At 43.8% G+C, this 72,089-nt stretch overlaps 1 long non-coding RNA gene across 1 annotated transcript; it reads right to left on the bottom strand.

Annotated features, from left to right (window-relative positions):
• Window positions 1–24,159: 24,159 nt before the first annotated feature.
• LOC125427536 lies at window positions 24,160–68,607 on the bottom strand. The gene is made up of 3 exons (XR_007243705.1): window positions 68,346–68,607; window positions 26,196–26,255; window positions 24,160–25,494 (listed from the first exon to the last, which is right to left on the bottom strand). It is a non-coding gene; the product is annotated as an uncharacterized LOC125427536 (long non-coding RNA).
• Window positions 68,608–72,089: the final 3,482 nt, after the last annotated feature.

The following is a 72,089-nucleotide window of genomic DNA, read 5'->3' as shown; positions in this document are numbered from 1 at the left end:
ACAGCACAAGTGGCTTCACAACTTCTGCTTGGCAGTCAGTCTTCAAAAACAAAACAAAACATCAATCAATCATAAATAAATGTTTTAAGAAACATCCTACCGTTCAGTGTTTCCTGAACAGACCTTAGCAACAGCAGGGGCTGCCAATCTGCTTGGATCAGCCCCATTTTGCACAAGCATAATTTTGCAAAAACCCAACACAAACCTATTTTGCAAGCATCGGAATCATTTGGTGCCAAACCAAACAGTCGACTGCTGAACAAGTTCACCACAAAATCCACAGCATTCCTAGCGAAAGAAGGTATCCTCATCAACATCTTTCATTACAACTATCTAACAGGAGTGTTGGATACTTGGGTTGCAGAGTTCAGTCTACATTGCAGCCTGTAGGAATGCCACCTCTCTAGGTGAGGCCTAAAGATCTGATGGAATTAACAACTTCTGTCCAGGCTACGGAGGTCAGTTAGTTACTCGGGAGAAAATGGCTGCTTTGGAGGTAGACTCTATGGTGTTATACTCTGCTACACCTTCCAAATCTCCAGGATATCCCGCAATCTGGAGTTGCAACCTTACAGCCATAGCCTCTTGCTTGGGAACTCTTCTTCTAGTGAAGGACTGTTGGCTGTGATGGCTCTGTTATATGGGTAACTGTCCCCCTATGGCCCCCCGCGGTGCTCCAGCCCCTGTGGTGCCCTCCTTCCCCCCTTCTCACACTTACCTTAGTTCCTTTCCTTTTCCTAGAACTTTTTCATGCTGAAAAAAAGGCCTATTTACAGTTCAGGCTTAAAAACAGCCTGATGGGAACTATACTTCCCAGGAGACCTTGTGAAGCGGGGAAGGGGGGAATTTTGCGCCCCACACGTGACCCAAAACCATACGCCTAATGCGTGGCTCACCCCCCCCCCCCGCCTCTGGTTACAATCCACTGATATTAACCACTACACCATATTGGTTCTCTCTGCATTTTTATTACTCATTCATATGTTCTGCTTTTTGACCCTGCATTAACGGCAAGAAGAGAAAGGAACTCTCTGGACTGGCATTGCTGCCCGCTGCACTAATTCCAACAACGGTGTGACATTTTGCCATCATTGTGTGTTGCTTGTTGGAAATGATCCAGTTTTGAAACCGTAAGTTCGCAATGCGTTTTGCAATCTGTAGTTCAACAGTTCATCCCAAGCCACTCCTCTTTTGCAAGGTTTATTTACATTCAAAACATCATGGTGCTGTCAGAGAGGATCCTCCAGGCAAATAAATGATGGCATGCTGGAGAACTTTTAAAAAAAAAATCGCCTTTTTCTGTTCCTTTCTTTTCCTCCGATACTCTAATGCAATAAAGCTAATAATAAAAGGCTATGTTGTAAGCCCAAAAAGCCTTGTGACAGATAAAATAGAAATGTTGGAAACAGATGAAGCTTTTGCACAATTAGATTTTTGGAGGCTGTGCTGCAAGGATTTTCCAGATCCCGTTCAGGTCTGATTGATGGTAAAATCATAACTATATCATATTAGCCTCAGAGTTCACTGACAGGTTACTGTAGATTAATATTGCTACTGCTGTTCACTTACCATCAAAGCCGGGGAAATATGAATTGAGCTGCTCCCGTAACAAACCTTGCATATTAAAAGGTATGGCATTAGACTGAACAAGATTTCGACTCTTTGCCTGGGAGACACAAACAGCTTTTGTTTGGGTTGGAATAGCAGGAGCCTAGCTGTAATTTTGCTGTTTTTTTCCCTTTGTAGTGAAAATCTTGGTAATACTGCTGAACCTCTACAGACTCTGCAGACCTAACCTTAGAAACAGGAGTGGAAAATATTTGATGAGTGTGTGTGTGTGGTTTCTTTTTTACTCCAAAACTGGGATGTATCTAACAAACACATACCTTCTTGGAAGGTGTAATGCAAAGCATTTTTAGAATTGTGTGTTGTGCATGTCAGGGAACGTTGGAAAAAAGACCCTCCAAATTTTATTTCCACAAAATAGTTTAACCCATTTGTTTGGACAAATGGGTGGACATTAGTAGATTTTTTTAAAATGACCCCTTGCGTATTTAAAATTATATTTGAAAGTACTGAATGCAGCAAGATTTTCTTCATACATAACACAGAAGACCAGCACAACCTTGAAGACTAACATAAACTTTTGGGAGTCAGAGCTTCCTCAAATGCAATGGATAGAAAACCATACATACATGCCAACATGGCATATTACCAGAGGTGGAATCCAGCAGGTTCTCACCAGTTCCCGAGAGTGGGTTACTAATTATTTGTGTGTGCTGAGAGGGGGTTACTAATTGGGTCCACTTTTCCATCTCTACACCCTCGCCTCCCCGAGAGGCATACTGTCTTTGAAGGTTCCATATAGCAATTGTGACTAATAATATAACTCCCTGAACTGGGTTAATCCATTTCAGGTTCTGCAATTCATGGATTCTCAGCCTTTCGTACATTTTATCTCACCAGTCTCTATCAAAGAACCTGTGTGTTTCACCCTTGCTGTGTTCAGATTTGTGTTGGGGCATTTTCTATAATGTGATGATGATTTTGAAATGACCTGGTGCAAAAAAAATTAGGGGGGGTCATGGTGGGGTGGCTGCCCATGGGGGGCATCCAACTCAGGGCTCAGGTTTGCCTAGGTCTGCCCCCTTTGCTGAGGGGAGGCTGGCGAGGGAACCTGTTACTAAAATTTTTGGATCCCACCACTGCATATTACCATACGAAAGTGTCTTATACTGAATCAGACCATTGGCCCATGTAGTTCAGTACCGTCTATTCTAATTGGTAGTGGCCTTCTGACAGGGAAAGGTGTTCCCACCACCAGGGGGTGGGCATCAGCATACAGTCTGGTGGGACACTTACCACGGCCCAGCGCTTCTGGCAGGGTCTGCTGTGGTTGACCTCCACAATATGTATCCATATTCTTATTATTTAAGGCAAGTTTTAACAGAGGTTTATTTAAAAAAATCAATCAAATCAGCTGTCGATTATTCCACCCCAGCCAGCGGGGTTAAACACTCTCCAGTTCTTCATTTTGGTTGCAGTGGGCATTACATGCCTCTTGGTTTTTAGTAGGTAGAGAGGATTGGCAGCTGCTTCCTGGAAAAAATGGCCTTGTGCCTGCCTTGCTATTTTCCACAACTTGCCATTTCTCTGACTGTTCACTTGTGAGCGATTCACCATTATGCATCCAACTGTGCACACTGCCCAGAGTCATTAGGGAAAGTGCAGGTAGCTGTGAGGATGGACAGCAGGGAAGGTTTGTGGGAAAGGTGCTCAGAAGAAGAGAAGAAGAGTTTGGATTTATACCCCCACTTTCTCTCCTGGAGGAGACTCAAAGGGGCTTACAATCTCCTTGCCCTTCCCCCCTCACAACAAACACCCTGTGAGGTGGGTGGGGCTGAGAGAGCTCCAAAAAGCTGTGACTAGCCCAAGGTCACCCAGCTGGCATGTGTGGGAGTGCACAGGCTAATCTGAATTCCCCAGATAAGCCTCCACAGCTCAGACGGCAGAGCTGGGAATCAAACCCGGTTCCTCCAGATTAGAATGCACCTTCTCTTAACCACTGCGCCACTGCTGCACAAGCAGGTAGAGGAAACTCACTGTCTAGCCCCTGCCCCCAATCAGGAAGAGGTCCTGCCACCACCCATTACTGGAGATATTTCAGCTGGAAGTGCAAAGGGAGAATTTTTGCATGCAAATATTCATTTTCCCCCTTCAGGCATTATGAAGCACATAGGTCATTTGTGTTGGAAGTGAGAGGAAAGTCAGGGGTACAAAAATAATAATCAGGTAACACAATCTGGTTTCCAATGCTTCCGGAATCTATTCCCCTGTTCCATACACAGCTGGGAGATGCATGAAGTGCTGGAGAAGAATATTCATTTAGTCAAATGCTGATTATTCATTGGTGCTCTGCCCTGCAGCGAGGGCAGGTTTCCTCTGGGGCAGAGATTTCTGTACTGACACAATTCCACTTGTGGCACCAAAGATCCTGGAAGCCGTGTAGCTAACGAAATTGGGGAAACAGTCCCCCCGCGCCCCCCCCGGCACACACACACACACACACACACACACACACACACACACACACACACACACACACACACACACACACACCTCTCTCTCAGGGATCGACAGCTGGCATTTCCCGAGAAAAACAAAAACATTGATAGCAGCCTGAACAATGTCAATGTAAGGAATATTGCTACTCCTCGCATGTAAACAAGGAAACGTAAGGAGACTGCACTGTAAAGGCACTGCAGGATGAGGAACGTTGCAGGAAGCGCTCCAAGGTTAGTAATAAAGATGCATTTCATCTTGTTTAAACCTTTATATCACATTTATGTTTTACACTGTGGAGTTTGCACATAACAACACTCTGGTGTGTTATTGTCACTTTATTTCATGTTACTGGGCCAAGGATTAAGCAAACAGTGCCACCACTGATTTTATTAATCTTAAACCCTGAATTGGATGGTGACTTATTTCTTTGAGTAGGAGCAAATTTTGCACAGCAGTTATTCCGGATCTCTCGTGGAAACCTTCGATGTTACTGCACCTCAAGGGGAAAATGAAAAGGATACTTCTCTTTTGGACCCGTATCTTTTTTTTTTATGAGACACACAGAGAAAAAAAGTTAATTGCCGTTACTCAGTGGAATGGTGATTATAGGGATAGGATTCATCCCAGTGTCTTGCCCCTTAAATTGAGGCTTAAGTTATAGAAATGGTCAATTTAAGTTTTTCTTGGCACAGAGAAAAGTACCATGTGTGGTAAACATGCCAGGAAGAAACCTCTGTTATCATTGAGGCTGCCACCTTGGAGATTTTGGGGGTGGCACCTTGGCAGGGCAGGGTTAGGGGAGGGACCTCAGGGGAGGGGAGGGGAGGGACCTCAGCAGTGGTGGGATTCAGCAGGTTCCTAAAGTCTCTGCTAGTTCCGTTTTCTTAGGCTGACTACCTACTTTTCATCCAGGCTTTCAATAGGATGAGATTGCTTTTCATTTTTACCATAGTTGTTCTAATTTTGGGTTTTTTGTTTTGCAAGGATACACAAACACATAGACACTGCCAATTTCAGACAGAGGTAGAGATGTAAATTTAATAAATTAAAATAGCTAATGTAAGAACACAATATAGCAATAATTACACTGCAGTAAATATATACAACATTTATGTAGTGTTAAACATACATATGGATTAATGCCATCCTGGTAATTAATGCTATTCCAGAACATAACTGAGAATGTAAATATTCAATAAATGTTGTCAGAATTATTATTTATATAGTACATTACTTGGCTCATCAATGGTATGTTTCACATTCCATCCAATCACTCAAACTTTTAGGGCATTTCTATTTTTTTCCCCAGCATGCAACTATATACAATCTCATTGTCATGATCAACTTTACAATTCATTCCAAAACAACATTATTAATGAGCCTTCGCACAGGCACTGTCCCCCCCCCCCCCCGAAACAGTGTTTTCAAACCTCGCTCGGGGAGCAAGGTTTTTTGCAAATGCTGGCTTCCATTCGGTGCTAAGCGAACGGCACCGAGTGGAAGCCGATGCCCCCCCCGCCCTCTCAAACGTTGCCTACCTCCTTCACCTCCTGTCACACTGTGAATGCCAGGGGACATGCCTCCTGGCCTCCAACTCCAGCACTGTCACTCTGGCCAGGAAAGAGAAAAGGGGAAAGGGTGACAGAACAAAAGTCCGGTGAGTTCTCAGAAGTGTCTAAGTTGAGACCTTTTCTGCACACAACACTTACCCTATGCTTTAGGCATTGTCAATCCAATTGTTTTCCACCATTTTTGGCCGCATGCCTCCCATTGTTTCCTTTTTTACTTTAATCAGTTTCATCTTGTCTGCACTGGAAGGGGTGGGAGAGGCACAGCATTTGTGATGTTTGAATGATCATGCCGGACTCTCCCCAATTCAACCTATTTTTTTGTGCATGCACTTCCAGCAACGATACAATAAATTGCTAAATCGCTAATGCACTTGCGTATCCCTCGTTCAGTCCGTTGGTTGGTCACTGCGGCTGTGATTCTCTTTTGGAAAACCTGCCTCCCTTGTTTCCTGAGATTCTCTGATCTGGACTTTTTATTGCGCGTTCAAAAATCTGTGCGAAAACATTCACAAGTTGCAAACCTCTGTGTTCAAAGTTCCTTCCCTCAGAAACATGTTCAGGAAAGGAAGCTTGTCTTGCACATATGTGTCTCTTCCATCCAGACCCGTAGCCAGAATTTTTTTTTCAGAGGGGCAAATGAGTATATTGGACATCCATCACTATTTGCTATATTTATAGACTCATTTTCTACTTGAGACTCAAGGTGGATTACAAGGTATAAAGCAACGTAATCAAATAGCATGAGAGATCTCTAAAGCAATGCAAAAAGACTAGGGGTACAAAAATTGTGCAAAACAGTATCAGACATTTTGTGTCAAGCAATGCAGAAAATGGAATCACAAAAAAATGAAAACTGTATGATCATGATGGAGTAACATGTACTGTAGTCCTGTTCTCGACTAGCTTTATGAACACGTTCTCCCAAAGAACTATTTTACATAGTTTGCAGAATTAAAGAAGAGTGGGAATCTTTCTTGCAGTTATTGACTCCTGAAATTGCAAATACAAACTTCTTTTCTCCATGAATTTGCTGCCAAGGAAATAGAAAGTTCTGTCACTCAAAACAGAGTTTTCAATTCAAGAACACCTATCATACCATCTGTAGCTAACTGTCCAGCATTCTTATTTTGTTTTGGGGTAAACAAGCCGAGGTTGTGATTTTCTGTACTTACGGTAAGTCTGGAGAACAAATTAATTTAGTTTTCCAAAACTTTTGGTCTCTGTTGTAGCTCTGTGCTTGAAATTTAGGTATTGTTGGGCTATAGTTAGGAACCTGTCTCTTTTCTTACAGGATTAAACTGATGACAAATGGGACTCCCAATATTCATGTCACCGTTATACAAACTTTTAAAAATGATTTACAAATTGAACACAAAAGTAAATCATTAGCTCAAGGCATTTAATGATGCCATCCAACAAGTGCATAAGATCAACAACTGAACATAGGTATACATTTTCTGTGGAACAGCCTTTCTGAAGATGTCAGCAAAGCTCCTACACTTTTGTCATTCTGCAAACTATGTAAAGCAGAGTGGTTCAAGAGGGCATTTTTATAAAGACAATAGAGCTACATGATAATGGAGTAATTTTATTGCTTTGATTATATGTTCCTGCATTGCAGGGGGTTTGGACTTGATGGCCTTTGGGGTCTCTTCCAACTCTATGGTCCCTTCCGCACCCGCAGAATAATGCGTTTTCAATTCAGTTTCACAACGGTTTGCAAGTGGATTTTGCTACTCCGCACTGCTACAAAGCATTGAAAGTGGATTGAAAGAGCATTATTCTGCAAGTGCGCAGGGGCCTATGATTCTAATTCAGGAAGGAGCTTTGATAATAACACCAGGATTGTGGTTTACATCACTGTATGTCATGTGTTATCTGTTCGCTGTATGTATTATCCTGCTCTTACTGCATTGCTTCCTACCTTTGCAATACCATTTTCAGCATTGTTTGAGATATTATGTGTAATGATTTTTGCTTTGTTTCAAATTGCTACAATCCTAGTCTTATTTCATTGTTTATTAAATATATCATCTGATTGATTGCATTGATTTACACTGCGTAATCTTTCTTTTTTAGTCTCATTGTGTAGGATTCTTTTCTAAGTGAACATGTGTGCATGAAGCAACAGTAGCATGATTTTTGAGCTGCTATAAGTAAGGGATTCTTTCCCAGCAACTTTCCATCTTCTCAGCAAAAACCACAACCCTCCCCTGTGAATAAAATACCTGTAGAGTCACATAAATTAGCAAAAGATTTGTGCTCACTTACCTCTGGGCCTAACTCCCTTATTATTTATCTCCTATCCTGTCAAAAAGAATTTTCCCAGCAATAAGAGTTCTTCAGGACTATTGTGACACACTGTTCTGTTCTCTCTGTCTTCTTCTTTGTTTTGTTGAGTCTGGCACAACTTAATTTTTACCCCTTCATTAATTAATCTCTCTCTTTAATGCAGCATAATTTTACTTCACTGCTTGCACCTTTTAAAATCAGAGCTCTTCAGTCTTGCTAACTATTCGTTCTATTTTTGCCAATTGCATAGAAAATTCACACTTGGAAAGATTTACAACAGGATTCCCATATTTCCCCTCGATTCTTTCCTTTTCCCTTTACATAGAGAATTGACACAGCATAATATAGCCTGACAATGTGCAGTGTGTCAAAGTTTTTGTGAATTTGCAACAACTATTTGACTGGATTCCTATTCACATTCCTATCATGGGCTGTTTCTGCAAGACCACGCTTTAGGGGTGCGTCAGAGTAAACGACGCCGACGCACCCTTCCGGGACAGTTCGCACAAACAGTCCCGGTTGGGGCGGGGAAGACGGCACAGCCTGCGCGGAGGCTGCGCTGTTACCCAAATGCCTTACCGTCCCTCCGACCTTCTGGCATGTCGCCCAGGCCAGGGGACACGCCCCCCCTGCCCTGCGCAACAGCTCTGGAGTTGCAGGGCAGGGGGGGCTGTCCCCTGGCCTGAGCGACACGCTGGAAGGTCGGAGGGACGGTAAGGCATCCGGGAAAGGGGGGGAAATGGTGCCTTCCAGCTGCTGCTGTTCGCACAGCAGCAGTTGGAAGCCGCTGTTTCCGAAAAGCCTCACTCAGGGAGCGAGGTTTGGAAACAGCAGCTTTGCGCCACTCAGGAGTTGCAAGGCCTTTTAGCGTCCCTGGGACACTGTATTCCGCCCGTGCAGAAACAGCCATGGATTCAGCATTTTTCTCATGAGAGGTTAAAGTTGATCTGCAATGAAATAGATTCCAGCATCCATGGGAAAGACTAGCAGCTCTTCAGGAACCCCTAACCTTTTTCTGTGACAATGCGAAATTTGGTGTAGAACTCACTTGTTCATTTGCTAATCGTACTCCCCCCCCCCAAAAAAAGGTTTAAATGCAAGGGGGGAAATGGCTGGAGGGAGGGAATCAGGGGGGGGGGAGAATGACCAATCAATAAAAAGAGCAAATGGCTGAGGGGGAGATTCAGAAACTACATGGGAATGTAGATGGGGCTGGGTGACTGGTGGGGTGAAGAAATAAAAAACTAATCAATATGATCACACACTCAAGGAAAGCTGGCTCAGAAATGATTCAAGAACAAATCACAGTAAAAGTGTTTGTGAAAAGAACAGAGGAAAAGTAAAGTGGAAACATTTCCAAAACCAAATGAAGAGGGACACGTGTGGAATATCACCAGGATACGTGTTAAATGGCCTATGTGGAAAGGGCCAGAATACAGACTGTGGAATTTGCTTTTGCATCTAAGTCAAGGAGACCAGTTGCTTTACATCCAGGGTCTAGCCAAATCTGCAATGGATAATTCAAGTGGCATAATCACTGAGCCTTCTTTCTTTGCTTGTCATGGCATTCCAAGAAAAAACGAAGTTTGATTTTCATTTGGAAGGTGACACAAACGTTTTATTTTAAAAATTTCTTCTAGCTGGCAAAATGATTTGTTTCTGTGATGTTTGCGATGGCAATGATAGTAGCAATAAATATAATGGGGTTCACTGAAAGTTGCCATGCTTATCTTCTGTTTGGTTTGGTTATTTAAGACACAAATACCCAGCTCATCCATCTTCAAAATGGAACATTTGATGGAGTATTAAATTTGATGACTCAGTGCCAGTCTCTTTGTTTGTTAGTTTTAATATACCACATCAAAGCATTCATTAATAAAGTGTCACACAACACTGCTTTGATTAGAGCTTAAAAGGTTAATGGCTTGATATACACCCCTGTTCGTGGAAGGTAGTTCTTGACAAACTAAAAACAAACAAACATCCTCTTGGAAATTCAAACAGAAGGCCTCTGGGGTTGTCTATTTCAAGGGCCAGAAAGTGTGCCTGATGTGCTGATCCGTGCTGTCAGTGATTGGAGCCTATGGAAACAATGTAGATTGCTGTCGTGCCTTTGCACAGAGGCGCATCTTTTTTTAAATGTACCTCCCACTGATAGGCTGTTTCCGCACGGGCGGTAAACAGCGCCCCAGGGACAGCAAAAACGACAATATTTAATACTAAGTGCAACCTGAAACTCTTTAAAAACAATCAAAATGAAGCGTGAAGCATATATATATATACACACACACACCGTATATGCTCGTGTATAAGTCGACTCATGTATAAGTTGAGGCACCTAATTTTACCACCAAAAACTGGGAAAACTTATTGACTTGTGTATAAGTCTAGGGTGGTAACTCCAAAGCAGGCGGGGGCAGGGAAGAGCCGGGGCACCCGCTCCCCACCAGATCGCTCCTCCTCCTGCCTCCTGGATCCCAACAGCAGCCCCAGCCCTTGGCTGCTCTGGACTTCCCTGCTCTGGCAAGGACATGCCAGACAGAGCATTCACCTGCTTTTGGGGTTTCCTTGCTTGCAACCCTGCAACCCTTAAGCAATCTTTGGAGCATTGCCCTTTTAAGAAAATCATAGAAACACCCTACCCGAGCGGCAGCTTCCCTGAAGCCAACCCCCAGAGCCTGCGGGGAAAGGAAAAGATGAGTGAGTGAGTGAGTGAGTGAGTGAGTGAGTGAGTGAGTGAGTGAGTGAGTGAGTGAGTGAGTGAGTGAGTGAGTGAGTGAGTGAGTGAGTGAGTGAGTGAGTGAGTGAGTGAGTGAGTGAGTGAGGGGGACGACAGGTGGCGGCGGCACGGCGGCGGCAGCGGTGGGTGGCTCACATATAAATCAGGGAGGGCTTTTTCGGCACAAAATGTGCTGGAAAAGTCGACTTATACTTGAGTATATACGGTATATATATACAATATAAATGCTATGAGAATTACAAATGTACTTTCAAAGTCCTCACAGAAACACAGCATCCTGTAAGTTTTTGTGTCATCCACAGTCATATAAACATCTTACAGGACAGGTTCTCTGGTGGTCTCCTGGTTTATTTATTTATTTATTTATTTTTGGAACTTTTATACCGCCCCATCCCCGAAGGGCTCTGGGCGGTGTACAACAGGTAAAAACAATAGTATAGGTAAATAAAACATTAAAAGCAGCAACAGTTAACCACAATTATCAGAAGAGTAAAAATATAAATGGGCCCAACATCTTAATTTTAAGATTCCCTCCCCACCCCCCCACCCCCAGGGGAGGCATGGTGGTCTCGCTAGATGACAATGACCCAATTGTCCGGGTCGGGCGAGGGCCAAACAGGGAAGGGGGCACCACATCAGCGGCCAGTTCCTCCAAAGGCCCGGCGGAACAGCTCCGTCTTGCAGGCCCTGCGGAACTCGCCAAGGTCCCGCAGGGCCCGGACAGCTGGAGGGAGAGCGTTCCACCAGGCCGGGGCCAGAGCCGTAAAGGCCCTGGCCCGTGTGGAGGCCAGCCGCATCATTGAGGGGCCAGGGACCACCAATAAATTGGCCTCAGCTGACCAGAGAGGCCGTGCAGGGACGTATGGGGTGATGCGGTCTCGAAGATGTGATGGTCCCAGGCCACGTAAGGCCTTAAAGGTCAACACCAACACCTTGAAAATGATCCGGAACTCTACTGGGAGCCAGTGCAGCTGGCGCAACACCGGCTGGATGTGTTCCCAGGTGGCGCTACCCGTCAGCAGGCGCGCCGCTGCATGCTGGACCAGTTTTAATCTCCGGATCAGGCACAAGGGAAGGCCCGGGTAGAGCGAGTTACAATAGTCCAATCTGGAGGTGACCGTTGTGTGGATCACAGTGGCTAGGTCTGCTTGGGAGAGGAAAGGAGCCAGCCGCTGGGCTTGGCGAAGGTGGAAAAAAGCAGCCCGGGTTGTATGGGCCACCTGGGTCTCCATTGAGAGAGACAAATCCAGGTGGACCCCCAGGCTGCGGACGGAGGGGGTCGGCGCCAATGTGGCCCCCTCCCACACCGGCAGCTGGAAAGTCCCCCCCTCTCCCTCACGGCCAAGCCAGAGGATCTCCGTCTTCGATGGGTTCAGTTGTAACCTGCTCTGTCGCAACCAACCAGCTACCGCCTCCAAACAGTGCTGTAGAGCCGCAGGGGCGGTGGCTGCTCCCCCCTCCATCAACAGAATGAGCTGAGTGTCATCTGCATACTGATGACAAATCAGCCCAAAACTGCGCACCAGCTGAGCAAGGAGTCGCATATAGATGTTAAACAACAGCGGGGATAGTAGCGCCCCCTGGGGTACACCGCATTGAAGCGGGCACTTCCGGGAGGCCTGATCCCCGCACCTCACTTGCTGATTCCGGCCCCAGAGAAACAAGACTATCCACTGAAAGACAGGGCCCCCTACTCCGGAGACAGCCAGGCGGTGGGTCAAAAGGTCGTGGTCGACCATATCAAACGCTGCGGTAAGATCTAACAACACCAGCGGCGCCGATCCGCCTCGGTCAAGCTGGATGCGGAGCGTATCTGTGACGGCGATGAGAACAGTCTCCGTCTCATGCCCAGCACGGAAGCCGGACTGGAAGGGGTCGAAAGCCAATGCGTCATCCAGAAAACCTTGAAGCTGCTCCAACACCACTCTCTCAATTACCTTCCCCAGAAACGAAAGATTCGAGACGGGGCGGTAATTGGCCAGATCTCTCGGATCTAACGATGGTCTTTTTAAGAGTGGGTGGACCACTGCCTCCTTCAACCCATCCGGGAAGGCTCCTTGCTCGAGGGAGCCATTGATTATACTCAACAGATGGGGTCGTAGCTCCGCCTGACAAGCTTTAACAAGCCAGGACGGGCACGGATCCAGAGGACAGGTAGTAGGTCTAACAGCAGCTAAGGCACTGTCGACAGCGGCTTCAGAGAGCAGGGAGAACCGGGCCAAACAAGGGCCCGAAGACGGCAAGGGAGTCTCCAGTTCACTAATTGTAGCCAACGTGGGTGGAAGGTCATGGCGGAGCGACGCGACCTTATCCACAAAGAAGCTCATGAATGCCTCACAGCTAATATCCAATTGAGAATTTGATGAACTCCCCGACAGGGAGGTCAATGACCGAACTATACGAAACAATTGAGCTGGGCGAGAGCTAGCGGACGCGAGGGAGGAGGAGAAGAAAACCGTCTTCGCTTCCTTCGTCGCCATCTCATAGGCTTTCATAAATGTCCTATAAGATGTTCGCGCAGCTTTGTCACGAGATTTCCTCCACACTCGCTCTAGACGTCTAAGTCCCCATTTCATCTGGCGCAACTCCTCTGTGTACCATGGAGCGCGTCTGGAACGGGGACGTAGAGGACGCCGGGGGGCAACAACATCGATGGCATCGGAGAGCCGAGCATTCCAGTCCTCCACCTGCTCATCGAGTGTGCCGGTAGGGTCAGGGTCCCGAAGAGCGTTCAGGAAACCAAGTGGATCCATAAGTCTCCGCGGGCGGGCATAAATCAGCCCGTCGCCTAGACGGGGGTGTTGTGGCAAGTCCACCCGGACCTTCAAGGCATAATGGTCGGACCATGGCACTCTGTCAGTAGAGGATACGATCAAATTTATCCCCGACCCGAAGACCAAATCTAGCGTGTGCCCGGCCTCATGGGTGGGGCCAGAGTTTATTAAGGAGAGTCCTAGTGTCGCCATGGATGACACTAGATCCACGGCCGCCACACATGAGGCGGCGTCAACGTGGACGTTGAACTTCCCCAAGACAATAAGTCTGGGGAACCGCAATGCCCAGTCCGACACCACCTCCAGCAGCCGAGGCAGGCTGTCTCCCGGTGCGCTAGGCGACCGGTACACCAGGAGAACCGCCAACCTCTCCAGGGCCAACCACTCCAGGCCGACACACTCTATGCCGGTGATCTCCGGGGTGGGGACTGCCCTAAAGGGGATAGACTCACGGATGAACAATGCCACCCCACCCCCCCGGCCCTGTGTTCGTGATCGGTGGAGGCATGCGAAACCCGGGGGCGCGACTTCGCCCAAGGCGACGGTCTCACCTTTGCGCACCCAGGTTTCGGTAATGCCTGCCAGGTCCACCTGCTGAGCTCCGAGAAAATCTCGGAGTATCGCGGTCTTATTATTGATGGACCTGGCATTAATTAACACCAAAGACGAAGCAGAGTGTCCCTGATCCAGACCACCATCGTTTCTCGGGATAGGTCGGAGGTCAGAAGGCGGACGAGCATAACTATATCTCGTACATCTTCTATCATGTGGCCGCCGCCTACCACAATATCTACCCCGTCCCATCAGCACAGGGATCCCTAGCCCCAGGGTTGGTGCCCCCATGGCTTCACCAGCCTCTCTCTTATCTAACAAACCTAACTAATATCCCCACTAAACAATCCAGCTCAAGTAGCTATCTAGTCCTAACCTATCACCTTAGTCTAAACTAACTAAAATTTGATTACAATTTCTGGTGGGTTATCGACAATTCATAACAAGGTATGGCTTGTAATAGTCAAATTAAATATCTAATATACTCTAATTATAGCACCTAAATTACAGACCTCACATCAGGGGTGGGGAGGGGAGAAGTGCGGATTAAGGGGTATAAGCTGCAACAAGGGGGGAGGAAGCAACCCCTTGGGACGGTATAATTAACACCTGGGTCCCCAGTATGTCAGTGAAGGATGATGATAAAAGTTCTGCTATGATGAAATTCCTACTATATTGGCAGCTGAACCGGCAGCTGGACCGGGGCTCACACCACCCGAGCCAGCCACCCGAGCTGTGGCTACGCTGTCCACTTCGCTGAGGGCGCTCGGTTTCCTGATTTGCCACCAAAGATCGCTCCCAAAAATCGTTCCCATTGATGTTCGCCAAGCTCATAGAGGCTCTGAGCTGGGGCTGCTGTAATAGATCAATTGTCTGAGACTGTCTTTGCAAGGTGAACGATTGCATCAGCAGCACAGCTCCCGCAGTACCAGAATTGGCCACAGGGCCTGGCTCTCTGCCACCACCTGTGGCAAGACACGGCACTGCTTCTGTTGAGCCCGAAGTTGTTTGCCTTATAAGTGATATCAAATGAAGGCATTTGTGGCATTTTGGATGCCTACTTCTTCAGCAACATGGTAATGTCCTTGCCTATAGTCTACTAGGGATCACTATCTTGAACTAATGTGTAATAAATAGCTTAAAATAGTGCTATGTAATTTTACAATATTGTTACTATATATATATGTATATATATAAGCAAATAAGTTATAATAAATATATAATAATCAATTTAATCAATTTATATAATAATCCATTTAGAAATACCAGCAAGGATGTGATCTCATAGAATCTACCTTCTGAAGTTACCATTTTCTCCAGGGGAGTTGGTCTTTGTAGCCTGGAGACCATTCGTAATTCCAGGAGAACTCCAAACTCTATCTGGAAATTGACTGCCTTACTGAGGATTACATCAAACGTGAACCAGATGGCATACTAAAAACAGTGGCATATCTTCATTATGAAAACTGTCTGGACTGAAGTCAGTATTGTGTAGTGGTTAGAGTATCTGACTAGAAACTCAAATCCTCAGTCTGCCATGAAAGCTTGCTGGGTGACCTTGAGCAAGTTGCATACTCTCCGCTGACTTACCTACAGAGGCGTAGCAAGGGGAAAAAGCGCTCGATGCTATGTCCTCCGCCCCATCCTGCCCTGGAACGCCCCTGCCACGCCCCCAGAACGCCCTCGCCACACCACCAGAGAAACATGCACCCAGTGTATCATGCACCCCCTGTCCCCTTGGAGTAACACCTCTGCTTATCTAACAGAGGCTCATTCCACACATGCAGAATAATGCACTTTCAAACTGCTTTCGATGCCCTTAGAAGCTGTGCGGAATGCCAAAATCCACTTGCAAACAGTTGTGAAAGTGGTTTGAAAACGTGTTATTTTGCGTGTACAGAAGGGGCCAGAGTTGCACGGAAAAATTGGAGGAAATGAAAAGAATGTAAAACACTTGGGGGCCCCAGTTGGTAGAAAGGCAGGGTATAAATTAAGTAAACAAACAAACTGTGTCATGGGACACTGAAGGAAATTTCTCAAGACTCTGCCATCCAGTATCCAAATTAGAATAGCTGCCTTAGATATGGTTCTTCTGAAGGTAAACTTTAATTTTGGAATAATGAGGGACAGTGTCAAAATCTTCCCATAAAAAGTGTATGTCCAAAGTGAAGGAATGATAGAACACAGGCTATGTATGCTGAAAGGTTCCAAGTCTGGCACTCTGCCTCGGCAGTAAGGAGTTTAGTGGCTATATTGTCAGACAACAAAAAAATAGGAAAAGCGAGTGTAGCAGAACCAACCGCAGAAAACCAAAAAAACCCAACTACACCCAAACTACTGGCTGTAAAAACGCCAACCAATAGTACAAATTACCAAGTGCTTAATTTACTCATGACTAATATTTAACATGCAGAGTTATACAACCATATAACAGAACACAAAAAACATAAAAAGAAAGACGACAACAAACACACACAGGTGCGTGCCAGCCTGCTGGCAAGCACACTAAAAATGTTTCCCATCCTGAAGGGGTGAACACAACAAGTCTTGGTATAACAGTCTCAATGCAGGTCAAATGGAGCATTCTCACATGCAGGATCCGGATGAGTTCTGAGGTAGGTGGGATAATAGGTAGGACAGAATATTCTGGATTACCTCCATTTCGCCACAAACAGTTTCATCAGCAGAATAATGACATATCCCATAAGAGGAATATGTGAGTCAAGCCATAAGCACTATAAATATAATGTAAGCGGATGTCAAATGACTGTCTTAAAAAAAAAAATAGTACATGGAATACCAAAAATTAATTCAGGTGAGATAACAGATATAATACATAGCTATGAAAAAATGCCACAAGGCTTACAAAAATTAATAAATGCAAGTATATTATAAATATGCTCCAATATTTAAGCTGTTAAAAAAGATAATCCAGAAATTAAAAAAAAACATTTTGATAACTGTACTCACATCAAAGCACAGCATATACAGAATTCCCAATATCGACAGGGACAAGTGCCATTCTTGTAAATTATGTATCTAACAAGTACTTGTCGGCTTCCTCGCTCTCAAGAAACTCACTTGGTGATCCTGGGCCAGTCATTCTCACTCTACTTAACCTACCTTATAGGATTGTTGTGAGGACAAAATAGAGAAGTGGATAATGTTGTTGTAAACAACTTTGGGTCCCCATTGGAGAGAACAAGAGGGTATAAATACCTAAATAAATAAAATCTCAGGAAGCTGATGTTGTGAAGGGCTGGGCTTTCTGTGCCTGAAATCTCAGTGAGCCAGAAATGTTCAGCATACACAGTTTTGAGCAGGAGGGTCTGCGGGTATAAGACAGATTCACAGACTGTTATAGGACTTCTGTCACAATATTTATTTTAGCTGTGATTTGTAATCTTCTGCTCTACTTTCTTTAGTGTATTCAGGCTGAGTTCATTAGGGTAAGGCCTAGATATGCCAACCTCAGGGAGGACCTGGAATCCCCCGGAATTACAACTCATATCCAGATTACAGAGATTGAAGAAAATGGATGCTCTGAGGGTGGGCTGTATGACATTTTACATCACTCAGGTGACAGGTCCCTGTTCTCCCCAGGCTCCACCCACAAATATCCAGGAATTTTCCAGCCTGTATCTGAAATCCTACTCCCCCCCCCCGCCCCCATCTTCCAGTGAGGCCTGAATAATCTGGTATTGAAATTGGAGACTGGGTAACAGATATCTTTTGAGGGTGGGTGAGATACACCCACCCTTTCCCCTTCATTTAGATTACTGTATTTGAGCCTAGGAGCAAAATACCTCTCTCAGCAAAGTCATGGGTGAAGGTAACTAGTTTCAAAGGAGAATTACTATCCAAGCGTCTTCTTGGAGGTGTACAGGTAGTAAAATCAAAACTAAAGTTTTGAATGGGAGGTGGAGTGTTTTCATAGGGGCAACACAGGTGACCGATTGTTAACAGAACCATTTCCTGAGCGAATACAAGGTTTTCTATGGGACAGGGGACAGCTCCCATGTTAGCAGCTGTAAAGAGAGAAAGAAATGGGCTGAGAAAAGGACCCACCAAAAGTTATATGGCTGCAATAGTACCCAAACTGAAACTGCTGTCTGTCTGTTTACTATTGTCAATGTCTCGTTAAATTGCTGTGATGGAATCCGTAAAATTGGCAGTTACCAAGAGGCACACAAGAAATCCGAAGATGAGGTAAAGAGGAGTTGAAGCTTCAAAACAGTTGTTATTTGTGAAAGCCTGGTTTAAACTAGGATTTAAATATTCATGTTATTTATGGTACTCTTTACATCCCCCCCAATCTGGTGTATAATAAAAAAAAATGCTTCTTCTGCATTCATATGCATTCCTCTCATATATTTAAACATACTATCATATCCAGGGACTGAATTTAGAATGAAGAAAATCAAAAATACAAATCTCATAATTCATACCATGATTGATCCTATGCATTATAGTATATATTTTTTGCAGTTGTTTCATTATATTTACCTCACAGGAGTCAGAAAGAAGGAACAGCCAAAAATAGAAGAGCAAGGTGAGGCCTTCAACAGATTCCTCAAAAGAAGTGTATTTTAAAGGTGAAAACTGCAATGACCACTCTCTTATTCCTTTGTAAATAAAGATGATGCGGGGGGGGGGGGGGGGTAATGTGATTCCTTTCTTGCCAGGGATTCAATTCCAAACCCCTTTTTATTTCCTCCTAAAGCAGTGTGTCCGATCACTAACTTTATATATATACTAGGATTTGACTCCTTTTCTATTCTCCGAAGATTTCTATTTATTTAGCAATTCTATACTTCTCTCCCTATATCACCCCGTTAGGCCCCTCCACTCTTCAGAGGTGGAGCTGTTGGTGGTCCCCGGCCCCAAAGCGATCCGGCTGGCCTGTACAAGGACCAGGGCCTTTACAGCCCTGGCCTCTACCTGGTGGAACAGGCTCCCAGGTGAGATCAGGGCCCTGCGGGATATACAGAGTTTCCGCAGGGCTTGTAAAACGGACCTGTTCCACCAGGCATTTGGCCAGCCGGGGTAACAACTCCTTTCGCTATAAACAATTTCTGGCTCCTGTGGCCGCAAGAAAAGGGGGAGGGAAGAACTCTGACGCCATCGAAAGAAATATAGTTCTCAAATTTAGGAAGGGTGGATCATTTTAACTGTTTTAATGTATTTATAATATTGTTGTCAACCGCCCTGAGCCCCTAGGGGGAGGGCGGTATACAAATCAAATAAATAAGTAAAAATAAATATATATAACACTATAAAGCCGTTTCCGCACGGCCCTTTAATGGCGCCCTGGGGACGGGATAAACGCCATCCCCAGGGAGCCATTCGCACAGGCGGTGCTGCTGCAACGCAGCAGCGCAGACCTGACTGTGCTCCCCCTCCCCCAGGGTGGCGTCAGGCCGCCCTAAACAACAACCCTTTAAAGGGTTGTTTTTCCCCCGACAGCGTGTTCCCGGCGGCGCGGTGCGAACAGCACCGCCGGGAACACGCTGTTTCCCTTCCCCGTCCCACTCACCTTGTCCCCGTCGTCGGCCTGCTGGCCGTCGAAGCCCCGCCCACACTGTCCTCTGACCCCTGGAGGTCAGAGGGCAGCGTGGGTGGGGCTTCGACAGCCAGCAGGCCGACGACGGGGACAAGGTGAGTGGGACGGGGAAGAGGTGGGAAGAGGGAAGAGGTCCTCTCCGGAGGCCGCCCGCATGCTTGCATGCGAACGGCCTCCGCCTCCACGCCGGCAGAATTCTTGCCGGCGTGGAGGCGCCTCGACGGCCGTGCGGAAACGGCCAAAGTTAGCACAGACAGCCTCTCTCTCTCTCAGTACTGCACAGACTGACACTCTCTCCCAGCTTAAACACAGACTCTTTACAGTCACACTCCAGTGACAACCATCTACCTCACCTTTTCATCCCCCTTTCACCAACCTTCCTTCTACAACTCACCTCTCATTTTAAAGAAACACGCATTTTAAATTGTTGCAGTAACCTCTCTAACATCTTTCTTTCTTTGTCAAAGTGCTTTCAGGTACAAATAATTTCTTTGCTGGCCAGGAGAAACCTGGCAAGTCCAACAGTAAATGAACATGTGCCAGACCCAAACCTGTCTGGAAAGCAAGAAAACAAAGCAGGAAAAATGTGCCTTCCCAGCCTGGTTTGATTGTCTCTCAAAGACACTTCAAAGTGAATGACGTAAACCAGCTTTTCGCAGCTGCAGCTGCTTAGGCTTTGATGGAGTTAATGGATCTGTCTGATAGAAAGTCCAAATGTGTGAGGAGTCAGTCTTGGATCTGTTATGTAACAAGCTGCTAATATCTTTCTATCCTAGTATGTCATAGGAAAAGAATGATTATTATCGAGCCACAAGGCGATTAGGCTGTATCACATAGGGAAAGCAGATGTGAAAAGGCTCACATTTCAAGGACCGTTTTCTTCATTGGAAGAGGCCCATCCAAGGCTGTGTATCCCTGCCAATTCACACTGATGCGTTTTTTTTATGATATTAGTGGACCCAAATAGGAGAGTCTGTGACTCCAGTTCATGGATCAGAACTAGTAAAAAAAAGGTTGTTTTTCAACCATTTACCTCCTCTGTAATGTCAGTTCAGGTACCTTAAATACCAACCAAAATTATTTCAGCATGCGCTTCTGTGACATCCTCAGATAGCTGACATCCTCAGATGTATAGAAGCATAAATGCATGAGTTTGGTGAAATGGCTGAGTATTTAATTAGTGTTGCCAAATTCAAAGTGATAGCTGAAGATCTCCTGGATTGCAACTGATCACCAGGCAACAGAAATAAGTTTACTTGGAGAGAAAAAATGGCCATTTTTGGCCATTTATGGCATTATACCCCCTTGAAGTCAATTTCTTCCCCTCAGGTATTTCCCAGCCTGGAGGTGGCAATCTTAGTATTAAACTATGTTTATGGACACACACTTCTATGCGTTTGAGGAAGTGAGTTCAAACTCACAGAAGCCTACGCTGAAATAATTAGTGTTAGTCTTTAAGGTGCCACTGGAGTCCTGCGTAATTTTGTTGCACCAGACTGACACAGCTTCCCCTCTGAAATTATTATTCTGAGGAGGAGGAGGAGGAGGAGGAGGAGGAGAAGAAGAAGAAGAAGAAGAGTTGGATTTATATCCCCCCTTTCTCTCCTGTAAGGAGGCTTAAAGGGGCTTACAAACTCCCTTTCCTGGCCTTCCCCCCTCACAACAAATATCCTGTGAGGTAGGTGGGGCTGAGAGAGCTCCAAAGAACTGTGACTAGCCCAAGGTCACCCAGCTGGCATGTGCAGTACTGCACAAGCTAATCTAGTTCACCAGGTAAGACTCCACAACTCAAGTGCCAGGGCGGGGAATCAGTTCTCCAGATTAGAGTACACCTGCTCTTAACCACTACACCATGCTGGTGTAACCCAATACAATGATAGTTCCAGAGGGAAGTCATCATCTCTCCCTATACATCTATCGAGAATTTCTTACTGATTTGTAGGAAATCATTTGCAAGCTTCAAAATGGGCATTCTCCCCACCCCCACATCAATATATTCACAAAACTCTAAAGATCATTTGTGTTTTTCAAGAAGAATGGCTTAACTGTGATAATTGGGAGCTCAGTGGGAGAACATCCAAAATCTGGAAGGTGAAATATGTGATTTTGTTGATTCTATGTAATCTATGTAATAGTTCCGAAATGAGATTCACACTTGTCTGTAGTCATAGGCACCCAGTGAATGAGTCTTCCATACAATATTCTTCTGAAGTTTTAGCAGTAGAGGTGCAGGACCAAATGGAAACATTGGAAAATACTGGACAAGCTCCAAAAGATAGTGGTTGCAGGTACTGGAGAGAATTGGAGAATCTCCAAAAGTCAGTGGTTGCAGGCATTGGAGAATATGGGACAACCTCCAAAAGGTGGAGGTTGTGGGAGCAATTAGTCAGTGTTGATGCCCTGTTTGTTATCCATGCAGAATCAGTCTAGTCGAGAAATGCCCAGGCTGCCTGGCTGATGGACTGGCCCTACCCCCATTTTACTGATTAAATTCAGGCCCAATAAATCTTATCATTTAAAAAAGGGAGGAAATACATGCAATAGCCTGGAAAGGCAAATGGGGCTCCCAGTCTCATATTTATCGCATTATTGAAAATGTCCTGTATTTTGTCAGTACATTTTATCTCTGAGAGTCAAACTGGTCAAGGTATTGGCACCTTTAATGGACTTGTACACTCTGCTTTGGATTGAACTGTTAGCTTAGCATCTATGAAGGACAATTTTTGTACACAGGCACAACCGAGACTCAGGTTTATCCTCTGAGTTTTAAGTAGGGTTGTCAATTTTGGATTGGAAAATTCTTGGCAGCTTGGGAGCGGAGTCCGGGAAGATCAGGGAAGTGATGTCATAAAGCTCCACTCTTTGAATCTGCCATTATCTTCATGGAACTGGTATTTGTATTCTGGAGACCAGTTGTGATGTTAAGAAGCCGATGAAATGTTATGTAGCAGCTTCTTGTAATTCTGTTGGCAGTACGAAGAACAACTGAAGTCAGCTGAAGAAAAGTTTCCTCTAATCATTCTGATGAACAAAAACATCAAATGAAGAAACCAAATACGCCCACTGCTGATAAAGTGAAATATGGGTGATTGTTTTCTTCAAATCATTCTGCTCTTAGAATTCTCAAGGAACCACGAAAAGGTTTTGAAACTTACCAGAGATTTTCCAAATAGTTTTTTTGAGAACGAAGCAGAATGCTTATCTGGAAGTAATAAAAGATGACCATGGCAATCTAGAAGTAAATGTAGGCCATGATCCAGAAAGGCCTGGCTACACAACTATTTCTGGTAGATTCTATTACAAAAACTAGATTCTATTACAAAAATCTTCTCAAAATCTCAGGGTGGTGATTTCCCTTTATCCACTCATACAGCAAATCCTAAGCATGTTCTAAGCATCTATCTTTGCCCAAAGTTTGAATAACAAAGGCCCCTTCCGCACACGCAAAATAATGCGTTTTCAAACCACTTTCACAACTGTTTGCAAGTGGATTTTGCTATTCCGCACAGCTTCAAAGAGCACTGAAAGCAGGTTGAAAGTGCATTATTCTGCATGTGCAGAATGAGCCAAAGATTATAGAAATGTGTTCTGAAGGACTATCCTTCCCCCAGTGGGCAATATACAGTCGCTTGTGGAGGGGCTATGGCTCAGAAGATCTCAGGTTCAATCCCCAATAGCATCTGATAGTAACATTGACCTGGACAGACCATTGGTGTGAATGTGTTTTCAAGCTTCCATCTCCAAACCAGAAAACTGATCCCTAGCTCCTCTCCAATACAAAGACTAGAGAGACAAACGTAATGAAAAATAAGGCTTCTTTATTTGCCAGCAAAGGGAGTACACGGAGCAACCAAGTGTATTCTCCAACGCAATGGAGTCTCAGCATACCATTTATACTTTCCTAGCCCTTGTTCCCTATACAGTCATAACACAATTTGTAGCTATTTCGCTAGTTAATACATGTGGCACAGCATTTGATTTGATTGCACATGCACATGATTTAACATCCAGATTATGAGTATCAAAAACTTTTCAAGCCTTCTCTTCATTAATTGGCTACAATACTAGCTGCTGAGCTCGCGTTCACCGCATGCTATTACCTTATATGGGCTTCTCTTCAAGTGTGCACTGAGCCTTCCTACCTATACTACATGATTTTATTTTAACTTCTATAGCTCCTACCACCAGCGTAAAAATACTCCAAAACTTCCTTCCATATTCAGTATCTAGGTTTAAGCATATGCTAATTAGGACTTCTTTCCCCTCAAGATAGAACTGAATCCTTCACAAACCCCATAATATGGGATAAAGTAGGATACAGTTGCTACAAGTGGTACTTGTGGTGATGAGCAACAGAGACTAGGCTTGGCATTGTTATTTACATTTATTTATTAATTCAACACCTTTCTATCCCACCTTAACTCCTTGGACTCAGGGTGGAGGATGTGGTCACTGAGGTGCTGTGTGGTTTCCGGGATGTATGGCCGTGTTCTAGCAGCATTCTCTCCTGATGTTTCGCCTGCATCTGTGACTGGCATCCTCTGAAGATACCAGCCACAGATGCAGGCGAAACGTCAGGAGAGAGTGCTGCTAGAACACGGCTATACAGCCAGGAAACCACACAGCAACTCAGTGATTCCAGTCGTGAAAGCCTTCAACAATACATTGAACATCTCTACGATGTGGTCACTATTTACATACAAATGTTTTAAATTGGAAATCAAAGTATTTCAGCTAATGGCATAATAGCCTTTAATTCTTTTCTCTTTACCATCCTGACATGCTTTTATCTTCATACACATAACCTATATACTGACAGAAGAGTTATACTCTTCTAAGCCCACTGAATTCATCATATGAGTCATTGTGAAGCAAATTAACATATTTTTTTGCAGCATCTGTTAAGAAAATGTTTATTTTGAATTTCCATTCTGTTTAGATATTCACAGCAGCACGGGGGTCTTATTTTAATACATGTGTCACTAGATGCAAGCCGATATAATGCATCACATTCATTTCACCCTTTTAATTATATCCTTGCAGACTATTTCCACGGGATTCTTGCAGAAATGCATGGCTTTTGAGAGACACAGACCAAAATGCAACGTCCTTACTAGGTAAATAGGAAATGCTAGTGGCGTTTTGTCGAAATAACAGAAGGTCTCATAACTATCCTTGGCTGAATGGCTCAATTTGATTTTTGTTGGTGATCAGCATGAACACTGACCTTTGCCTTCTCCAATGATCTTTGCCTCCTCTGCAAAGTTCATGAAGAGGTCACAGAGCTGCATAGACTATCCGCTGTGTGTGCTGCTGCACATGTGCATATTTCCCTACCATTGACTCGATAAGAAGATGAATGCTTTCAAAGGTTTCCCAATAATATTAACACGAAAACTTCAAAAGACAGCATACGCTAATAATTTCCAGCATCCATTAAGAATACAGTGGATTAAATAGTGTCAGCTTCTCACTGACAATTTCCTTTGCCTTAGACTTCACCAGGGAATCCATTCAAATGCAAGCATGACAGTCATACTAGGCTAAAGGGATTAGTGCAATTGGAAATAATTTCTTTTCTATTTTTTTTTAAGTTAGCATTACAGTATCAACGGAACAAACCCTAATCTTGATTTCTGTTTGTCAGATCCATACACAAGAAAGATTTCACTGGTCTTCAGTTTCAGATCTTGTCCGTTCCCTACAACAAGAATGAAAAATGATTTCCTCTGCCGGTTCTGTAGATCCCCTTCACAGATAAACCTTTGTTTCTCTTGCTTGGCTCTTGTCACTGGGAGGAGGCGGACAGGCTATCTCACACAAGGTGCAAGCTGGCACTGGGAATCGCCCAGACGTTGGCTTCAGAATCCGAACGAGGAGAGCGAGCGCAGCAGCCGCACCCTCTGCAGGCTTTAAATCTCGGCTCCGCATCTCTTCCTATTTACAAACACCAAGAATAGCTGTGAAATGGTGAAAAATGCAGCCGAGTCACTTTGAAAATGATTGTATGAGGTGGGTTATAACAATACTTTTCAAGACTGTGATCGCTAGGTATATTCACGCCAGGGGCTATTTATCTTGCAGATATACAGCCCAGGAAGTTCTTCCCTGCTTGCTAGTAAGCTTGTAGCAGACAGAAGGAACCATCTCTGGGTTTGTCACTGGTTGTACATCATTGCAGCTGTGCTGTTTGATTACACAGAGGCCTCCTCTGGCCATTAATAACAGGAAACACTTTTTGGGGGGGTCTGGCAAATGGGTCTTAGCACAATCCTTGCCTAACACCTAGGCTAGGATTTCCCAATGCAGAATTAAAAGAGAGGACCCACTTATTTTGTATTTGCAATGGCTGTGTACTGGTAGATAACCCCTGGGCGGGTGTCAGAAAAGACCATACTCCAGCACTCCTCTATCTTGCAATGACACAAAACACGAATGGTTGCCTATTCTGTCGATGAATAACAATAGCCCAGTCCATGGCTGTTATTATTATTAATTGCTATGTAGTATGCCTTTTCTGAATTCAGAGTACTTTAAGAGCATTATCTCAATAATTTGCAGATTAAATATGAAGGGGAAAAATCCCCTTAAAGGTACTTTGTTTTGTTTAATCCTTCATTCTGAACGTTGATACTGACTTCCAGTCTGGATGTTAATATCGACTTCCCGCATGAACCAGCAAGACTGCTCCAATGTTCCTAGTGACATGGAAAATATGTGAAACAAAACAGCACACACATTACATAGGCCATTTCCTTAACAAACCAAATTTTTGCACCAAGAAATTGGCTCAGATACTGAAATGCCAACATCACTGAGAGAATAGTTATAATACTGTAAACACAGGAAAGGAATACCAATCAGTGCATTTTTTTGACACTTAAACACAAAAGTTAATGAGAAATCCATAGGCAGATTGTAATGTGTGATTGACAATAACATATTGTAGGAAGAGCTACATTAGAGTACAGTATCACCTTAGATACCAGACATCTGACAGAGGGCGCTTTGAGTCTTCACAATTTATCCCCTGAAAATCCTGTTGGTTTCTAAGGGGCTAGTTACAGTGGTGGCGAACCTATGGCACTTCAGATGTTCATGAACTACAATTCCCATCAGCCCCTGCCAGCATGGCCAATGGGGCTGATGGGAATTGTAGTCCATGAACATCTGGAGTACCATAGGTTCGCCACCATGGGGCTAGTAGACTCAAATCTTGCTTTTCTACTACTGACCAAAACAGCCACCCTCCTGAGCCTATATTTTAGAGGGCAGGGGAGAGAGATATTTATTTCTCCCTTTTCTAGCTCCCCATGGTATTACAAACTGCACTGTTAACGCTGGTCGCCTCTACAGTCTTGTCCATTTCTCCTTCAGGGTGAGCCATTCAAGTTAGAGTACTACTGCCTAGCTTCTGTGGATCTTCCATCTCACATCACAGGGAGATCAAATGGAGATATTTGCACTGAGGTGTACTCCTTCCCATCCATGATGCAGATAATGCACAATTTGAGACCCACATGGTGTCTCTGCGTGATTGTCTGTTGGTAGGAAGACTCTTGCTCAACATATTAGAAGAAGAAAAGGAGGAGTTTAGATTTATAACCTGCTTTTCTCTCCTGCAAGGAGTCTCAAAGTAGCTTACAAACTCCTTCCTTTCCTTTCCCCACAAGATACCTTTGTGAGGCAGGTGATGCTGAGAGAGTTCTGAAAGAACTGTGACTAACCCAAGGTCACCCAGCAGGCTTCATGTGGAGGAGGGAGAATCAAACCCAACACAGGTGTCAAACTTGCACCCCTCCAGATGTTCATGAACTACAATTCCCATCAACCCTTGCCAGTATAGTCAATGCTCATGTTGGGAGGGACTGATGGGAATTGTAGCTCACGAACATTTGGAGGGCCGCGAGTTTGACACCCTGACTACACCATGCTGGTTCTGTTAGGTCATCTGGTATTTGGTAAGCCATCTCAGGAAGCTTCCCAGAAAGCTAGCAGGTTTCAAGTAATGTGTGTGGAGCTGAGCATCTTACTCCTCAATTGAGCTGTGCACAATTGATATCCATACAAACACAAAAAGTCTTTGGTTTATTTTTAAGCCTATATTTGCTCCAGTGAGTGCCACAAAGATGATTTATGACCAAGAAAGACTGTAGTTCAGTGACACATCTGCTTTGCCAGCAGAAGATCCTGAATTCAACCTCTGGCATCTCCAGCTAAGGCATTTCGGGTGGCTGGTGATGGGAAAGACTCCTCTCACTTGAGACCCTAAAGAGCTGGTGTTATTTAGAATAGGCAGTACCGAACTAGATGCACCAGAGGCCTGAACCAGTCTAATGCAGGTTCATATGTCTCAGTTTCATCTCATTTACTTTTTCTTCTTTGTTGCTATTATTTTTAGTAGTGTTCTTTGCATAATACACCTTGAATCCCCCTGGCAATTGCTACTTCCACAAGGATTTCTGTCAGCAGATCATGACTTTCTTGCCTTCCCTTCCTGATGCAGAACCAAACGCAACCCCAAATACTGTCCCTCGGGGATGAAGGAAGAGCATGAGGGGGAAATCAGAAAACTGGAAGGGGAAAGGAACTGGTGAAAATGCTCTCTTCCCATCAGTGGAAATGTTAGGTGGGATATAACCAGAGAGAGAAGATTTTTAAGAAGCAAAATCTCACACCACCAACTTCCAGGTTTTAAGCAGAACACTTTCTATTTCAGGAGTCCAGATTTAAAAAACAAAACAAAACAGTTATTCAGAATGTCTCAAGTCCTTCCAAAAAACTCCCCACCAACACTCTGCCTGTATTAAACACCTTGTGACAATAATGTTTCCCTTAAATGTCTTGTTCACACCTTATCTGGGCTACAGAGTCCACATGTTTTAATTTCCTTAGGTCGAATTTATTCCCCAAGTCTCAGTAAAAAGAGAGCCAGTGTTATTAATATTTTTTTGGCTGGTTTATACTAGAAAAGAGAGATCTGAATCCTACACATTGACCAATGCTTTGTTTACAGTCACATTTATTCTCTTTGCAAGTTTTTTAACATTTAGGATAAAAAGAAAACATGGTAAAAAATATTCCACAGAATATGAGGAGACACACAAGCTTGCTTGTGCCTTCAGCATTCCTGGACATCATGCTTTATTGCGTCCCGTCAAGAGGCAGCCAGGTACTATATCATCCTTGAAACGGCAGTAAATCCTGTCCCAGAGAAGCCATGCCAGATTATGTGGCAAATCCTGCCTGTTCCCCTTTTTGTGGATATTTATAAAAACAGGCTAAAATTGCCAAGCAAGAAAAAGCTAGTTGTTTGAAGGGACCAATTCACACTATCCTGAAGAAACAGAAATTATTTTTTTTAAATATTCCTCTGAATTAGCATGCGCCAGCTTAAAACGGGTCAGAATGTGGCTTTTGATGAGGCTTTTTGATTAAATGTTACAGAAAAAGAAATTACCACTATATGAGATCATTAGAATACGCCAGCCATTAGTGGTCACTTCTAGCACTCGAGCAGCACACCTTCGACAAGAGACGGCGTGTTTCAGACGAATCGTGTAACCTCCCCGCGCACCATTAGCATTGCCTCTCATTATCGTTAACAGCAGCATTCGTAAAGGATATCATGAAAAGAACAACAGAAAATTGGCAAGAGAAGGGCGCGAGCTCCAACTAATTTCCATTTCTAATTGAGATAACAGTGAGAATACGCTATGACTTCATAGCTGCTGATGGAGTTTTCCCCACCAAAATGTAACCTACATAATCCTAAGAACTGTAAGGGGGTAGTAAAGAGTGCAGATATCAAAATCAGGCTTGAAGGTTCAGTCTTAATAGACAAAGGATGTGGAAGAAAAACTAGAGGAACCATATCATGTGTTTATAAGGATTATATCCCTCTCATCTACGTAAAAAATCAGCACTGTTTTTTAAACGTAAAATGTACATTTGAAAGACACATTCATAACAATGGCTTGGATACTGTGGGTTGGATCCAGTGGAAATTTCTGCTGATGGAAGGGGAGTGATTTTCTACAGTTGTACCCTTTTGCGGCAGACTTCCGTTTTGCTCCCCACTGACCCCCGCAGGGCATAGCAAGCTGCAGGGGGAGAAATACTAAAAACAATATGTATGTTTTATTTAAGCTGTCACCCAAGTCACCTATAAAACCTTCAAGACAACTTCGCAAACTTCGCTCATGGCAGGATTTGTCCTTCAATATTTAGCCTGCCTCAATCCAAGACTGGACTCAGGATGGGTTAGAACATAACAGAACAACAGGTTTTTTTTAATCTGCAGAGTTAACATGTATTATCTCAAATGCTTAAAATAAAAACCCATGGAATCCAAACACAAGGAAATACACTATCCAGCTCCATTCCATGAAATACCAGTTCCACCCTGGCCATAAAAGGCTTGCTTTAAGAGAGAAGTCTTACAGATTCACAGTTTTAAAAAAATGCAGAGATATGAAAGCATGTACAAGTTCCCGAACAGGGATTTCCAAGGGGCTGAAAAAATGTGAGCCAAATCTGAAATAGAAATGAGTGAGAACGTGGCATTAATGAGCTATTTAAAGATAGGGCAGGAGAGAGTGCTAGAATGAAGGAATGAAGAATGGGAGGTGAACAGAAGGGAAGGGAAGGGATGAGAGTCTTTGTATACAGAGGAACAAAGAAATCAGAGAAGGAATATAAAAGCGGTTGTGGTTCAGTAGTAGATACATAGGCCCCATTACGCATGGAGCACTTCCCTCAAGATTCTTCACTCCGCAGTGGGGTCTCCTTGCATTTCTCTGTTTACACGAGAGGGAGTACCTCACTTCCTGCTGCGCAGATTGCAAACAGATATACATACATTCACAATTAAGATTAAAACATTAAAATTAAAACATACATCTCAAGATGGCAGAAATTGCAATCGTTACACTCAGACTGCTAATATAATCCGCAGTCTTCCAAAATCTGTATCCTGGGGGTAATAGGAATTGCAGGCCAGGTACCAATCAAAACCAAACAGAAAGGGATGTACAGGACTGAAAACCAGTATGTTAGTTGGTATTCGGTTTCCATTTTCAATAGCTCGAGTATAGTTGGGAAGCCAGCAAGATAGTATAGGGACAGTGGGTGGCCTCAACCAAAGGCCCAAAGGAACATCTCTGTCATACAGACCCTGCAGACTAAGATTCCGCAGGGTCCTGGTTTCAGAGGGCTGACATAGAGTTCCACCAGGCTGGAGCTGGGGCTCGAAATGCTCTGGTTGTGGTTAAGGCCAACCTAACGTCCTTGGGGCCATTTACTACCAGCAGATTCCAATCAGACACTCGTAATGTCCACCATGGGCAATATGGGGAGATGCAGTTCCAAAGGTATGAGGCAGTGGTGGGATCCAAAAATTTTAGTAACAGGTTCCCATGGTGGTGGGATTCAAACTGTGGCGTAGCGCCAATGGGGCTGCACGGGACTGGTACGAGGGTCCCATACCTCTCAGGGTCTTAAAAGTCAAAACACCTTGAACACAACCTGGTATTGGATTGGCAACCAGTGCAGCCCAAATAGGATGGGAGTAATATGCTCCCTCACTGTTGTTCTTTAAGGTGCTATTGTGATCAAATTTTGCTCTGCCAGTCCCAGCAAAATTGACAGGACTGAAATAGATGGACCAACAGTTTAATTTGCATGTAAACTTGTACATAAGGTGTCTCTAGAGGTAAGAGGTGCTCATGTAAAGAAGGGGTGATTAGGATAGTGGAGAAGGCATCAGTGGTATAGGAAGCAAGGCAGAACATAATCCTGAGAATTCATCAAGTCCAGTGAATGTAAACAGAAGCCGTACACCTCCCTGGGGGCAATCTATCACTAGGGGCATTACAAATTTAGCTCTTCTCCCCACTTGCAATGGGGAGTTAAGCAGTTAAATAGCAGTTAAGAAAAACTGTTAAATAGGTCATACCCAAATCTGAGGATAACATCCCAGATATTTGATTTTTTTTCTCCAGGCCTATAGCATAGAGAAAAACAACAAACAGGTCTGAGATCTGTTTATTGCAAGCATGTATAATAAATGTACCTGCATGTATTTATTTATAAATATTTATATGCCACCTTATGCCAGTGCTTCTAGGTGACTTCCACAGGTTTACAACAATTAAAACCACAGCAAAATAAAATATAACACATCATAAATAAATAAATAAAATATAAATAAATTTATTTATTTAAAATATATTAAAATTTTAAAATATTAAAATATATTATTAAATTTAAAATATATAACTAAAATATAAATAAATAAAATATAACACATCATAAATAAAATATAACAATAAAAACAATAAAAATGGCACTAAAATAACCTCATCCTCCCCTCCCCCACCTGCACATCCCAGACCAGCAGCTGTACAGGGGGTTTCCAGGGAGGCTAGCCAAACATAGCATTGCTTAGTCTGGAATATGTTTATATTGTTGCTGTTGTTGGTTTTACTCAAGACCAAGAAAGACAGCATTCAATGATAATGCATATTAATGGGCGATATTTTAATTCATTTGCTTCATTTGTACCCCCAATTGGAATCCAAAGTGTACTCCCCAATGGGAATCCAAAGTGGTTTACACCATTCTTGTCCATATTATCCTCACAAGATCCCAATGAAATAGATTACGCTGTGACAATATGATTGACCCAAGGGCACACATGCAAAATAAAGTGACTTGGGGTCCTTCCGCACATGCAGAATAATGCACTTTCAATGCACTTTCAATACACTTTCACAATGATTTGCAAGTGGATGTTGCTGTTCCGCACAGTAAAATCCAGCTGCAAAGTGCACTGAAAGTGGATTGAAAGTGCATTATTCTGCAGGTGCAGAAGGGGCCTTGGTCAGGTTGGGACCAGGGTGTGCGTGTGGCTTCCTTGGCTAGGTGGTGAGGCCTAGATTGGCAAGCCTGAAGTGGGATGGGGTGGGTGCCCTGAGAGGGCTTATCAGGCCCACAAGCAAGCTGAGGTCCCCCCCCCTCCCAATCTGGCCTGGCAAGTCTCAGTTGACTTGTAGGCCTGATAAGCCCCCTCAAGCAGCCAAATCTGGACTGCAAGTTTGACACTCCTGGGCTAGAGGCTGATATTTTTTAATGGAAGTTGGAAACAGAGAACCTGCTAAGTCCACTGTTACAATGCCCTAGTGATATACCACCATTATAATGTTTTTTTTAATGGGTGGTGGTGGTGGTGGTTACAACACCACCGATGACACCATCGATGAACTTGCTCCACAACTCTGAAAATTCAGAGGGAGGGAAGATTAATGGCAGAACCGTGCCCAAACTGATTTCGACACTTGTGAATCAACTTCCAAGAAAATCAGGAGTAAGCCACCTTAGAAAGGTGTAACTCTGCTCAGGGTTGCAGTGTTTAATGATTATGTATTTTAAGATAGCTGTATCACAGTACATAACTTTGACTGAATCCTTGGGGTTTATCTTTGATGCACTGGACCCGATTTGGTCAATTTAATGCCAAACAACCCACTAATTAGCCAGTTAACTTTCAAATTAGCCAGTGTACTTTCATATAGAAGGCTAATCTTTTTTCTTTTCTTTTCTTTTTGCTCCTCTGTAAAAAGCACTGGCTTTTAATGTGTCCAATTCTGTTGCTCTTTTACCTGATGAATCTTTATTTTTCTAAGATAGGGCTTGCCTAAATAAGGAGGATTTGCAGAATTTGTAACAAGGTAGCAGTGATATACTCCCCCCCCCCACCGTGCCCCCATATCTTGAGAGTTTGTTTTCATATCACCATTTATATTCCTGAAGAATAGACACGTCTTTCAGTCTGCCGCACCACTTTGTGACACTTGGATTTACAATGTTCAAGTTAAAGTCTCTAGCCCCTTGCAGTCTGTCAAAAACGGCTTCTCCGTCCATTTATTTGTGTCTTTTGCTCTCAGTCTGAATATCTTTTGTAAATTTATACTTGACAAGCCTCGTATTTCAGTGGACGGCTTTGTTTCACAATCTACCTCAGCTTGCTCAGTTGCATTAGCTGAAACAACAAATTTAATCCATGATGTCAATTGTAAATTATAGAGGAGCTGCAGTGTATGGCTGACATCACTAAGGTCAAGGCCATGGTGGAAAAAAAAAAACCCAAGCCATATAATGGATCCAAAGATTTTTCTTTTTATTGGTAGGCAGTTAATGTTATGAAAACCATATTAGTGCACCGCTCCGAATTATGCGAGCCCTTCAGTTGCATCCAGTCTAACAATGCCTCGTAATAGAAAGCTTCCATGGTACGAAAATATATATCAAAGGAAGTTTGTAATGTGGTTATATTACGTATTTGCTAACAGGGCATTACTTTCCAGGAAAGATTAATTGAGGGGAAACATTTTGAACTAATCTGGAAGTTGCTAGAGTTTGACGGAGAAGATTAGGAGGTAATATTGTGTTGAAAACACTTATTTGCATACCTACCTAAACTACCTCACCATTAAAGTATCTAAATTACCTCAGTGAATTCTGAGCACAGGAGTCGTTGATGAATTGCTTTTGCATAAATGCACTTTCCCTTTGCTGGAACTTAATTTTGTGTATAAAAGGCACATGAACACACTGAAGAGAGCAACCGGTGAACCCTCTCAAGAAGAAAAATGGAAGTCTGGAATTTTCTCCGTAATGAAATGTTTCCAAATGCGGCTTGTATTTATAAGCATGCTTGGAGTCTCAGAGGATTTGCCCAAAATGGGTTATTCTCCAATAAGAAAAAAAGAAGTTAATGAATCATTTTTTTCCTGGGTGAAATTGTTTATTCTTGTTAATTTGCAGTCTTGTTTTTGTGGTTTATTTTTTATTATTATTTTAGCATGAAAATTCTTTCAGGTTAAAAGATAATTTGGTGCCAAAGGGGAAAAATGCTTTGTACAACACAGACCATAAATAAACACCCTGGAGAATTAGAGGTTCTCATTGCTGCTTACTTTAGAGGTGATTTTGTGTCTGGTATCAACAACATCAGAATCTCAGGAATCTTATTTAGGAAGTCACATTTTGTCCTTGTTTGCAAAGCATTTCAGTTTGTTAAATGGTAGATAAGCTCCTAAAGTCTGTATGGGACATTTGAAAGCACAATGCTTTCCATACATGGGTGGGTGGGTGTCTAGAGATGCAACAAAGGGATACTCCCTTTGTGAGGAGTCTTTCCCTGAGAGAGGAAACATCCTCTATTGGGACAGGATTATTTTCTCCAAAACAAGAGGGTTTCTGTCGTGGGAAGACTTTTTACTTTAATGGAATGGGAATTAATGTATCTAAGGATGTTCAAATACCAACCCATTCAGCTAACATCCTGTTTACCAACTACAAACAAGGAACCAATGTTTTGATTATTAGCTCAATGATCCGTCAACCCAGTGATGGGATCCAAAAATTTTAGTAACAGGTTCCCATGGTGGTGGGATTCAAACTGTGGCGTAATGCCAATGGAGCTGGGTGGGGCACGACGGGGGCGTGGCCGGGCATTCCGGGGGTGGGGCATTCCTGGGCGGGGCTGTGGCAAGGATGCAGCCACTGCGCTGGTCCTTGGGCGGGAAACAAATGCACGCAGGCGCAGGCTGCCACGCACGCCGGTGCACCTCCTGCTAGACTGCTTCAAGCTCTGTGCGCTTCTGCTGAGAGGAGGGGTGTAACGAAGGCAAAAATCACATGGAAAAATCACCAATTAGTAACCCCCTCTCAGCACACACAAATAATTAGTAACCTACTCTCAGGAACCTGTGAGAACCTGCTGGATCCCACCTCTGCGTCAACCTGTTCATTGTTGCAACAGGCTGCTTCCCTGTATTTGTAACTGGGCTGCATAATATCTTGGAAGCTAAGCAAGGACAGTACTTGGCTGGAAGACTACTGTGGAAGGCTCTGCAGAGGTAGGCAATGGCAAAAAAAAACCCTTCTGCTTCTCACTGGTCTTGAAAGCCCTTGCTGTGGTCAACATAAATCGGTTGGGACTTGACATCATTTCTTATTTTTCAGAAATATCCCAGAAAATGTAGAAGCAGAATATTTCCCATCATAACTCCACAATGGTAGGAGCTAGAGATTTACCCCCCCCACACACACACACACAAACACAGCTGGGACTTACTGGTCATAGCAATAAAGCTTTAATTGGTTAGATTACTCTACAACAGCAATAACTGGGGGGGGGGGGTTAATGCCAAATGCCTTTCAGTGGCATAGCAAATGAAAAAAATGCAGAGAAAATGATAATTTGCTGTTCTGATACAGTGATGCGTAATTAAATAAGTCATCCATGAATGCTTTGTTTTAAATCTTATTAATGTAATTAGTCCTTAGTTAATGGTTTTTTGCACATGCATGGTGCAAAAAAATCCAATACGAACCTGTTTGATTCATGTGCTGCCAACTGGTCAGACTGGGTGATCAGCTCACATCTGATTGTCTCATGTGAACATGGTAAGTATGTCTGTCAAACACATGTGACACAAAATTCACAGAATTCTTGACTGTATCCATCCCAGTATGCGACCAAATTTGGGCATCACTGATTTTTGGTATGTCATGAAAACTCATATGGAGCCTGCCCGTCAGGCTGAAACAAAATCCCAAGCTTTCATGCAATAAATCTAAGAAAACTATCCTCTGAAATGTAACACCTGAAGCTCAGGTGCTGACTAAATGCATGACCTCCATATGACCTCGAACATTTCCCTTTTCATTTATTTAAAAATATTTATACTGTACATTTCCCCTTTAGCCTTCTGTTAGCATAGCAAATTAATCAATAAAAACAAGCACAAGGTCTTAAAATATACCTTAACAAATAATTATTTAGTAATTATCTTCTGGAGGGAAGGTGGCACGGTATAGCCAGATCTCATTGGATCTTGAAAACTAGGCAGGGTTAGTTGGTTGTTGTGGGTTTTCCGGGCTGTGTGGCCGTGGTCTGGTAGATCTTGTTCCTAATGTTTCGCCTGCATCTGTGGCTGGCATCTTCAGAGGTGTATCACAGAAAGAAGTGTGTTACACCTGTGTCCAGTGAGAAGGAAATGTTTAGTGGGGTATATATTGTCCATGTCCCAGGGTGGGGAACCAATCAGTAAGTGTTTTGGTGGAACTTGCTATGCAAAGGTGTGGTTGACTGCATTGTATGCGAGTGGGGGTTTTCAGTTCAGGGAGTGATTCACATTTGTATTTCCTGTAGCAGCAACAGATCAAAACTTCCCTGCCTTCCCCAAATTACCCCAAAATGCCCCTCCTGGAGGATCCTCAAGGAATAGTTTAAGGGAACCCAGAGGCGGAAGAAAGAATTGGTGAAAACTGGCCCCTCCTTCCATCCACAGAACTTTTAGGAGAGATGGAAGCCCAAAAAAAAATAATTACTATCAATAACTGCACCTGCTCAGTAAAAAGCCTTCTCAAAAAATGGTTTGGGACACTCTTAAAAATATCAGCAAAGAAGCTGTTCATCTGACCCTGTCTAGGAAGCCACCTTAAATGGACAGGGCTGTGACTGAAGGGCCTATTTCTGGGCCAAAGACAATCTGTCAGTCCTATTCATGAAATATGAAGTTAAAAGGCAAAACTACCAGGAAGGGTGAAATTGGTGTATGGGTCAGAAGAGATGACCTTTTACATATGTGGACTCCAGGTAATGAAGGTCTCCAAAGGTTGAGAACCAGTACCTTGAACTGAATCTGGGAACAAATGAGTTCTTTTAGAAAAAAGGTGTTATATGTTCACATCTTATTTCAGTCATGAGTTCAGCGTCCTCACAGTGTCTAAGAGGATCTGTATAAAAGGCAGGTGAAGCAATCACTTCACTTCAGATTGCAGGCAGGAACCAGATGATCAAATGGTCCTCCATACAGTCCCCCCATGAAAACTAGGCAATGGTTCTATTTTTAAAAAATTCAAACAATTATATCCCACCTTTCCTCGTGGCTCGAGGTACCTACAATAGTAGTTCAAAAGCATTCCCAGTTATAACCAGAACAAAAATAACAAACTCCAAATCTCCACCCCCTTAAAGATTACTGCTATTCAAGCCAGTCTTGCAGTGCCTCCTGATCACAAAGAAAACTGCCACCTCACCTCTTCAGGGAGCCGATTCAACAGAGTAGGAGCCAGGATGGAAAAGGCTGTGCCCAGGTCAATGCTACTCTAAGTGAAGACCATAGTTGCACACAGGGGCATATGGAAGAAAACAGTCCTTCAAATAGGGTTCCAGGCTGTTATGGGCTTTAAGGGTCATAACCAGCACCTCGCATTGAACATGGAAACAGACCAGCAACCAATGTAGCTCTTTCATAATGGACAACGTACGATCCCAGTGGCCACCCCCTGACAATAGCTGGACTGCCATATTCTGGACCTCTTGTAATTTCCGGGTTTTCTTCAATGGCACCCCCATATTGTGCATGTTGCAGTAATCTGCGAGGCTACAGAAGCATGGAGGAGCATGGTCAGACTGGCTGAGTCGGTAACAAGAGAGCAGGCTACCATGGCCACCATGGGGGTTGGGAACAGGGAAACTAAGTTTTCTCTATGCTGCAAGTTACCTTTGAGCTTCCTAAGTAAGAATGGTGACCGAGAAACGTTTTTTAAATAAAATAAACAAATAAATGCTCATATGCATAGCTCAATATTCCACTGGTAGTGTTGTGGGTTTTCTGGGCTGTATCGCCATGTCTCAGTAGCATTTTCTCTTGACGTTTCACTGCATCTGTGGCTGGCATCTTCAGAGGATCTGATGGTAGTAAAACAAGTGGAGTATATATATCTGTGGAATGCCCAGGGTGGGAGAAAGAACCATTTGCATTGGTTAACAAGTGTAAAGGGTGCAGTTAGCAAGTGTGATTTGCACGTGAGTGGAATCCACCCATTTTAGCATATGTAAATAACAATGAAGTTGCGTAATCAGTTAGTGAGGGCATCAGCATAGTAATTGCCTGCCCTTTTAATCCCTTTGATTGCTTCCTGCCTGGAGACATCCTGGGTGGGGTTCACTAACTATTGACTTGATGCTAGTGTTTTTAAGTACTTGTAGCCAAACTTTGTTCATTTTCATGGTTTCTTCCTTTCTGTTGAAATTGCCCATGTGCTATTGTCAGGGGGTACAAAATATTTTGAATTCTTAGGAAAAGCATGTAAGGACGTTAAGATTTGGTTGTGCAAATATATAATTTCAGGAAAAAAGAGCCTATAAAGGTATGGTCTCTGACCAATGGAAACCCATTAAAATAATGTAAGATATTTTCATATGGGTTAGTTTTCCAGGGCAACAGCTAAACTGGTGGGGGTGGATACTGAGATCCAGGAATAGTGAAGTCATTCCTAAGAATATTTGTGACAATCAGATGAGTTCATCAGAAGTTTAAGCAATCTTGTTGCTGGCTGCTTTTATTCACAGTTTGACTCTTGCTTGATGAATGTCTGAAGCTTGATCAAAATAAACAAGCTGTACATTATTTCATTAGCAACTTTCCATTTTCTCCAACACTTTGCGATTTATTAGTGTTATTTATGTTAATGTACTAATGCCTTATTTTACATATTTTACAATACCTGCTTTCGTCGCCCTTTAATAATGACAAAATGGCTGGGTACTTTGGATCAATAAAACCCATATAGTATTTACAAATCCTTTTAATGAAAATGCAAGGTCGCATAATCTATGGGGTTGATCCTGCAGTCATGGAGCACTCTGGACCAAGCTAAGATCTGGGAACAGGAGGCCTTCACTGTAGATTATTTATTCCAGTGAGCACACGCGGTTTTCTGATGGGATCATCGTTCACAACTAACTTTATCCAAGACGGCATGCAAGTCCTTTCTTTCCTTTTTTCATTGGTAAGTGCCCCTTTAGATAGTGCATAAGCAGAGGCTGATCACAAAAGAGAATGTCTGAAATTTTGCACTATTATGTTAGGAATGTATGCACATGGGTGCTGTGTGGTTTCCGGGCTGTATGGCCCTGTTCTAGCAGCATTCTCTCCTGACGTTTCACCTGCATCTGTGGCTGGCATCTTCAGAGGATCTTCATGATCCTCTGAAGATGCCAGCCACAGATGCAGATGAAACGTCAGGAGAGAATGCTGCTAGAACATGGCCATACAGCCCGGAAACCACACAGCACCCAAGTGATTCCGGCCGTGAAAGCCTTCGACAATACAATGTATGCACAGATTCTATAATACATGATTTCAATACAAAACGTGGCAAAGAAGAGGAGGAGGAGGAGAAGGAGGAGTTTGGATTTATACCCCACCTTTCTTTCCTGTAAGGAAACTCATGGTGGCTTACAAGCTCCTTTCCCTTCTTCTCCCCATAACATAGTAGGTGGGGTTGAGAGTTCCCAAGAACTGTGACTAAGCCAAGCTCACCCAGCAAGAATGTAGGAGTGCGGAAATACATCTGGTTTACCAGATAAGCCTCTGCCACTCAGGTGACAGAGAAGGGAATCAAACCCAGTTCTCTAGATCCACCTGCTCTTAACCACTGCCCCACACTGGCTCCCCACGCTGAGACCCCAACTCCTCAATATTGTGTCTATAGTGATCCCAGGGCTACTTGCTTCACAGTAGGGTTTTCCTGCAGTTTTTGGTTTGCATAGGGATTCTTCTTCTGTAAGTATCCCCAGCTGAGCCAATTCACCATTTGCCCCCAACCCCAAGCTTCATTTTTTCCCATGTAACCTCAATTTGGCCCCTTTCCTTTTTTGCTGTCTTTGGTCTAGTGTTAGTTTGCTAGACCATATCAATTTTTTGTTCAATTTCACAGTGGGAAAATGAAAAAGAGAAAGTCATTCTGATACTTTTGAAATGGTGGCCTGAAGAGTGAGAGGAACTGCTATGGCATGGGTGGGAGAAGATGGGGAGGAATGAGAAAACCCAAAGAAAGATAAACACATGCTGATCTCCTGTGCTTTCTCTGCAAAGGGAGATAAAAAGTCACACTTTTAGAGCTTTCAGAAATCACAGGGCCTCTCTGATCTGAAGGCGGGGTGACTGCCGAAGAGGGGAAAACAAATGCATAACTGAGAATCTGACCCAAAGAAAATGTATGCTGAATGCAAAGGAGACCACAAGCGTGTAAATGGCCATACTCCCCCTTGTTGCTTTAAGATTTTCAGCCCCATCCAAGAGCCAGGTGCCTGGTCACGGCACTGCAGCTGCACTCACTCCCAGTAGCGTGAGGAGGCTTGAAAAATGAAAATGCCTCCCTACCACTGAGAAGCCTCTATGGGGCTCAATAGACATATGCCACCCAAAAGGGTGACCTAAGTCTCAATTCTCGGCCACTGGCATAACGTGCCAAATGGCCGCTGCTGGTGGCAGGCACTAGGATGCTGGCATAGTGTCCAACACCACATCTCAGTGCTGGGGAGGGTGGCGGTGGCCACATGCCAGAGGTTTTGCGCCTCCACCAGAGTAAGTGCCTCAGGGAGAACAAATCCACCAATGCTGCCACGCACAACTTCCACTGGCAGATTTGCCCCCTCACCCCAGATGGGGTTCACCACCAGGGGAAAAGCACAGCACAAAATAATATATTTGCCTGTTTTCTTTTTTTCTAATTGAGGCCTAAACCAATCTGGAGGGGGCAAGTATTGTTATGCCGAGTGGCACTTCGTTTTCAAAATTTTGCTTTTTCAGATACTGCCATTGATTCTTCTTATTTTCTTTTTCCCTTTCAAAAGAGGAATTTCTCTTTGTAGTATTTTGTTGTACCACATAGTTCCGTGGTGGCGAACCTTTGGCACTCCAGATGTTATGGACCACAATTCCCACCAGCCCCTTCAGGGGCTGATGGGAATTGTAGTCCATAACATCTGGAGTGCCAAAGGTTCGCCACCACGGATCATAGTTGGACTCCATGTACTCTTTTGCAAATTCAGGCCTTGTAGGTTTCTTTTTCTTTTTTCTTTTCGATGTTCTGCACCTCAGGCTGGTTCTCTAGCAGGAGGATATGGTTAGGAAAGACACCGCCTGCCTCTGAGCGTCTGTTGTGAAATTCTGAAAATGTACAGACGCTTCCTTTCTGGCCCTACTTTCTTAGAATTTATCTTTTAGTGAAAATGGAATCGATATGAAACAGATACTAAATTCCTAAAAAATGAGGGAAGAAGTGGATTTTTGGCCTTCAGGGGGAGACTGTGTAAAATAGAGTTAAGAAAATTTATCTTAACAATGCCGGAATGGGCTCACTTTGGATCAGAGAAACAGTGCAAAGGGGTTAACTCTTTCTTTCCCACCATATAGGCTTTATCAGGTTGTCAGCTCCAAGTTGGGAAATACCTGAAAATTTGGTGGGGGGGGGGTTAGTGTCAGAGGAGGGGGGGTTGGGGAGGGGAAGTTTTTCAGTGGGATAAATTGCCATACTGTCCACCTCCCCCCTTTAACATAATCTCTGGTCCTTGATGGGCTACGATGTTTGCTCCCATGTTGGACTATTATGCCATCTGTTGTATTTGTTTTAAATTTAGATTTTATGATGTTTTAATGTTTCTATTTATTGTATTTATTGTGTGTTTTTTAATTGTAAGCCGCCTTGAGTTGCTAGAGATAATACATACATAAATAAATAAATCCACTGGAAGCCCTTTCACACTCCCCTAACATCCTAGGGTATTTTGGCATACAAAGATGGCACTAACACATTAAACACGTCACCCACTAGGCAGCCAATTTAGGTTGCCTAAATTGGCTGCCTAGAGGGTGACATGTTTAATGTGTTAGTGCTTATTTAGACGTTACCTACATCTTTGTTACCATACAAAGAGGGCATCCACATGACCTCCCCCCCCCCCATAAAAAAGGGTTACTTTTTAATGGTGCTTCAAAACCTTCCACACAAGAAATGTGGACTAAATAATAACAGGACGGAATCTGCTTTCCATATAAGGTTTCTGTTTTGTGAGGGCTGCTTGTTTGCCATTGCAAATCAGGGAGAGGAATATAGAACAATTCAGCCTTACTTTTAGAGTGTTTTTTTTTAAAAAAAATTAAAACATACATGACAACAGAGTTAATCTGGTACATTTGTTGGGTATAATAGGGTCCGTGGTTATGGGTTCATTACTGCCATGTGCCAAGCCTTCAATAGCTTGGATGCATCCACATTTCAAAGTTTTTGCACCTTATTGCTTCTCTTCAAGGTTAAAGAAAAAGGTAACAACAAATATAATAACACTGTTTCAGTTGCTCCTGAAAAACTGACAAGCGCAGTGTAAAGACTGTAAGAAGAATAAAGACCATCTATCTCAACCAAGAAAACCTCAAAGCAAAACAAAACTTTTTCCTTAAAGTTTCACAGGTGAGTATAGTTTCAAAGGAAAGATCAACTTTAAAAACATACAAAGCCGCACAATGCTCACTGAACCATACAGCCTGCTATTTTACCAATTCCAGGAACATATTAGTATAGAAATGTAGAAATACATCATGTCAACAGCCTTGTCTTGAACGCTGGAACACAGAGACCCTTTCTGCATTACAGGTAAAATGCTTTAAGTGGTACCTTAAAATGCCTGGGAAAATTAGGGGCTTGGGTGCAGGCATACTCGCCAAATAGGGCTGCCACCCTCCAGAAGGGATCTGTAATCCTTCAAGAATTACAATGGATCTCCAGAGAACAGAGATCAGCAGTCCTGGAAAAAAAAATGTCAGCTTTGGAAGGTAGATCTTATGGCATCACATCCCTGCTGTGTTCCCTCTTTTCCTCAAACTCTGTCCTCATTAGACTTCATCCTAAAATCTCTAGGAATTTTCCATCCCAAAATTATGCACCATATGGTCAGAGAGGCAGGAACGGCTGTGGTTGATCTTTCAGTAGACACTTAGCAAGTAGAAACCTAGGCAGGTGCATTCAAGATTGCCTGCTCCTAGGAAAGCGAACACACCACAGCACTCAATTCTTAATCTGAAAATCTGGTTGGGAAAGGGAGCTGGGAATCAGCTCACGAAGTCTTTTCTCTCTTTCATTATATTTATGGTATAGCAGCTGCCAAGAAAAGGAACTGTATAGATTCCTCACTTTACCAGAAACTGAAAAGCAGCCTACTTCAGTTCAGATTATGTTAACTATACACGATGAAGGATTTCCCCAATCTGTCTGAAAGCACTAGCCTCGAACCAGATGGAGAACTACTTCATAACAGGAAGGTGTTTCCCCCTTTTTTTGTTCTTGGCAGCAAGAAGTATTAACAAAGGGACCTTTTAGTGAGGCCTGCTGCCCATCTAGCTTAGCATTGTTTACTTTGAATGGCACCAGTTGCCCCAAAGTTTTGGGCAGATCTTTTCTAAGCCTTGATACCTGAGATTTTTAACTGGAGATATCCAGCATTAAACCTAGGACTTTTTGTAAGGAAAGCCGCAAAAGCCAAAGTTGTTCCCCCTAAGAATGATCCTTGGGACAGAATCAGATCTTCCACACAAGAAGCAAATAATCCTCCATCTTCAAAGAATTAGCCTCCTCTTCCAGCTGCAGGGAAAACAACCCCTCCCCCCAATATCTGCAGTCCTTCCTTTTATTCCCGCTAAGACAATAGCTAATATTTTGTGTATAATTGGCCATATAAGCAAGACTAGTGCACCTCTCACCCAAGTGAAATCAGCTTAACTTGCCCCTGTGCGGCTCACCCTCAGCAATCCACTGATAAAGCAAAAGAGAGTGTCCTTGCTAGCTTGGCTTTAACAAGATTCATCAAAAGAACATAGATTATACTTGTAAGCTAAATGATGTGATGCTTTGTTTTCATAAAATATTTTGGCACAACTAACATCCAGACTACATCGTCTCTCCTTTGTGGATGCCAGCCTTCTTAGCTAAACAGCCTGATCGTTCTCACTTAAAGTACGAGCGCAAACAACATTTTGGAGCCTATGCTCCTGGCTTGTACAGAATTCAGCAAAACAAAACATCATACACTTCCATATGGATACCTGTAGTTGCTGAAAAGTTCACAACAAAAAGTTTTGAGAGTTGAATGTGTCTTGTCTGACAACTGGGGTCACCTGCAATGGCTGAGGGAAAGTTTGCTTGCCAAGGGACATTTTGAGGAAATATAATAATAGAACCAACATGGAACCAATATGACCAACAAGCCCTTTCCGCACAAGAAGCTTACAATGTTTGGGGGCTGTAAATGAAAGTTGCACTTTGTTTCTGCCCTTTGATTCAGAAAGCATTTCCAAGCAGCTTTTTCTCCGTTTTTAAAAAAAACCCTTTTACGATTCTTTTGTCTGAAACATTTCTGAACCAATTTTCCTCTTACTGGGGTCATATTCACAATGCTTTATCTTTCCCGCTGCTGTTTTCCATGCCTCTGAGCTGTCATCCAACTTCCCTTTGGTGCCAATTTCCCGCATCCCTAATCTCTCTCCTTTCCCCTTGCTTGTTTTTTTGTCATTTCCGGGGGAAGGATTTAGTATTTTGATTAAATGTACAAAGCATTGATTAAATAGAGCTACAGAGAATTGAGGCAGGAAATCAATAAAGCATCATTTCTGCAAATAACTGAAAAAATAAAATAATAATTTTAATTTAAAAAAAAAACATGGTGCCCATGAAACGTTTGGAGGACGTGAATGCGGACAAACATCGTGTTAAAGGGGGAACTGACAATGTTCTGGAAATTTTCTAGGTTAGTTGTGTGGAAAGGGCCAACATTTATACATTGTCAGGATAGGAATAGGGCTGAGAGAATCTCAGGATACCTTATAGGATTCCACTTTCCCACAAGCTGGTCATATCACATGATAATTTTGCAACCTCTATGCAAGAGTAGAACTGGTAAACTGAATTTGCATTGGCAGCACAACTGTTTCTATATTTGCCTGATTCTACCTAACTGTTCTTGCCTACCATGAAAAAAACTCTTCTTTGTATTCACCATAATGGTACACAAAGTACTGTGTGATAATCAGGTATGATACAGAGGTAAACTGATGATGGTGAGGACTCTGACTCTTCAGCAGCAGCGATCCTTCTTCTAAACCTTCTAAACAGGAAGGAACCTCAGATGCCTCCTCCATTTCTCCTAGGCAGGGAAAAGAGGCAAAGTATAACCAGGAAATCATGGCCCAGGCTGGCCAGATTTGTCAGGTTTCTGAACCAGGAAATCAAATTGCTTCATGAATCAAATGCACCCAAAGGGAGCAGCAGTGGCGTAGTGGCTAAGAGTAGTGGCTAAGAGCAGGTGCACTCTGATCTGGAGGAACCGGGTTTGATTCCCAGCTCTGCCGCTTGAGTTGTGGAGGCTTCTCTGGGGAATTCAGATTAGCCTGGCCACTCCCACACACGCCAGCTGGGTGACCTTGGGCTAGTCACAGCTTTTCGGAGCTCTCTCAGCCCCACCCACCTCACAGGGTGTTTTTGTGAGGGGGGAAGGGCAAGGAGATTTTAAGCCCCTATAGGAGAGAAAGGGGGGATATAAATCCAAACTCCTCCTCCTCCTCCTCCTCTTCTTTCTTCTTCTTCTTCTTCTTCTTCTTCTTCTTCTTCTTCTTCTTCTTCTTCTTCTTCTTCTTCTTCTTCTTCTTCTTCTTCTTCTTCTTCTTCTGTCCTCCATGTGCATTGTCATCCAGATAGCGCCATACAACTATGGCAATCAATGCCACATAGATCATAGCTTGTGATACCGCAGAGACATTTTATGGATGGTGTCCTACCTTTGAATACCACAGGTGCTGGTGCATGCCTCAGAAGCAAGCAGCTTTTCACCAGTGCAAGACAATATCCTGCCATCAAGTTTCTTAGGCTGTAGGAACACACTGGCACCTGTAGTATGAAGCAGTAGGAGCCACCTGTATATTTCAACCATAGTCAGTCATAGGAAATGCCACAGCACCATGTGTTCACAGATTTTCTTACACAGCTTCCACATATACTTGGGCTCCAAGTCTGCCATCATATGCCATCTGACCTCCTCAAGTTAATTATTATGTTTATTATTGCACGTATTGATAAAATATATGTGAGGGTATAAACAACATTTGAGTTCAATTCCTCTAGTCTAGATTTTCTGTTGTGACCTTCCTTGATGAAAACAAGGATACTAGACTTAATTATTAAGTGATGGTTGGGTATTCTTGTGGCCACATGTAAGAGAGCAGGAATCTTAACTCTTGGGCTCTACCACTGACTTGGTGTGACATTGAAGAAGGGCACTTGTGAGCTTATTTTTAACCATCTATGAACTGTCGTGATGTCCAAAATGTGTCACGAAGATTAATGAACGTTTCCAAAGCAATTTTTGACATCTTTGAACTAAAGTTCAAGCTACTTCATGGGAGTTCAGATTCCCCTTGACCTTTTAGCAATTTTCTTGAAGTTACCCATAAGACATTATATGGAACTTGGAGTCTGCCAGTTTGATAACTCATTTATTATTTTCTGCCAACTGTTTTGTAAGTCCATCATGGGGAACAAACACAAAAAGACCTTTCACAATTAATGCTTATATTATCAAGTGTTAGAAATTCTTAGAAATTCACTTACTGCTACAGAATGACCCCCTCACAACTTTTATTGAGTTTTTAGTTGATTTTATTGACTTGTTCTGTTAAATGAATATTTCTATTTCTATTTACATTTATTACCCGCCCTTTACCACAGTCTCAGCCACTGGTATGAACACATGGACTGATTTACAGTTCGTAACTGCCTTTCTTGTTTGGGTTTTTAATCGGAATGCTTAATCTCAGTCTTTTATGGCAACCGACATGTAGGCGGATTCCGGCTGGGCCAAAAACAGCAGTGTGAAAACGTTGTGAAAACAGTGTAAACCCTTTTACACCGCTTTAAACCATTTTGCACCGTTTCCACGCCGCTGTTTTTGGTCCATGTGGAATCCGCCGTAGTTATGAAGATTGCTGTGAAAGCACATGTAATAAGTATACTCAATATTCTCAATATATACACTCAGTATAATAATAAATGTATTCTGTATACACACATGCATATGATAAAGACTGCTATTACTACCTTTTGTGCACTCTAAGGGGAATACAATTACACACTTACAGAAGTGATAAAATTCTATTTTGTTTTTTGCTGCAGGACAGTATCAAAGGTCAAGATAGTACCAGCCAACCAAGCATTCAGCAGGGTTTGTTATGTATGTAAACTGACTCACATACCTCTTGGTGTCCTAAAATAATTTTTGACCCACTGCAAACCAGAATTTGTTTAAGTGCTAGCTGTTGTTAGGACCCATGAATGATGCCATTCTTTGGGTAATATGTACAACAGATGCCTGTGTGAACAAATCAAGAGCATAGCATGGAGGAAAGAAAAGTTGTTTTGTGACATGTTGATGGAATATGGGTCGCACAGTAAGTGTGTCAGAGGGTGATGAATGAGATGTTTCACACCACAAGGCCGAGCCAGATGTGTGAGCGCACAGAACATGTTGGTGTGTGTCCTAAATGACTTGCCTACTTTGTGAGCGTCAACAGGGAGATCTTTACTTGTATCCATGCGCTTCATTCTTCAACTCCCAAGTCAACATTTTTTTTAAAAGAATCTTTTCCATGTGCCCAAAACAAAGTAGTCTTCATTGACATATTCTAAAATCTACACAAACTCTTTAAGTTTTTGCATCTTTGGCCAGGGGGGAAAAAAGATATTATACAATACAACAAACATTATACTCTGAAAACGTTTTCACAGCTTCCTTTCACAAACATTAGGATCCACTACTTCACAGAGAGCACACTAGGGATGCCAGCTTCCAGGTTGAATCTGGGGATCCCTTGGAATTACAGCTAATCTCCCAATTACAGAGATGAGTTCCCCTGGATAAAATGGATGCTTGGGAGGGCGGACTCTATACACCACTGATGTCTCTGTCCTGCTCAGGCTCCATTTCCAAATACAGTGGAACCTCGGTTTTCATTGCCTTCGGTTTTCATCGCTTTCGTTTTTTTGGTTTTCATCGATTTTTCCAGTGAAAAATTTGTCTCGGTTTTCATTGATTTGCCTCGGTTTCCATCGATTGCAGTGAGGTGCAGGGGTTTGTGGAGAAAAATCACCCAGACAAAGCTGTTGCAGGCCGTGTCTGCAACTTGTTTAATGGCAATGTCTTGCCCCATTTCAGACAAATCTTAAAGAGGCGTCAGAAACAGACCTCTTTGGACAGCTTTCCTGTGCGACATTGGTCCACTGGCTCTGAAGCTGGTCCTAGTGTTATTGTTGTTACTGTTTTCAGCATTAAACGCTATGTTTATTCTCCAAAAAATGTGGTTTTGGTATGTTTTTTGGAGTGCCTAGAACGGATTAATTGGATTTACATTGATTCCTATGGAAAAGTTTGCCTCGGTTTTCATCGGTTTCGGTTTTCATTGATTCTTTTCGGATGGATTACCAATGAAAACCGAGGTTCCTCTGTATCCTGATGTTTCCCAGCTTGAATCTGGCAACCCTATCCCACATCCCCTGCCAGTGGCCAGGGGGGTCAGGGAGGACCTAGTAGCCTCATAGTGCCTTCCTCTCCTCATACATTAGATTTACTCTAATCACTGGTTGCTGCTTACAGCTAAAATTTCCTGATAGAGCCCATATTTAGATGAGACAGATGACTTTTGCCACAGCATAGTCACTCATGAATATTGAATATCATCCATTCACAACAGGAGATCTCATCTTCATTTAAAGTTAATAATGAAACTGATGTGGCTTTAACATAAAAAGGAAATGGTTCCCCGTAGGATAACAGGCACAAGAAGGGAAGTGATTGGCCAAATAAATTATACTGAATCAGAGATTATAGGAAGTGATTCATTTGGAGAGAAAATAATTGTTATTCTCATCCCAAAACACTGAACCCCAAAATAGGCCGTTAGAAGGCAACTATCTAAAGCTTTAAATGAAGGTTCTGAAGATGAGGTCTGTGATGTCACTCAGCAGCCCTGATGTAATAAATAACAATAAAGCCCATTTTTTAAAGCAGCTTTTTATATCAAGATTTTTAGACACCACTTATAGGGTTGCCAGCTCCAGATTGGGAAATGCCTGAAGGTTCTGGGGGTAAAGCCTGAGAAGGGTGGGGTTTGGGGAAGGGAGGGACTTTAGCAGGAAATAATGCCATCGAGTTTACTTCCCAAAGTGGCCATTTTTTCCAGGTGAACTCATCTCTGCCATCTTGAGATCAGTGGGCGATCTCCAGCTGCCACCTGGAGAGTGGCAACCCTAACCACAAATAATTTGCACGTAAATGTCCATTTAAAAAAACTAATTTCAATTTACAAACTTTTAAAAACAAGATTAAGAAAATCATTAATGATAAATTAAGAAGAAAAATTATGAAAGGCATCCTGTCAAGAATGACCATTTGGAGTAACAGGGATCCATTTACAGGTATTGAAATTATAAACTTGAGTTGATCAAGTGGGCAAAGCTTGTGACCAATGGTGGGATTTAAATAATTTAACAACAGGTTCCGGTGGTGGGATTCAAATAATTTAACAATTGATTGTTTACAAGCAGCATTTTAACAACCGGTTCTGCCGAAGTGGTGCGAACTTGCCAAATCCCATCACTGCTTGTGACCTCCTACGAATAACTAATCCTAAAGAGTTCTACCCAGAATCCTGCTCAGATATATTCAGTGGGGCTTACTCCCAGGAAAGCATTTTGAGGATTACACTGTGACTCATTTGTTGAGAAATTGTGGCTGCAGTCTTAAAAACACTATCTCGGGAGCACAAAATGAAAAATCTGAGTAGACCTGCTTGGATTGCTTCTTTACTCTGACTTCCTTTATTGCTGGGAAAACTGTAACCAACCAGACTAAGAGAGAGGCACCACGACGGGCAGTGTGGTATTGTGGCTAGAGCGACACCTGAGATATTTTACAGGCTTGTTCTGAGGATGAAAGAAGAATCGTGTGAGTTGCTTTGTGTCTCCCTTAGGGAGAAAGTGGGGTATGAATGAAATGAAATAAAAAAGGGACCCCCGCATGAAGAAGGTACGGCAACTGTCAGCCTTGTGGCCAAGTGTTCAAAATTTCAGGCTGCAAGGACTGAGGAGGATTTCAGAGATCTCATGAGAGCTGGGACTGGGTGCAGACAATTCCCCCTTCTTTTGGTGTGATGCTATGTTTACAGAAGAATAAGGTAAGTCCATCAGAGCCTGGGTGAGGGAGAAAGTGATCTGTATCATTGTAAGTCTCAAAGCTACAGTGCACCTCAAATGAATTTAAAACAACAGATCAACACAGATAGAACCTGGTAGCTTTGGGGGCAGCAAACTAATAAACCAAGGTAAAACAGGAGCCCACTGGTACCCGAAAGACCAGCAACATTTATTTGTGAAGGGCTTCTATTTTAATTTGCTGCTACACACGAACACGACTGCTCATTTGGAACTAACAAACAAGATTATCCATCCGGAATTTTAAGAGATGGATGGCCTCTATAATTTTTTTTAAAAAAAATAGCAGCATCAAATATTATCCTGCTTTGATTTTCCAACCATAAGTGGGGAAGTCACTGTTCCCTCAAAATCTTTATCTCTGAGAATACTTCTCTTCTTGGGTTCTGTTTGTTACGATTTGTTCTTCCTCTCTGCAGCTGTGTTTTGGCACCATTAATTTTCTTCCAGCTCCTTTTTCCTCCTTTCAAAACCAATCCCATGGCTGATCCCTGCCAACTGGGGATCACACCATGAACGGGGTGATCCACTCCACATTAAGAAAGAGACATCCCCCCCCCTTCATTTTTTTAAAAATAGACCCCTGGTTTTCACATCACATCTTTAGCAGCTGCAATGGGGAAGGTTGTTTTGAGATAAATTAATTGATCATGGATGCCTGTTGTCATCTCCCCCATGGGTTGTTTGGCTTGGGTTAAGGATTGTCAGGGAGTATATGTGTGTGTGGGAGTATATGTGTGTGTGTGGGGGGGGGGGGCGGGTTCCTGCTTCCCCACACCATCATGGAGTATTCAAGTACCCTCAGGTCTTTCACACATACCCCTTTAGGAAAACCAGCAGTGTAGCCCTACATAAGCCTAAGCGCATGTGGAAACCATCTGTTTGAACAGCTGTGTAATTTTTGATCACGCTGCAATTCTATGAATTTTGAGCATCTGTATAACATGGTTTCCATAAAATATAAACGTGCCAACACTTATAAATAGCTTAACAATACATGGCTCCAACATAGCAAGGTAGGTTTTATTTTTGCTGGTTGGGTGCAAATGCTGAAAAACAGCCCCATGCCCACGAAAGGAGAAGATTTAACCTCAAGGCTGACCACAGTGAAATCAAGCAAATATTGCAGACTTGATTTAGGAATGAAAAGAAAAGAGGGAATGAAAAGAAAGGGAGGTAGAGATCCCTGAAAAGAAAAATGCAAACTAAAACGGACGATCTCTGGACCAAAAACATGTTTACACAATTTCTACTACAAGATTTGCAATTCAATTTTAAAAAATGAGATTTCTAACAGGCATTTCAGACATTGCTTCGTTCATAATGATAAACTGGCGTGTTCTTATCCAACAGTTATTCATAATGAATACGTGTTTCAGAAAGGTGTCTCTTTGTGAATGTTTGATGGGAAAAGATTATTTTTTTCCTTAGGTCTTTTTAAAGATAGACAAGAATGAATTGTCCCTGCACAACTGATCTCCACCAAGTCATTTATTTAAAGGTTGTAATGGAGCAATATATAAAAGTTATGACAATTCCAGCATTGTTCAAACTGTGTAGTAATTATAAACTTATTTGCATGCTTGTTTCAACTTGACAGAGATACCAATCATAAAGCAATATGTATAGATATGTCAGTTTTTCCATGGTATAACCAAGCTCCTAACATCCCTACCAGAATTGTAGAGGTGTATTTGAAGGTACATTTGAGGGCTCTCTCTCTCTCCCTTAGCGTAGGAGAACTGTCTATTGCAGTGGTTTCCAACCTGGGGTATGTGTACTCTCAGGGGTACAGCCCAGAGTGTTTGAAGGTACTTGAAAAAAATTATGTAAGGGGTTTGCTATTATGGGGGTAAAGTTTCAGGGAAATGGGTTGCCAAGGAACCGGGGTTGATTCCCTGCTCTGCCACTAGAGCTGTGAAGACTTATCTGGGGGAATTCAGATTAGCCTGTACACTCCCACACATGCCAGCTGGGTGACCTTGGGCTAGTCACAGCTTTTCAGAGCTCTCTCGGCCCCACCCACCTCACAGAGTGTTTGTTGTGAGGGGGAAGGGCAAGGAGATTGTAAGCCCCTTTGAGTCCCCTACAGGAGAGAAAGGGGGGATATAAATCCAAACTCCTGCTCCTGCTCTTCTTCTTCTTCTTCTTCTTCTTCTTCTTCTTCTTCTTCTTCTTCTTCTTCTTCTTCTTCTTCTTCTTCTTCTTCTTCTTCTTCTTCTTCTTCTTCTTCAAGGGGTACATGAGTGAAAAAAGGTTGGGAACCAATTTTATTACATAAAATTCCCAAGATAACAGCATTTTCAGGTGCAATTTATTTTAAACAAGTAAACGGTTGGGATTTTAAAAATTGGCATAATGGCACTCATAAAAATGGGGATTGCTGGTTAGTCAAATGTGCAAGATAACTCAAGGTTATTGCTCCTCCTTGCCTTCTACCCAGCAGAATCTGCAGCAACCAAACTCTACTGCACTGGGAACGCCATGGCAACAACAGCCAAACCTTGCAGGACCCTTCGTCTTCCCAGAGAGCCAGTGTGGTATCATAGTTAAGAGCAGTGGACTCTAATCTGGAGAACCAGGTTTGATTCCCTACTCGGCCACGTGAGCAGCAGACTGTAATCCAGTGAATTGGGTTTGTTTCCCCACTCCTACTCATGAAGCTTGCTGGGTGTCCTTCAGCTAGGCACAGCTCTCTCAGAACTCTCTCAGCCCCTCCTACCTCACAAGGTGTCTGTTGTGGGGAGAGGAAGGAAAAGGAGCTTGTAAGCCCCTTTGAGTCTTCTTCCAGGAGAAAGGCAGGGCAGAAACCCAAATTCTTCTTCCCCAGGGATGATGGAACCACACAGCATAGGACAGTGGTGGTGAACCTTTGGCACTCCAGATGTTATGGACTACAATTCCCATCAGCCTCTGCCAGCATGGCCAATTGGCCATGCTGGCAGGGGCTGATGGGAATTGTGGTCCATAACATCTGGAGTGCCAAAGGTTTGCCACCACGGGCATAGGAGGTAGACTAGCTGGCCAGCTTTCCAAGATCCTTCCAGAAGGGCTGATCCTTGACAGCTCAAGGCAGACTGAGGGGGAAGGAGGCATCTGAGGACGATGTCAGCTAATAGCAGCAGCTGTCAGAAGCCCATCAAAGGCTGAAGGCAGCAAGCCAGTCTGCTGCATGCACATCTGGAAATGAAGGGGTATAGTGGCTGTATGGGGCAGAGGTTGACTTCTGGTTCATGATGGTTAATTAAACATTTTGGGTAATCGAATTCCAGATAAATGCTTCTAACTGGGCAGTCAAGGACATTAATTGTATTTGGGCAGAGGGGAATGCGCCCCCCCCTCCCTCATTCCTTCATATATTTAGCTGTGAGCATGTGGCCTGGTCAAGTCATGCAGTGTGTATGACTCGTTATAGGATGCTGGCATATGGACTTCTCGTGCTGCCTAACAGGTGTTTTCCCCAACAAAGGAAAGGTCATCTTGATCTCTTAGGCTCCTTCCGCACATGCAGAATAATGCACTTTCAATCCACTTTCAATGCACTTTGCAGCTGGATTTTACTGTGGGCAATTTCCCACTGGCGATGAATCCTGGGATAGTCACCTGAAATATCCAGGTTTCCTCCCGATCTTCCCACTGCTGAACCGCGGACCACAGATCAGTCCCGTTTCTGGCGCTCGCCCCACCCCTTATCATGGGATTTTCCTGGACCTGCTTGTATATGCACCTTTTTGATAAAACACTCCAATGGGGGCTAATAGGAGATGGGGGCTACACATTTGAGGGTCCATAACTTTGGTCCCCATGAACCAAACTTCACCAAGCCTGGGTGGTATCATCAAGAGGGTCTCCTAAAGATACCAGGGTGTATGGCCATGTACTAGTAGCATATCCTCTGAAGATGCCAGCCACAGATGCAGGCGAAACGTCAGGAGAAAATGCTACTAGAACACAGCCATACAGTCCCGGAAACCTCACACCACCCCAGTGATTCCAGCCGTGAAAGCCTTTGACAATACATTGATGCAAAATAATGTTTACTGTTGCTTACTTATAACTTTATTCATACCAGAAAAATTTTTCTCCTACATTTTGTAATTGCAACGTCTTTGATCACATCCTCAAAATTAATCTGATGTAACCAATCTGCTTCCATACTTAGCAGAGATAAGACTTCCTGGCTGCCTTGTCGCACGGTTGTTCTGTTGGGATTTTTAATATACTTCAGCTGTAACAGTGCACTGTGGTCCATTGTAAATGTGGCACTGGAGAAAAAACTCCTCGGGCAGTGGTGGAATCCAAAAATTTTAGTAACAGGTTCCCATGGTGGTGGGATTCACACAGTGGCGTCAATGGGGCTGGGCGGGGCACGACGCAGGCGGGGCCGGGCATTCCGGGGGCGGGGCATTAAGAATTTCTCTGTTACTGTAAAAAACTCTTACTGTAAAAAAAAAAGTTCCTAATTTCCAGCTGGTATCGTTCTGTCCATAATTCAAACTCAATGAAGCAAGTCCTATCGTCTACTGCCAACTGAAACAACTACTTCTCCTCCAATTGACTGCCTGTCAAATACTTAATACTTTCAAATACTTAATTTTGTTTCTGGAAATCAAAAGAAGGAGACTTTCCTTAAACAAGGAACTTCACCATATTTCTAAAACATATTTTTAAAACAGCCCAACAGGGAGAATTATCCCGTTTTCTACCTTCGCTAACCAGCCACATAGGAGACAACAGGACTTTATGATTTTTGGACCTAGTGGAATTTCTAACGGAAAAGCAGACCCCATTAGTAACCCCCTCTCGGCACACACAAATAATTAGTAACCCACTCTCGGGAACTGGTGAGAACCTGCTGGATCCCACCTCTGTCCTCGGGGCCCTCTTTACTTGAGGCCCTAAGCACGTGCTTGTTTTGCTTAATGATTAATCCAGAGCTACCTGGAGGCTGTGGTTGGATGGATGAAACAGAGACGCTTGAAACTAAAATAAATCCATCAAAGACGGAGCTACAAGAAGATATAGGAATGGAGTGCCAGTTCCCAGAGCTTGACAGTGTGCAACTGACACGTAGGCCATCTGTTAAGGGCGTAGGTGTGATCCTGGATGCCTCCCTCTCCATGGAAGTCCAGGTCACAACTGGCATTTTTCCATTTATGCCAGGCTAGGCAACTGGTGTCCAGCAGCCTGTTCCATCCTGACCTAGCCAAAGTGATCCATGCAGCTGTAACACTAGACTACTGTAATTTAGACTAGACTACTGTAATTCACTCTTTGTAGGGTTACCCTGGATACTGCTCCAGAAACTTCAGTTGCTCCAGAATGCTGCTGCACAGGTCCTGATGGGGCACCATGGAAAGCTCACATTTAGAAGAGGGGTTTTTTTTGATTTATATCCCCCCTTTCTCTCCTGTAGGAGACTCAAAGGGGCTCACAATCTCCTTGCCCTTCCCCCCCTCACAACAAACACCCTGTGAGGTAGGTGGGGCTGAGAGAGCTCTGAGAAGCTGTGACTAGCCCAAGGTCACCCAGCTGGCGTGTGTGGGAGTGTACAGGCTAATCTGAATTCCCCAGAGAAGCCTCCACAATTCAGGCGGCAGAGCGGAGAATCAAACCCGGTTCCTCCAGATTAGATACACGAGCTCTTAACCTCCTATGCCACTGCTGCTCTGGCTGCAGGGGGAATACCGGATCAGGTTCAAGTTTTTGATATTCAAGGTTTTGATATTCACCTTCAAAGCCCTTAATGGTCTGGAAGCATCATATCTACATGACTGCCTCTCCCAATACATCCCTGAAAAGAACTCTATGCTCTGCAAATAAAAATGGTGGTCTCTGGCCCAAAGAGCGTCTGTTTGTCCCCAACCAGAGCCAGAGTATTTTTGGTTCTGGCCCCAGCTCAGTGGAACACCCTCAGTCAGGAGCGTACCACCCAGGGGGACATATGGGGTCAGATGTCCCTGGGCTGTGGCCATTTAGTCACATGGGGCAGCGGAAAATCACCCGCACACCCCTCCCCCTTTCCCCCAGGTCCATACACTGACTTCAAGATCTGGTGTAAAAAAACACTGTTTGGTCGTGGTGAGGGCGACCCATTGGGGGGAGGGGGGGAAACTCAGATTTTGCACCAGGCTGCATTTTCCCTAGGTACGCCTCTGTCCTCAGGGCCTTGTGGGATCTGTCGCATTTCCATGGGGCCTGCAAAACAAAGTTGTTCCGCCAGGACTATAGCCGAGGACGGCAATGGTAGCTGTCCATCTTAACTGGCCTCCATTCTCCTTTTCCCTTTATTTCCCTCTTTCTTCTGTTGTTCTATTATTAAGATATTATTAACCCCATCCTCTGCTGGACTTATATTCTGGGGTGCCAAGAATTTCCATCCCTAGTTCTGAGATGGATTTACTTCGAAAGCTCTGACGTGATTCTACCGTTTGGGGAAGTATGAAAGGAAAATGGGAGCTGGGTGAATATTCCATTCCTTCAAAATTCTGGGCAGCAGAATTTGTGCATATCTGGCGGATTCCGCATGGATGAAAAACAGTGTCCCTGGAATGGTAAAAACACAGTTCCAGGGGCGCTGTTTGAACAGCTACCGCCTCTGAATCGAGGCAACGCCGTGGTTTTCCCAGGGAAATGCTGTTTCCTTGCCTTGCTTAATAAGCATTTGGGAAACAGCATTTCCCTGCCGGCACCGTGCAAACGGCAACGGCTTGGAGGTACAGCTTTTCAGAGCCTCCGTTTTTCACCACACTCACCTCTCCTTGCCAAGCTCCAGGGGGGACAGGGAGGCATGCCCATGGTGCCCTTCGACCTCCGGGGGTCAGAGGGCAGCATGGGTGTGCCTCCCTGTCCCCGCAGAGCTTGGCAAGGAGAGAAGGTGAGTGTGGGGAAGGGAAATGGAGGTGCCTCCATGCCCTGGCCCTGGACTTATGCCACCCTTTTGGGTAGCATTTAGCTAAGCTGACCAGACATCCCGCTTTTGGCAGGACAGTCCCGCCTTCAAGCAATTTGTCCCACATCCCGCTGGTTATTTAAATTGTCCTGATTTTTGGGAGGCTGCAGCACGGCCTTCTGGGGCTTGCCGTTTCCCGCCTACCCCCCGTCCCGGTTCACAAAGGTGATCATCTGGTCACCTTACATTTAGCACACTGGCCCCAATGGAGGGCTTTCCAGAGGCGGGGAGGGTTTTTGCTGTTGTTTCCTGCCCCGTGCCTCTGAAAAGTCCTACGGAGGCAGCCTCCACTGTCTAGATTGGACTGTCTAGCTGGTTCAGTTATACATTTTCTTCAGTCAGGCACAGGGTGAGACAATTGAATAATACCTCCCAGGAGGCAAAGATGACCTGTGAGATGAACGGAATAAGTGAATATCAGATGAATTAGGCAACATTCCTGGCTCTGGATATAGGGGAGATGAGAGATACCCCAGTGTGACACTCACTCACACTCCAGTGCAAAGGAAGGGGGTAGACCTGAGGCGGTGAAGTATAAATAATGTAAGCAAACAAACAAATAAATACTCAGTTTCATTTGTACCTCCACATTTCTCCTCAGTGGTGTCCCAAAACAGCTTGACATGGTTCTCCTCTCTTTCATTTTATCCTCACAACACCCATGCGAAGTAATTTGGCCATGTGTATGAGACTGGCTCAGGGTCACGCAACATAGCAGAGTGGGGATTTTAACCTGGGTCTTTCAGGCCTAGTCTGGTCACATCTGGGTCTTACATTTCACACACATGCACCAAACACTGGACAGAGACAATTTCAGATAACACAAAGTCACTTGCACACTTAAAAAGGGTAGTTTGAGTAATAAAACCAGGAAGATGCATATTAGTCATAAACGTTGTTAGGGGTCACTTGGTCACGAATTTAGGATTGCAGAACAAGTGCCTTTTTTGCTACGAAATATTCCCCCCGATTCATAAGATGTTGCCTATGGAAATGAGTTGCAATTGCAATATGCAAAATGCTAACCCTGGAAATCAGACTGCATACTTTAAGGCTCATGCAAAGCACTGTCTTGAAAAGCTATGAAATTTTGATGAATGGCTTTTCATTATGAAAGCCTCATTCTTCTTTATAGTTACACCCAGGTGAATGTATGGCCCCAGGCCTTAATTTCAGATCTTTAGCCTAGACATACTGTACTCACAAGGGTTGGATATCTACAGGCAGTGACTTGCACAAGAAAAGATTACGCAGCTGCATATAGCATTTCAAGCCACAGTCTTCTCCAGGAACTCAGGTGCAGTTGCCATAATGGCATAGCAATGCAAATGCCTGACTTTAAAGAGCATTTGAAAGACACAGATGATGTATTTCGACTTCAAAGCTAGGAAGTAAGGAATTTGTTTCTAAAGAAGATATTATGGGAATTTTTAAAAATGCATACCATACAGGGCTAAAGTATTCACTTTGTAACACTTTGCCTATTTTCAGTCATTGTCACAACAGCCCTATGAGGTAGACCAGTGTTATGATCCCATATTGCAGATGTGAGTAAAACATAAGGGGAGGTGAGACTGGAGCAGAGAAGAGGTCAGCTGAGACTTCTTTACTGCAAATCAACAACACTCCACACCTACTACTGTGACTCTGATTTAAAAACAAGCATCAGCCCTAATTCACCTGGCAGAGAAAGGGCCTTTCCCCACTTACCTTAAGCCCCGCGCTACTTGAGGAGAGTAGCACGGGATCCCCCGGCACTCCCCACGAGAGGGGCAGCGATAGCGCAGCCGCCCCGACGCTGCTGCTGTCGCGCCCCCTCAGTGTGAGGCATCCCTGGCGCTCTTTCAAAGGGCGCCTTTTTATGACCCCGCGCAGAGCGTGGGGTCGTGGGGACGTGCCAGGGATGCCGCGCGCTGGGAATTGCGGGCAGCAACCCTCGGAAAAAGGTAAGTGGGGAAAGGGCCGAAGAAATGGGGAAAGGCCTGCTAGTTGACTATTAGCAGCTGAATAATATCTAATATTTAAGGAGCAGCAGTGGCATAGTGTTAAGAGCAGGTGTACTCTAGTATGGAGAAACCGAATTTGATTCCCTGTTCTGCTGCTTGAGCTATGGAGGTTTTTCTGAGGAATTCAGATTAGCCTGTGCACTCCAACACATGCCAACTGGGTGACCTTGGGCTAGTCACAGTTCTTCTGAGCTCTCTCAGCCCCACCTACCTCACAGGGTGTTTGTTGTGAGGGGGGGAAGGGAAAGGAGATTGTAAGCTCCTTTGAGTCTCCTTGCAGGAAAGGGGGGATATAAATCCAACTCTTCTTCTTCTAAGCTGATTTTGTTCTCCTTCGGTTTCACACATCTTTAAGGCCTGGGAATGCCCAAAGGCATGAGTTAAAGGACTTTTCGCCTCAGTCACAGCCTGTAGCTGGCAAGAAGACCGGTCAAGAGAAACAGGAAAGCCTTCTCCATGCTCAGAAGTCTCCCCTCTCCAATGTTATTGATCTTGGGGTGGGGGCATCACAGGCTGGAGAGAAAAGGGGGCTGCTAATAAATAAAAGATCAGCAGTTTGTCTGTAACCTGCTTGCCAGAGGACACTTGGTCACTCTGTAACTTGGGCAGGGTCATCAGCTCTGGGATGGAAAATACCTAGGCCCCTTCCGCACACGCAAAATAATGCATTTTCAAACGACTTTCACAACTGTTTGCAAGTGGATTTTGCCATTCCGCACAGCTTCAAAGAGCACTGAAAGCAGTTTGAAACTGCATTATTCTGCATGTGCGGAATGAGCCCTAGAGATTTTGGAGATGGTGCCGGGGGAGGGTTTGGGGAGAGAGCTCAGCAGACTAGAATGTCATACAGTCCACCTGCCAAGGCAGCCATTTTCTTCAGTCGTTTTTGAACATCTGGAGATCAACTGTAATAGCAGGAGATCACCAGGAATTTGGCAACTCTGGAATTTGGCAACTCTGGCCTTAGGTGAGGCTCGAACCAGGAATGTCCTACTTATAGCCTCTCCACTGTTTCTGTGGGCGAAAGGCAAGCTAGTCATCTTTGTTCCCTTTTAACAAAGTGTATCTGGAACAGATCATAACCGGAGTCTGGAGTCATTCAGGAAGGTCACTCCTTTTACACTGTGTATTCATTCCCCTTCCTGACGGGAGGATATCACTCACTAGGAAGATATCACTCAACCATCGAAATCTAAAGCTACGTCAAGCCCAAAATTAGCAAACTTTACGCCTGATAAAATTCATCCCACCCACCCCCAAACAGATGCTCGTATCAGCTGCGGATCATTTGCTCTAGGGAGTTTCAGTACTCTAAGCTCTTGTTTGGCATCTTAATACTGAACAGATCTAAACACTGGACAAGAGGAGAAAGCTCCATTGTTTGCAGCAAAATAAGTAACTAAAATAAAATCATTTTTCAAAACAAAACTTGCTTCCAAGAAACTGCAGTGTGAAAATCGATCAAGGGGGGGGGGGGAAATGGTGCATTATGAAATAAATTCTCATGAATCAGCCTAAAAGACTTCAATTTGTGACATTTAATATTGAACGCCAATGACGCCATCATTTAAGGGGAGAAAAGGATGAGATCCAATGGGAAAAGTTTCACATTAAAAGCAACTGGTTAGTGACACCCCTTCACTTATTTGCGCAGTTCCTGATTATGTCCGCATGGTTTGCACAAGGGATTTCCTGGTGGATTATTAATTTAATTGATTGAGAACTGGACTGTATCCTAAACATATTTATTTACTTATGTATTTATTTCATTTATACCACACTTTTGTCCCCAGTAGGAACCCAAAGGGGCTTACCACGTTCTTCCCACCCTCCATTTTATCCTTGGCCCCTTCCGCACATGCAGAATAATGCACTTTCAATCCACATTCAGTGCACTTTGCAGCTGAATTTTACTGTGCGGAATGGCCAAATCCACTTGCAAACAATTGTGAAAGTGGATTGAAAGCACATTATTCTGCATGTGCGGAAGGGGCCCTTGAGAATTATGTGAAGTAGGTTAAGCCAAGAGTGTGTGACTGACCCAAGGTCACTCCGCAAGCTTCTGCAGCACAGTGGTAATTCGAACCTGGATCTCACAGCTCCTGGTCTGATGGTTGCAGCTTTATTTACTTAGAAGCAAATACCATTTGTGTTCAGTGGGGCTCACTGCAAAATGAGCAAATCTCAGAGAGGAGAATAAGTATATATTTTACGACTGCTTCTCCCCATTACCTGTTAGATCTGTCAACAAGACAAGGTGCCACTCCTACGCGCTACTAACTGGTCCATGGAAGCCTCGAAGATCCACCCAGAAGAATTTAAGCACATGCTTAACCAGACCCATTAAAGTCAATGGAACTTGAATGTACTGAATTTTAGCTACACGGTGCCCTTTATTTTGATATATCTGGTCCATTTTTCTTCAGTGCTTCCCCTGTGAAGTTCAGGGAGGCATATACGGTTCTCCATTTTATATTCACTATTATCCTTTAAGGTAGGCGTTGCTGAGACAGTGTGACTGGCCCACGGTCACCAAGCGAGTATCATTGAACCGAGGAGCTTGAAACTTGGGTCTCCCAGAAGCTGGTCCAAAACTCTCTCCCTCGGGTCGCCAGTGTGGTGCTCATGGTGGTGCTGACACCTTTTCTGGCACCTGGCAAGTGTTTTTAGGGAATGGGCAGGGCCAGGTAGGGCTTTTACCCACCAAGGCTACTGAAGATTTGGTTGGCTGTGCTGATTTTTGTAAAGTGTTGCTTTGGCAGCCACTGCTACCCAGCATGAGGATCTTCACTGTGTTGTTGAAGGTAAGCTACACAGCAATCATTTTGTAGCTGGTTCGACCTCCGGCAGCCATTTTGTTGCTGTGCCCACGCTATGCTGTGTCAGAATTCCAAATATGCCCATAGGTACATTTGAGGGCCCTGTTCTTTCCCACATACCATACTGGTAACATAAAGGAGGGAAAGGTTCAGTGGTGGGATCCAAAAATTTTGACAACAGGTTCCGATGGTGGTGGGATTCAAACAGTGGCGCCGCCGCACACACGCACCTCCAGTCCCTATTGGGCAGGGAGGTTGCTTTATTAACCCCTTCTCGGCACTCAGAAAAAAATTAGTAACCACTTCTAGAGAAGTGGTGAGAACTGGTTGGATCCCACCTCTGGAAAGGTTGCATCCTCACGGAAATTTCTGTTCCTTGTTTTAAAAAAAATCTGACCTTCAGTTATTCTGAAAACATGTCTCTATAACATTCTCACATTTGGGCTCTGTTCGATGCCATGGAAGTTGTCTGATCAACACTAGTAGGGACTAATCTGCCGGTGTAAAGCTATCTTCTCAAAATTATGAACGGTATTCTTTACATAGCAAGATTTATAGCTTGCCTACCGCTAAATGGCTGCTGTGCTTGCTTGCTTGGAGGAAAAATACTCTGAACTTAGGGAGAAGAAAATGTGGAGATCAAAAGGCACAACACTACAAAGAACAGATTCGCTCTTATAACCCAATACAAAATTTTGGTTGGGGGAGGGGGCTGCCAATAAGTACAAGGATAGCAAGAGGATATAAGAAACCCCATATCCCCCCTTCTAACTGTGGACTTGAGGTTACATTAAAAATTTACATCTCAACCAGTACAGAGTCAGGAATTCCAAAACAGATACGGAGGACTCTTACCTAAACTTTCTACCAGGATGGCAGAGCAGTGGTTAGAATGCTGAATGAGGAGGCGGGGTTCATGCCCCCGCTTGCCACAAAGTTCCCCGGGTGATCGTGAGCCAGTCCTTAACCTACCCTACTTCACAAAGTTGTTGTGAGGATAAAATGAAGGATGGGATTGATTTCTCACACACATTCTTTTTGACCTGTGCTTAGGACTACAGTCTGAACTAATGAACCAGCCAGTGGTAAGAAGATGATGATGATGGATGATGATAATTTTAGATTTACACCCCCCCCCCTTCTCTCCTGTAAGGAGACTCAAAAGGGCTTACAAACTCCTTTCCCCTTCCTTTCCTCACAGCAGACACCTTGTGAGGTACGTGGGGCCAAGAGAACTGTGACTAGCCCAAGGTCACCAAACTGGAATGCAGGAGCGAGGAAACAAATCTGGTACACCAGATAAGACTCCACTGCTCAAGCGGCAGAGCAGGGAATCAAACCCGGTTCTCCAGATTAGAGTCCACCTGCTCTTAATGACTACAACACGCTGACTCTCATTGCCTTGCTGGACCAGAATAAGGTCCAGTTAGACCAATAACGCCTCCAACTGTGGCAATCCAAATGTTTCATAAAGTACCCAATAATAGAATCCCTTTGTTACCAGCGTTCCATGATAAGAATTCTTACACATGGAATTTCCATCTGGCCATCATAGCAAACAGAGGTTGATAAACCCATCCTCGAGGAGTCGGTTTCTTAACTGAGTGGTCAGTTTTTTAACTGAGTTGAAAGGTCTTCTAAGCTCAAACGTTTGCATGGATTAAAACCAGTTTTTTTTAAAAAAGGAAGACGCATTCTGGTACTTTTGTATAATTCTTGGCCATTCTAAATTCGGGGGTGGGGGGGGAGGGGGGATCCTAAAACACAGGAGCATTCCTCAGCTTCTTTTTGGTTTTGTTGGTTAAAATGGAATTTTTTTATTTTGGTAATTTGTTTGCCCAGTTTCCAGACCTGTTAAACTGGAGTTCTTTGTTTAAATTGGTCTAGCACTAATCAAAATCTATGCAGCCAAGGCAGCAATCCTAAGAACCCCCTACCTTCTAAGTTAGCTCCATCAAATAAAATAGGACTTACTTGGCTTTGTATATCTCCAAGTACTCCAGTGTAAACAGTTTATCAAACATCACCTGTATATTCTGCAGTAGCAAATGTGGCAAGCAAGCATTCACTTCCTGGTTAACGAAACAAATGCCCTACACATGCCGTTCATTCTATAACTTTATTATTACTCAGTAGTTTTTTCCCCTACCAATTATCTGGAACTGAAGTTTATTTTAAACAGAACAAAAAACTACGTTGATCCAAGCTGTTTCAGTTTTTAAAAGTGTATAATCGGACACTACAAAACAATCCCATTACTGCGGAAACGTGCTGCGTGATTTTGTTAAGAGGCTCTATTACATTTTTAAAGGGTGGAGTCTATAGTCTAATGGGAGCATGAAAAAATGACTATACATTATTATTATTATTATTATTTATTATTATTATTTATTAGACTTTTATACCGCTCACCCCCAAAGGGCTCTGTTGGGGGGTGGGATATTAGTGTGGGTGGTGGGTGGGATACAAGCCCGCTCGCCCAGTTCTATTCTAAAACTTAGAGCTATTTCAGGCAGTAATATTTTCTTCCCTCCACATTTTGCTTTCCTTTCTGAATTCTGGGTTTAGATAGATTCATACAATCAGCCGTCAACTTGGCCTTTGATGTTGCTGTAAAACACTTGGTATATTTTCTAATGATACAAAACAGAATTGACAACCCTACCAAAGAAAAAGATTCTCAGGTACCTCTGTAAAAAAATGCCACTATCTCTGAGCTGTACATCCTGTGTCAAGACCAACCAGTCATTCAATGGCTTGTTTAGCACAGTGGAATTTGTTCCCGGGAATTTAGTCTGGACCATGGTCGCCATTGACTTTGCTGTTGCAATCCAAGAGACTAGGTCTTCTTCTTTTTTTAAAAAAAAAAAAAAGGATCACAGGGCTATAGAAAATCCACTACAATGGGTCACCCCAACATACTTGCATAAAACAGAAACTCTGAAGATATCGGTACTGTTTTCCCACTCAAAATAAAGAACATCATGCTTAAGATCTGGCTCTGAAATAAGTACAATTGTCTTACAACTGATGTTAAACAATTGACTTTGGGGCCGTAAACTGCAAATCAGTTAACTGGGGAAGAAATAATTGACAGAGTTTTTTTTAAAAAAAGCTAAAATAGCCTATGGGACAGTGGCATTTTTCTTGACTATAAAGTTAATGCAGACGTTCAGTTGCTTTTGGCTTGGGTTGTCAGTCTGTTTCTAAAATCAGTTTTAACAATGTATTTGATTTTAAAATTCTCTGCATTTATTTGAAGATTTTTCCCCCAGGTTCTGTAACTTTTCATGCCATCATTGTTTTCAAAGATTGGCGCACAAATCCAGCCTATGTTATACATTAATCCCAAAGATTTCAGTAAGGGCTCTTTCAAAATACTGTGCTTAAGGTCGGAGCAGGAGAACACACGATTCTACTGTTCCAATCTCATTGTTGTTATGAGCAGCTAATGGCGGTTATATTTTGCACTGTGTTAATAAAGAAGGTTGTTTTCATAAAAAGAACCACAGTTTGGGAATACACTTTTATACACAGCCATTTATTCAGTTATTATTCAATATGATTTTTTAAAAAAACTGGCACTCTCAAAACCTACGTATCACAGAATCAAACTTAATTGGGTTTCCTTTCAAATGTAGGTTTTTAAGATCCAGATACAAGACAACAGCGAGCAGATTTCTGCAGAGATCAGGAGAGTAATCCTAAACAGGTCTACTCCATGGGGCTTACTCCCAGGAAAATGTTTTCGGGACTGCCTTCAGAATACTTCACCCACAAAACTCCAAAGAAAGCTTAATTCCTTTTATGGTTCTATGACGCTACTGCTGAATGGAAGGTTTTTAAAATTGTTTAACTGCAAGAAAGTGAGCAACATTGAGAAAGTGTTTTTTTTTTAAATGTAGCTTTGACTGAGGTGATATCAATCCTATGCATCTCAGCTCAGAAATGGTCTCACTGCCACGTAAATAAGTCTACATAGTACTGAATGAGGGCTTCCAATAAGAATTATCTTATTATTCCAATAAGAATTCCAATAAGAATTCCAATTATTCCAATAAGAATTCCAATAAGAATTATCTTATCTTCAGTCCACCAAGAATTTTTTTTGGCACCTTGGCTTGAGAGCACGCCCCAAACAATTTCTGAAACAAAACGCATAGGATCGCTCTGCATCGCATCATTCAACCGACCCTGTCGCGCTGCCTTTCCATAATTTTTGCAGCTGGTTGGACATAATGCCAGAGTTGCCCATCCTACCAGCCTCCATTATGTCATGGCCTCTCTCCCCCAATTGCTTTCAATATATAGTCATTCCCTTCAGCTGGGGTGCACCTACAGTTGGAGGGGGTGGGGGTGGAAAAATGTTTGCCTAGGTGGACTGAGAAAAGGAATATGTTTGTCTAGTTGGGTGTCTGTTGAGGGGAGAGGAAGGGAAAGGAGCTTGCAAGCCACCTTGAGTCTCCTTACAGGAGAGAAAGGTGGAGTATAAATCCAAACTCATTATTATTATTATTATTATTATTATTATTATTATTATTATTATTATTATTATTATTATAGTTCACTTTCAGAATACCTTTGAAAAAATCTGAATTACTACATGAGCACAACACTTTTTTAAAAAATGAACACTGGGTGCCTTCAAGTCAACAAGAAGTTCTGCCTCTGTGCATTTGCAAAGCGCATTTGGAAAGGCCTAGGGAGAAGGCGTCCTGCAGCCCTGCACCCCATCTTGGCCTTGAACATCAGCCAGGCGCCTTGCTCCTCTCCAACCCCCCCTCCGAACAGATGTTCTCTCCAGTGCCCAGATGTGCCCACCTGCCACAAGCAGGCTCTCTTCTTTCCCCCTCCCCGCCGCCTTTCCTTTTGGCAACGCGTCAGGCCCAACTGGTGCGGGCGATCCTCGCAGGGGCGCGCCGGCTTCCTTTCTGGCCCAGCGGCCGGGCAGGGGAGGGGAGCCAAGGATGTGGCCCCCGCGGCCCTCCGAGTTCCTGCTCGCCTGAGGCCGCCGCACACAATCGGAGGATAGGCGGGCAGGAAATGCAGCTGCTCCCCGGGCTTCCCGCCATTGACACCTCCGGGCCCGGCGGCGCGGGGCTGGCAGAGGTGCGCCGCGGCTGCCGGCGGATATCCTAAGGCTGCGGCGCTTCCCAGCCCTCGGCCAGGAGGAGTGGGGCAGAGGGCCTTTGCTCCGGTGCAAATCCAAGCCGAGGCCTCGTTGGATGCGCGCCGAGTTGCGCTTTCTTTGCCCGGGGATCAGCGCGCGGGCAGCTGCGCGCAAAAATTGCGCGGCTCGGTTCTGCAAGGAGCAGCCGGGGTGGTGGAGGGAGGGAGGGAGGGAGGGAAGCTGGAGTTCGGGGAAGGGCCAGATCCGTCCGGTCTTCTCTGCTGAGGCTGCAATCCTAAGGACTAGGGGGAATTAAACAGGACCTCCTTCCGAGCTGACCTGCTTAAGGATGCCCCCCCCCCCTCAGCCCATTAAGCCTCCCGTCTCGTTAAATTCAGTGGGGCTTGGTTCCTAGTTAGCACGCGCAGCCTGCAGTCTCACCGGTGCAGCTCACGGAAGTAAGCCCCACTGAGTTCTACTACTCAGTCAAAGGGGGTGGGGGGTCACAACTTGGCAACTCCAGCGTGCATCGGAGCCCGCGTTGCAGACTGATCCTGCCACTCGAAAAAACGACCCCGGGAAGTTACACGGGGGCTTACTCTCGAGCAAGCGGGCGGGCGGGCTTAAACCGGCCCTCAACCAACGCGTCCCGATCCCCTTGGCCCCCTGCGCTTCCCCCCCCCCACCCAACCGGATCATAAAGCAAATCCAAAGCATCCCGAACTTACTTGGATCGGCGTGTTCTGGCCTCTCTCAGTGAGTTTTGGGAAAGCCAAGGGAAGTTTCTCGCCCCTCGAAGGACCAGGGCGGGGTAGGGTGGGGAGGTGTCTCCTTCGCTCCCGTCTTTGGGCACCAGGAGTTCAAGTTGTGGCTATGGGGTAGGTGGTGGGGGGAAGGGGGGGGGGAATTGCAGGAAATCAGTCCAGCGGGGATAGGTCTCCATGCACGCCTTTTCCCAGGAGGAAGAAGCTGTACATACTATCGCATTGTTTTCTCTACCACATTTTTCCCGTTTGTAAGAAATTGCAAAAAAAAAAAAAAGTAAATACAATTTCTTTAAGGTGGAGGGGTGGGGAGTTCACCCTTTTTGATATATGGCCCGGTTTCTGGATAGGAGTTATTTCTTGCCTCTTCGCGGATATTCTTAGTCGCGCAGCGCACCCTAGTGGACACCTGAGAAAACCTCCCAATTCTTCCTTTCGCCCATCAGTCCTTCTTGCCTGCAATATATCATTTCTCTCCCAAGAACTATCGACAGCCCGGAGAACATAAACGACCTTAGAACTCTGGTCCTTAACCTGCATATTTAGTTAGATTTGCCTTTCCCAATTAAAATAAAAAGGAAGAATCTCCGCCAGTTCAATCTCAGCAACCCTTCTGAGTTGCAATCCTATTATTTCCCCCCTCCCTTAGTGTCTTCCAAGCTGCTTCCCTTTCTCTCTGTATTACATGCTAATTTAATTTTACTATGGACGATATTTTCAGCATTTGCTGAGGACAGTAAATTTTGTAGTTTATGTTATTTCACTTTTTATGACTTTTTAACACTTAATAAAATTTTATTGGAGCACTTTTGTGTTTACAAGGCCACAAAACTCTTGGCAGGTTGTCAGAAGGGCCCTTTTTTTATTATGATCCTACTGATATACTGCGAGTAATGAAATAATCATGTCCAGAAATGTATCAAAGGCCAGAGGGATTATCCAGTTTAATAGGCGTACAGATGCGCTGCGAAGGATACGGACGTGTGACGTGTCGAAAGGCCGGCGCAGGAGAACAGGCAAAGGAAGGAGGCCGGATTGGTTGATTTCTTTCCGCTGTAAGCGGAAGAGGGTCTTAATATTGCTGGAAGGTTGGTCTGATGACGCTGGGAGGTTGCAGTGAAAAGGATTTGGCTTACATGCACAATGATTTTTTTTTTAAAGAAACAGCATTTTATATTTTTCCCTCCACCTTTTCACTGCTCAGTGCATCGGTTCACGACTGGAAATGGCGGGTGTGTGTATAGGGGGGGCATTGACCATTGTAAAGAAAATGAAGGCGAGATCAAGTGTGATTCACGCAGTGGTCCAATTCTGTTTGTTTGCCAGAGTTTTTTTTAACAACTAAAGCAGTAGTCGGTTTGGAGGTGTGAGTCACATTTTTTCACAATGAGCGGCTTCCCTTCTCCTTCCCCCCCCCCCATCCCCACCCCTGTTGGCTTGCTGTTCAGAGGCCTAGCCTGCTGCAGCTGCTATTAAGGTCATTTCCTTTTATTTTAAATAATTGTTCATTTAACATATGTTGTTAAACTCATTCTTGCGTCAAGGGAAAGCAATAATATCCCCTGACCCTGAAAGTCGGGGGAGGGGGGTGCTTTGGTTTATAATGAAATTTACCTTCTTCAATTTCATAACTTTTTTTTCTGAGATGTTTCTTTTTAAAAAGTGATACAAGACACGAGTCTTGTTTGTTTCCTTCCACTATTTTCTCTTGAGCGCACATGGTTTTAATTTTTCAGTTGCACTAGGACCTGGCAAGAAATATATATATTTAGAAATCAATTTCATTCATCTGTTTATTAGCCCCTTCAAATGTTGGGAGATACCTGACTAACATTTATATGAATATTTGAGGTTTCAAAACACAGTCGTGGCCTGTTCAATTGGAAATTTAGAATTTTGACAAGGGAGAATATGCCCAGGCCATTGAGCTCTTGAAGGAACAGCCGAGGTCCTCAGAGAAATCAATGAGGTAGCCTCTCCTCCATCTTACCTAAGGCTAACAGTAGCCCAATCCCTTTTCTCATAGGGGATTGCAAAGCCCAATGGAGTTCTCAGTAGACAATTAACACAATCAAAATGATACAAATTGGTCACAAACACTGGCTCATTCTGCACATGCAGAATAATGCACTTTCAAACTGCTTTCAGTGCTCTTTGAAGCTGTGCGGAATGGCAAAATCCACTTGCAAACAGTTGTGAAAGTGGTTTGAAAATGCATTATTTTGCGTGTGCGGAAGGGGCCACTGTGTTTTTTTTCCCCTCAAGTCCTACCATTCTGTGTTCACCTAAATCCATGATACTCACTCAGTGGCTTTGGAGTCAAAGGGGACTCTGGGACATGCTACCTGTGACTCTTCTGAGCGTTGTTCCTCACAATTCAGGAGAGTGGGCAAGGCCCTTACCTGGTGGGGCCTTATGATTGGTTCCCACCTTCAAACAGTCATTGCCAGAAGGAAAGGTAAGCGTCAGTGCCTCTCTGAGGCAAAGGCCTCATTCCATGAAATATGTCCTGATCTGGATGGTCTAGGGTAGCCTACTCTCCGATGTTTTCTTCTGCTGCTCTAGAAAGAAGCTTTTTTAAAAAAAATACAACTTTGTTTTTATGGAGTTTTTAAGCTGGCCAAAGAGGAGAGAGTAAAACAGGAGTGGCATTCATCTTCCCCATTCCTCTCAGCCCCACCCACCTCACAGGGTGTTTGTTGTATGTGTTGGGGGGGGGGAGGGAAAGGAGATTGTAAGCCCCTTTGAGTCTCCTACAGGAGAGAAAGGCAGGATATAAATCCAAACTCTTCTTCTTCTTAAATATGTTAAGCTAGTAAGAAATGTATTGTCTTTGTTGAAGCTCTGGGGAATAAATTTAAATCAACAGTATTTCAGTTCAAGAATTATATTCAGCAATCACCTCTGCATCAATAAATCTGTAACTATGTATTGTCGAAGGCTTTTCACGGCCGGAATCACTGGAACACGGCCATACAGCCCGGAAACCACACAGCACCCAAATCTGTAACTCTTTGCAAGACCGGTTCCAGGTTTGGGGTGTGTGGACACAGCCCCCATTGTGCCTACCATCAGGTGCTACTAGTAGCACTTCAGTGGTGGGATTCAAATAATTTAACAACCGGTTGTTTACAAGCACCATTTTAACAACCGATTCTGCCGGAGTGGTGCGAACCTGCTGAATCCCACCACTGTAGCACTTCTTTTTCCATGCCACCCGAGACCCTCCGCCTGCTGATGTATCCCTCCTCTATTCTCAAGCCTTCTCACCACCTGCACTCACAGCTACATGCGCACACGTCCTTGGTGCTCTTTGGCTGAGGGTGCTAATCCAGTTGGAAGAGTTGCCAGGAGCATCACCGCTGCATACCACCAACACACTCTTCCGAAGCACTGCTGGGCCACATTTTAGCTAGAATTATAGGTACTGAAACTTGTGAGCAGGGGAGGGAAAGGTAGGCAGTAAGCAAGGTGTGTAGATGGCATTGGAAGTCAGCTCCCCCAAAAGCACTGGGTCCTGGCAGCCGCTCCACTGCAGGGCATGTAAACACTGGCTCCGACTCTTTGAGTTATCATAGCCATTTTAAAAAAACAACAACAACAACTGATAAGAACAGCAGTTATTCTCATGCAAATGATTCTGCACTGGAGGCGGGACCCCTTTGCAACGAATTCCTAAGTCATACAGATATACTTCCCTGACCTTGA

Source organism: Sphaerodactylus townsendi, linkage group LG02 (genome assembly GCF_021028975.2).
Source record: "Sphaerodactylus townsendi isolate TG3544 linkage group LG02, MPM_Stown_v2.3, whole genome shotgun sequence".
Lineage (NCBI taxonomy): Eukaryota > Metazoa > Chordata > Lepidosauria > Squamata > Sphaerodactylidae > Sphaerodactylus > Sphaerodactylus townsendi.
Note: the sequence above shows the minus strand (reverse complement) of the source record. Positions and strands in the feature narration are given on the sequence as shown.